This window comes from Strongylocentrotus purpuratus, unplaced genomic scaffold, assembly GCF_000002235.5.
Source record: "Strongylocentrotus purpuratus isolate Spur 01 unplaced genomic scaffold, Spur_5.0 spur5_scaffold_20, whole genome shotgun sequence".
Lineage (NCBI taxonomy): Eukaryota > Metazoa > Echinodermata > Echinoidea > Camarodonta > Strongylocentrotidae > Strongylocentrotus > Strongylocentrotus purpuratus.
Window position 1 is genome coordinate 29,712,813 of NW_022145606.1, and position 62,297 is coordinate 29,775,109.

The window sequence follows — 62,297 nt, forward strand, 5'->3', positions numbered from 1 at the left end:
ATGATGACCCCCTTGATCGACGTTCATGATCACAAATAAAATACTAATCATACAAATAATGTCCCCATAGCCCTGTCTAATCGTGGTTACTACAGTGTCCTCTTGTTTCGGAGTTGCAAAGTGCTTAAATAACGTAGGCATTGTAATAATTACTAAAGCAAATATCAGTTAACTATAATAACTCTAATAAGTTATAATTAAAAGTTATATTTCGAGTTATATAGCGCCAATTTTTGGATGATTAGCGCTTTACAATGATATTATTAACCCGGTCATAGGAAAACAATGCAAGCCAGCGCACATTGTGTGCACCATCTCAACTCCCTGGGGAGCAATCCTCCTAAGCGGCTCATGGGCATGAGAAGATCTTGTAACATGAGGGGTCTTACCTCCTACAGGGTATTCATTTATACACCCGAGTATAAAGCATCAATAATTGTGGTATAAATTGCTTTGATGAAGGTCAAAAAGGCAGTGGGAAAGGTTCGAACTCGGGATCCTATTATCGGAAAGCATGCGCTTACTAATCTTGAAAAGCCACATGCACATGAATGTGCATATAGCGCGAATTCCTGTATATACTTGTACAGGAAGTCGGACAGATGACCCCCTTGATCGACGTCATGATCACAAATAAAATACTATCCATATATATACAAATAATGTCCCCATAGCCCTGTCTAATCGTGGTTACTACAGTGTCCTCTTGTTTCGGAGTTGCAAAGTGCTTAAATAACGTAGGCATTGTAATAATTACTAAAGCCAATATTAGTTAACTATAATAACTATAATAAGTTATATTAAAAGTTATATTTTCGAGTTATATAGCGCCAATTTTGAATGATGAGCGCTTTACAATGATATTATTAGCCCGGTCATAGGAACCAATGCAAGCCAGCGCACATTGTGTGCACCATCTCAACTCCCTGGGGAGCAATCCTCCTAAGCGGCTCAGGGCATTGAGAAGATCTTGTACATGAGGGGTCTTACCTCCTACAGGGTATCATTTATACGTACACCGAGTATAAAGCATCAATACTTGTGGATAAATTGCTTTGATGAAGGTCAAAAAAGGCAGTGGGAAAGGTTCGAAACTCGGGATCCTATTATCGGAAAGCATGCGCTCTACCAATCTTGAAAAGCCACATGCACATGAATGTGCATATAGCGCGATTCCTGTATATACTTGTACAGGAAGTCGGACAGATGATGACCCCCTTGATCGACGTTCATGATCACAAATAAAATACTAATCATATATATACAAATAATGTCCCCATAGCCCTGTCTAATCGTGGTTACTACAGTGTCCTCTTGTTTCGGAGTTGCAAAGTGCTTAAATAACGTAGGCATTGTAATAAACTAAAGCCAATATCAGTTAACTATAATAACTATAATAAGTTATGATTAAAAGTTATATTTCGAGTTATATAGCGCCAATTTTGGATGATTAGCGCTTTACAATGATATTATAGCCCGGTCATAGGAAACAATGCAAGCCAGCGCACATTGTGGTGCACCATCTCAACTCCCTGGGGAGCAATCCTCCTAAGCGGCTCATGGGCATTGAGAAGATCTTGTACATGAGGGGTCTTACCTCCTACAGGGTATTCATTTATACACCCGAGTATAAAGCATCTATATTGTGGATAAATTGCTTTGATGAAGGTCAAAAAGGCAGTGGGAAAGGTTCGAACTCGGGATCCTATTATCGGAAAGCATGCGCTCTACCAATCTGAAAAGCCACATGCACATGAAGTGCATATAGCGCGAATTCCTGTATATACTTGTACAGGAAGTCGGACAGATGACCCCCTTGATCGACGTTCATGATCACAAATAAAATACTAATCATATATATACAAATAATGTCCCCATAGCCCTGTCTAATCGTGGTTACTACAGTGTCCTCTTGTTTCGGAGTTGCAAAGTACTTAAATAACGTAGGCATTGTAATAATTACTAAAGCCAATATCAGTTAACTATAATAACTATAATAAGTTATGATTAAAAGTTATATTTCGAGTTATATAGCGCCAATTTTTGAATGATTAGCGCTTTACAATGATATTATTAGCCCGGTCATAGGAAACAATGCAAGCCAGCGCACATTGTGTGCACCATCTCAACTCCCTGGGGAGCAATCCTCCTAAGCGGCTCATGGGCATTGAGAAGATCTTGTACATGAGGGGTCTTACCTCCTACAGGGTATTCATTTATACACCCGAGTATAAAGCATCAATAATTGTGGATAAATTGCTTTGATGAGGTCAAAAAGGCAGTGGGAAAGGTTCGAACTCGGGATCCTATTATCGGAAAGCATGCGCTCTACCAATCTTGAAAAGCCACATGCACATGGATGTGCATATAGCGCGAATTCCTGTATATACTTGTACAGGAAGTCGGACAGATGACCCTTGATCGACGTTCATGATCACAATAAAAATACTAATCATATATACAAATAATGTCCCCATAGCCCTGTCTAATAGTGGTTACTACAGTGTCCTCTTGTTTCGGAGTTGCAAAGTGCTTAAATAACGTAGGCATTGTAATAATTACTAAAGCCAGTATTAGTTAACTATAATAAGTATAATAAGTTATAATTAAAAGTTATATTTCGAGTTATATAGCGCCAATTTTGAATGATGGCGCTTTACAATGATATTATTAGCCCGGTCATAGGAAACAATGCAAGCCAGCGCACATTGTGTGCACCATCTCAACTCCCTGGGGAGCAATCCTCCTAAGCGGCTCATGGGCATTGAGAAGATCTTGTACATGAGGGGTCTTACCTCCTACAGGGTATTCATTTATACACCCGAGTATAAGCATCTATAATTGTGGATAAATTGCTTTGATGAAGGTCAAAAAGGCAGTGGGAAAGGTTCGAACTCGGGATCCTATTATCGGAAAGCATGCGCTCTACCAATCTTGAAAAAGCCACATGCACATGAATGTGCATATAGCGCGAATTCCTGTATATACTTGTACAGGACGGTCGGACAGATGACCCCTTGATCGACGTTCATGATCACAAATAAAATACTAATCATATATATACAATAATGTCCCATAGCCCTGTCTAATCGTGGTTACTACAGTGTCCTCTTGTTTCGGAGTTGCAAAGTGCTTAAATAAGTAGGCATTGTAATAATTACTAAAGCCAATATCAGTTAACTATAATAACTATAATAAGTTATGATTAAAAGTTATATTTCGAGTTATATAGCGCCAATTTTGGATGATTTAGCGCTTTACAATGATATTATTAACCCGGTCATAGGAAACAATGCAAGCCAGCGCACATTGTGTGCACCATCTCAACTCCCTGGGGAGCAATCCTCCTAAGCGGCTCATGGGCATTGAGAAGATCTTGTACATGAGGGGTCTTACCTCCTACAGGGTATTCATTTATACACCCGAGTATAAAGCATCATACTGTGGATAAATTGCTTTGATGAAGGTCAAAAAGGCAGTGGGAAAGGTTCGAACTCGGGATCCTATTATCGGAAGCATGTGCTCTACCAATCTTGAAAAGCCACATGCACATGAATGTGCATATAGCGCGATTCCTGTATATACTTGTACAGGAAGTCGGAAAGATCGGACACCCCCTTGATCGACGTTCATGATCACAAATAAAATACTAATCATTATATACAAATAATGTCCCCATAGCCCTGTCTAATAGTGGTTACTACAGTTGTCCTCTTGTTTCGGAGTTGCAAAGTACTTAATAACGTAGGCATTGTAATAATTACTAAAGCCAGTATTAGTTAACTATAATAACTATAATAAGTTATAATTAAAAGTTATATTTCGAGTTATATAGCGCCAATTTGAATGATGAGCGCTTTACAATGATATCATTAGCCCGTCATAGGAAACAATGCAAGCCAGCGCACATTGTGTGCACCATCTCAACTCCCTGGGGAGCAATCCTCCTAAGCGGCTCATGGGCATTGAGAAGATCTTGTACATGAGGGGTCTTATCTTACCTCCTACAGGGTATTCATTTATACACCCGAGTATAAAGCATCTATAATTGTGGATAAATTGCTTTGATGAAGGTCAAAAAGGCAGTGGGAAAGGTTCGAACTCGGGATCCTATTATCGGAAAAGCATGCGCTCTACCAATCTTGAAAAGCCACATGCACATGAATGTGCATATAGCGCGAATTCCTGTATATACTTGTACAGGACGGTCGGACAGATGACCCCCTTGATCGACGTTCATGATCACAAATAAAATACTAATCATATATATACAAATAATGTCCCCATAGCCCTGTCTAATCGTGGTTACTACAGTGTCCTCTTGTTTCGGAGTTGCAAAGTGCTTAAATAACGTAGGCATTGTAATAATTACTAAAGCCAATATCAGTTAACTATAATAACTATAATAGTTATGATTAAAAGTTATATTTCGAGTTATATAGCGCCAATTTTGGATGATTAGCGCTTTACAATGATATTATTACCCGGTCATAGGAAACATGCAAGCCAGCGCACATTGTGTGCACCATCTCAACTCCCTGGGAGCAATCCTCCTAAGCGGCTCATGGGCATTGAGAAGATCTTGTACATGAGGGGTCTTACCTCCTACAGGGTATTCATTATACACCCGAGTATAAAGCATCAATACTTGTGGATAAATGCTTTGATGAAGGTCAAAAGGCAGTGGGAAAGGTTCGAACTCGGGATCCTATTATCGGAAAGCATGCGCTCTACCAATCTTGAAAAGCCACATGCACATGAATGTGCAATATAGCGCGAATTCCTGTATATACTTGTACAGGAAGTCGGACAGATGACCCCCTTGATCGACGTTCATGATCACAAATAAAATACTAATCATATATATACAAATAGTGTCCCCATAGCCCTGTCTAATAGTGGTTACTACAGTGTCCTCTTGTTTCGGAGTTGCAAAGTACTTTAAATAACGTAGGCATTGTAATAATTACTAAAGCCAGTATTAGTTAACTATAATAACTATAAAAGTTATAATTAAAAGTTATATTTCGAGTTATATAGCGCCAATTTTGAATGATGAGCGCTTTACAATGATATTATTAGCCCGGTCATAGGAAACAATGCAAGCCAGCGCACATTGTGTGCACCATCTCAACCCTGGGGAGCAATCCTCCTAAGCGGCTCATGGGCATTGAGAAGATCTTGTACATGAGGGGTCTTACCTCCTACGGGTATTCATTTATACACCCGAGTATAAAGCATCTATAATTGTGGATAAATTGCTTTGATGAAGGTCAAAAAGGCAGTGGGAAAGGTTCGAACTCGGGATCCTATTATCGGAAAGCATGCGCTCTACCAATCTTGAAAAGCCACATGCACATGAATGTGCATATAGCGCGAATTCCTGTATATACTTGTACAGGACGGTCGGACAGATGACCCCCTTGATCGACGTTCATGATCACAAATAAAATACTAATCATATATATACAAATAATGTCCCCATAGCCCTGTCTAATCGTGGTTACTACAGTGTCCTCTTGTTTCGGAGTTGCAAAGTGCTTAAATAACGTAGGCATTGTAATAATTACTAAAGCCAATATCAGTTAACTATAATAACTATAATAATTATGATTAAAAGTTATATTTCGAGTTATATAGCGCCAATTTTGATGATTAGCGCTTTACAATGATATTATTAACCCGGTCATAGGAAACAATGCAAGCCAGCGCACATTGTGTGCACCATCTCAACTCCCTGGGGAGCAATCCTCCTAAGCGGCTCATGGGCATTGAGAAGATCTTGTACATGAGGGGTCTTACCTCCTACAGGGTATTCATTTATACACCCGAGTATAAAGCATCAATAATGTGGATTTATTGCTTTGATGAAGGTCAAAAAGGCAGTGGGAAAGGTTCGAACTCGGGATCCTATTATCGGAAAGCATGTGCTCTACAATCTTGAAAAGCCACATGCACATGAATGTGCATATAGCGCGAATTCCTGTATATACTTGTACAGGAAGTCGGACAGATGACCCCCTTGATCGACGTTCATGATCACAAATAAAATACTAATCATATATATACAAATAATGTCCCCATAGCCCTGTCTAATAGTGGTTACTACAGTGTCCTCTTGTTTCGGAGTTGCAAAGTACTTAAATAACGTAGGCATTGTAATAATTACTAAAGCCAGTATAGTTAACTATAATAAGTATAATAAGTTATAATTAAAAGTTATATTTCGAGTTATATAGCGCCATTTTGAATGATGAGCGCTTTACAATGATATCATTAGCCCGGTCATAGGAAACAATGCAAGCCAGCGCACATTGTGTGCACCATCTCAACTCCCTGGGGAGCAATCCTCCTAAGCGGCTCATGGGCATTGAGAAGATCTTGTACATGAGGGGTCTTACCTCCTACAGGGTATTCATTTATACACCCGAGTATAAAGCATCTATAATTGTGGATAAATTGCTTTGATGAAGGTCAAAAGGCAGTGGGAAAGGTTCGAACTCGGGATCCTATTATCGGAAAGCATGCGCTCTACCAATCTTGAAAAGCCACATGCACATGAATGTGCATATAGCGCGAATTCCTGTATATACTTGTACAGGACGGTCGGACAGATGACCCCCTTGATCGACGTTCATGATCACAAATAAAATACTTATCATATATATACAAATAATGTCCCCATAGCCCTGTCTAATCGTGGTTACTACAGTGTCTCTTGTTTCGGAGTTGCAAAGTACTTAAATAACGTAGGCATTGTAATAATTACTAAAGCCAGTATTAGTTAACTATAATAACTATAATAAGTTATAATTAAAAGTTATATTTCGAGTTATATAGCGCCAATTTTGAATGAGAGCGCTTTACAATGATATTATTAGCCCGGTCATAGGAAACAATGCAAGCCAGCGCACATTGTGTGCACCATCTCAACTCCCTGGGGAGCAATCCTCCTAAGCGGCTCATGGGCATTGAGAAGATCTTGTACATGAGGGGTCTTACCTCCTACAGGGTATTCATTTATACACCCGAGTATAAAGCATCTATAATTGTGGATAAATTGCTTTGATGAAGGTCAAAAAGGCAGTGGAAAGGTTCGAACTCGGGATCCTATTATCGGAAAGCATGCGCTCTACCAATCTTGAAAAGCACATGCACATGAATGTGCATATAGCGCGAATTCCTGTATATATACTTGTACAGGACGGTCGGACAGATGACCCCCTTGATCGACGTTCATGATCACAAATAAAATACTAATCATATATATACAAATAATGTCCCCATAGCCCTGTCTAATCGTGGTTACTACAGTGTCCTCTTGTTTCGGAGTTGCAAAGTGCTTAAATAACGTAGGCATTGTAATAATTACTAAAGACAATATCAGTTAACTATAAGTTATGATAATAGTTATATTTCGAGTTATATAGCGCAATTTTGGATGATTAGCGCTTTACAATGATATTATTAGCCCGGTCATAGGAAACAATGCAAGCCAGCGCACATTGTGTGCACCATCTCAACTCCCTGGGGAGCAATCCTCCTAAGCGGTTCATGGGCATTGAGAAGATCTTGTTCATGAGGGGTCTTACCTCCTACAGGGTATTCATTTATACACCCGAGTATAAAGCATCAATAAATGTGGATAAATTGCTTTGATGAAGGTCAAAAAGGCAGTGGGAAAGGTTCGAACTCGGGATCCTATTATCGGAAAGCATGCGCTCTACAATCTTGAAAAGTCACATGCACATGAATGTGCATATAGCGCGAATTCCTGTATATACTTGTACAGGAAGTCGGACAGATGACCCCCTTGATCGACGTTCATGGTCACAAATAAAATACTAATCATATATATACAAATAATGTCCCCATAGCCCTGTCTAATAGTGGTTACTACAGTGTCCTCTTGTTTCGGAGTTGCAAAGTGCTTAAATAACGTAGGCATTGTAATAATTACTAAAGCCAATATCAGTTAACTACAATAACTATAATAAGTTATGATTAAAAGTTATATTTCGAGTTATATAGCGCCAATTTTGAATGATGGGCGCTTTACAATGATATTATTAGCCCGGTCATAGGAAACAATGCAAGCCAGCGCACATTGTGTGCACCATCTCAACTCCCTGGGGAGCAATCCTCCTAAGCGGCTCATGGGCATTGAGAAGATCTTGTACATGAGGGGTCTTACCTCCTACAGGGTATTCATGTATACACCCGAGTATAAAGCATCTATAATTGTGGATAAATTGCTTTGATGAAGGTCAAAAAGGCAGTGGGAAAGGTTCGAACTCGGGATCCTATTATCGGAAAGCATGCGCTCTACCAATCTTGAAAAGCCACATGCACATGAATGTGCATATAGCGCGAATTCCTGTATATACTTGTACAGGACGGTCGGACAGAATCGGCGTTTACATGAACCGTCGAATCCGTCCACTGAATTCTAAATCTTACTTTCGAGAAAAAAAGGGTTTGAAAGTTTGACATTTTCCAACAGCGCTACAGCGCAATGTACGATAATTGCTATTGATAATTTTTAGTTAGTGTGAAAGCCTGAAACCAGCTTATAATCACCATATAAAAAACTAATCATAATTTTGAACGATCGTCGAGTAATGATAAAATAAGAATGATGATGTAATTTCGCACTACGCCTTTTACACCAAAAGTGGCAAGCGGAGCGCATTCGACGGTTCATAAAAACAAAAAGTGAATACGCGCAACACAAAAGCGCTGAATGCGCATGGATTCGTCGGTTCATGCAACCGTTCTTGCTCGTTTAATACACGCGCCCAATGCGGGTCATCGAACTTTCAATGTTGAACTGTTCGAGCTTACCTATCGAGTAATTTGGTTTAGGCCTACTACTTTCATTTTTCTTAATGAGACTTTAATTGATAAATGAATAATTCAGGAAATAACAGGACTTCATAAACATTTCCTAAATATTGATCTCCCTTCAAATTGTGTTCCTTATAATATTGTTTCTGTTTCAATTTGTTATTTGTCTAATAAGCCACTCTACCCCCCCCCCCCCCATCACATCTTGTTTCCCCAATCGTTTTCTATATAATTCATCTTTATATGGAGTTGAATTCAACCACTCATTGAATCATTGCATACTGCTTGGCCTCTCGATCATACCACTTCATTATTTTCTTTATCCTCTTTCTGATTTCTCTTTCACTTTTCTGAATCAATTTGATCTCCATATATTTTCGCTCACAATTTGGGTATTTTCATGATCATATAATTCCATTTCCAACACTCCTACATGTATACCATCTCTCTTCAAAGACCTTGATTTATATGAACGAAAATGTAACCATAAACTAAACACATTATTGATATCGGGCTTGACATGTAGCATCTACTTCTAGTATAGGAAATAATCCTGAACTGAAGTTTGTAACCCCTTTTCCTGAAGTATGACAGGTAGATTACTACAATTATGTTGAACATTGTATATAATATGTTATCAAATAATAACTAAACACAACAAAATTATATTTTCACATCCAAACTTATTTGACATCAATCTTAAACACACTAGACAAAGCTTATTTAATAATCAATTATCACAAATTACAACTCTTTGAGTAATAACAACTGTGGCATTGATACCGCTGACGATTGTAGTGTGACCTAATCTAAAAACACATCATAATCCTATATATTTAGGTGAAGTAATAGGACAATTTTCGAGTGTTACACATATTTAATGAATAAAATAAATTAAATCAAATCATGCGCCATTCAGTGTACTTATTTTCTTGGGCTATATCATGAATTCATCACGAGTTACATAATATTATCATGAGATTCAAAACGATTTGAGTAAAGGTCAAATAAAGATCTGCATTAAAGTGAACTGGTAACAATGTTCATGATTTCACAAGCAGTGAGCTGAAATAACAAGCCAGAAAGTTATAACTTTTCCAGTTCAAATCAGCTTCTGACCTGGTATACTATACCTCATATTGTCCAATAGGTAATGCACAAGAACAACGGTTTTCACGAAACCATGTAACACTATTCACACATATATTTTCAGTGAAGATATGTTTTTGAAATTATTTGTATTTACAGTGCGTTATTCCTTCATCAAAAGTTTAAGATACAGTATCACAATTAAAAAAAACTCTCTAATACAATGCGGCCAGTTCACTAATTGTTATTAAATGCCCCTTGTCAATGTACTAAATTTGTAATGCGCTTATGGTAACTTTGCCTTGAACTTGTACTGATCTTCAATACCTAATATAAATAACCACTTAAAGAGGTAATGTTCAACACAGTAAGGGCTCAACATGATGTATGATCATGAACCCAACACTATACATATGCACATTAAGCCGGCACCCATTGGCACCAAAACAAATTGAACATCCTTGCCCAACTGTCAGCTATTGTAGCTTTAACCAGATGTGGTAGCTTGAAATATTCTATTTTACAAAAGTGGGCAAATAGCAAAAGATAATAAAAATATCTTGGATATGAATCATAATTACAACATGTAAGCATGCTCCATCAGTGTAACCATAGAATCCTGAAAGGTTTTACATTCATTTGCATCAATTTATTGACAATTAAATTAGGCTGAATCTTTTATATTTTTCATTCATCACTTTGCTTTTTATAATTATGAAATTCTTAACCTTGAAATCTTGATGTTCTTACAGGTGTAATAATAATAATATTCTGTTTTTATATAGCACATGATACATCAATAAAACGATGTGTCTAAGTGCTTTACAGATATATATATATCATTACCCAGTCATCTGATTTAGGCTTGCCAGCACACAATGTATGCATGTTCTTCACTCCCTGGGGAGCATTCCGCCCAGTCCCCATTTTACAAACGCACACTTGCTCATCCAACTACATTAACTTTTGCATCCTACCGGGTACCCATTTAACACCTGGGTGGAGAGTGACAAATGTAGATTAACGTCTCGCCAAAGGACATTAGTGCTGCAGCAGAACTTGAACCCTGTACCTTGTGATCTGCAGTCGGATGACTTATCCACTAGACCACAACACCTCTATGATGAAAGTAAAGTTGAGTTATCACATTCCTGGAATCTGGTGGTACATGTACAAGAGATTGCAGCACAAAGCAAGTTCAGGTCATCTCCACCTGAAAATAAAATAAAAAGATAACTGCATGTGATGTCTTGCCTGCACCTCACAATTTGCCTATTACGTATGAACACTACCAATTGATATCTAAATTTGGTAGCATTCGGCCAAGTTGACTAAAAACAGGTGAAATGACCAACCACTGGATGGCAACACTATTCATTCACTAAAACATAATTGATTTTTGATCTTGGTGATGAAATTCTTCCTCATAATGGTTGGGTGCAGGTTTAATGAAATTTGGACATATACTTCTGAAATGACAATTTAACAAAAGGTTATTTTTGAAGCAAAATATAACACAAGTGACCATAATTCACCTTTGTCCACGACCTTAGATATGAAAATTCTTCCACATAATCTACATGTATGATCCTTAATAATGATCGGGTGCAAGTTTCATTAAATTGCATACTTAAAAGTTTCTGAAGTAATATTAAACATTACTTACTTTTGACCTTGACCTTGACCTTGTTCATAAAATTTCTTCCACATAATAAAGTGATGCTTGATAATAGGCCATTTTTGTAATGTAGCCAAATTTAATGCATAAGTCTTTGTGAAGTGCCTCAATACATGTTATTTCATTCACCTGAAAAGAATAATAGTATTTCAATAGACAGAATCCGAACTGCATATATTAGTTGTTGCCAGGTTGGACAAACATTATGGCTTGACCTACCTAGCAACACTAAATATATGCAGTTTGCCTTCTGACTATTGAAATACTATTATTCTTATAAGGTGAATGAAATAACTTGTACTGAGGCACTTCACAAAGACTTATGCATTAAATTTGGTTACATTACGAACGTGGCCCATTGCTATATGCAATTTTCATCAAATTTGGACATAACCTTTTGAAATGAGAGTGATTTTAAATTTTTGATGCCGGGGTAGGAAAAAGCGGTACCTACATTGTATGTCTCACTCTAGCTATGCAGACGAGACAAAAAATCTTCAGAGAATCATGACAGTTAAATAATGACTCTGTAAATCACTCTGCTATCACAATTATTCTTTTGTTGAACAAACAAGACATAAAGGAGACATAAAGAAGAAAAAAAAGGTCAAACTGAATTACTTACCAGATCACACAGCACTCTTCACCAGAATGCAGCTAAAGGTCATGCCAGGATTTCTGCGAGAAACTTCCAACTTTTTATTGCTGGAAAACAAATGAAAATTTTCAAAAAATTAATTATTTGCCAAGTTGACCCGGCCGAGTCTTGTCATAGATTACAGTTTGAATTCATAAACATACCGTTTCCCTGGTTCTGAGATAAAAATTGGATAACTCGTATAAAGTAATTCCGTAAATTTCGCCTTTGGAAATACGTAATTTAAATTTTTTAAATTTTACATAGAAAAGAAATATGTATTTTTTCTTCTGTCTCATTTTTTATTTCAATTAGATCTAAATCAAGAAAAATGGGAGAGAAAGTTTTTGTACCAGAACTTCCAGAAGTGGTACAAAATCGGTAGTAATCGATCAATCTACCCCCATTGTGCGAGCCGTAAAAAGTACCATCTAAATGGGAAATGTTGGCAAAAGTCCGTTTTATTAAAGAATGACCCATACTAGACGGTTATTTCTGTCTAACCCAAACCATGCTAACCCAATCCTGACCTAAACTGAAGTAGTATCACCAACCTAGACCGAAAAATCAGGTCAACGTCGCTATTCATAAGGACCGCTATTCATAAGGACCGCTATTCATAAGGTCCGCTTTTCATAAGGACTGCTATTCATAAGGCTGCTTTTCATAATTTGAGAATAGGGTTCCTATTCATAATACTAGAAAAGGGTCGCTATTCATAACACGACAAGAGGGTCGCTATTCATAACACGGAATGAGGGTCGCTATTCATAATACCGAAAGAGGGCCGATCGCTATTCATCAGGATCATTATTCATAATCGAAGAAGAGGGTCACTATTCATAACACGAGAAGAGGGTCGCTATTCATAATACAAGAAGAGACTCGCTATTCAGAAAACGAGGAAAGGGTCGCTATTCATAAATTTTAATGAGGGTTGCTATTCATAACAGGAGAAGAGGGTCCCTATTCATACAAAAATGAAAGTAAAAAAAGCAATAAACAAAATGATAATAAGAAAGCAAAATGGATAGGGGACACCCCACGGCTGTAGCGTGGGTGCGGGGGGTGGGGGGGGGGGGGGGGACGCCACATGGCCCTGAATGTTTGTAGAAAACATTCATTGAAAACATACATTTTTTTTTTAAAGAAAAAAAAGGCATGCCCCAATAAGATATGTGACCCATCATCCCGGGCCCTAGCCCCCTCCCCCCCCCCCCCCCAATCAGTCTGACCAAGCTGCGCGATTCGGCCCACCCACCCTGAAGTATTTCCTTGGTACAAGTGCATATTATCGACAATTCTCGTCCAAGTAGTTCATAGATGGCGTAGCCTGTGTGTGTTTCATGGGGGGGGGGGGGGGGGGTGGTGGGGGTGTAGCACTGTTGCCATCAAGGGGCTGATCTAACATGTCCCTTATCCTCAGCAAAGGAAGGAAGCGACAGAGAGGGGGTTATAGGGACCTAAGTTATATACAATATTCAAGCTTTTCGTAAATATACAATACAAGTAAGGATTTTCAAGATTTTAAGCCATATAAGATACGATTTTGTGACCTTAAGGCATTATGGGAACGGTGGCGTCCCCTGTATCATGTCTTTTTAAAAGTATTTTTTTCTTTTCAGCTTTGATAATTATATAGAGACATCCCCATAATCTAGCTAATATATTTCCCCCGCTTCAGTGGGGACAAGAGAAAGGAAAACAAAACACAGCCATAATCCTGTCATAATTTGTCCCCTTTGTGGGAAATCTTGCTCCCCCTCCCCCCCCCCCCTCCCCCCCCCCCCTCAACTGAGAGTCAAACTTATGAACATTTATTTTGGTGACAATTAAGACGATACATTTTACAAGGAAACCACCTCGGCCACCCCCCCCCCCCCCCCCCCCCCCCCCCCGAAAATAAACATAAATGTTCAATATCTGACTGTCCGAGTCGTCATCATATAGGCATAGGCGGCATGGGGGTGGAGGGTGGGGCTGGATATTTCATAATTCAAATTCAAATTGTATTGATTTAAAAAGAATCTTTAATTTGTGAATGTATAGAGAGAAAAGGTGAGTAGATCTACACAAATCACAGACCAATTGACACTGTTGCAGTTTGTGTCAGCATCATCAGGACAGAGCTATTACCAGCCAGGCCCCTATTTCTATTAGTTATTAGCGTTCCCGCACAGAAAATGTACCCATGACATTGTGCACAGAATTTTTGGAATAGAATACTCATCTTTCTATTACAATAATATCAAAACAAAACAAAAGACAAGGGATTGAAACAATTATTTGCATACTAAGTTAACTAACACTAACAGTAGTTCGATCTAAATCTAGACAAAATCTAGTCACTAATTTCAAAGTTAAACTCATAGTCTTAAACCACCCTGACACTTGCACGATATTGGTTTGCGCATTGGTTTGCCCATTGTTTCATGTCACGTTTTTGCCATAACAGGAAGCGTTTGCGGAACATGCTGGAGGATGATCGAGGCCAATGCGGGACAAAGCTTGAAATTTGTGGCAGAATTTTCAAAATGTTTAAAATTTTGGCACAACAAATTTGGTGGATGACTTTCGTGAACACTTCAGGAACATGAGTATCCTATACGTATTCTACCTGTGTCCATACTGACCGGTGCGTGCCAATGCCCGAGTGACACGCATGTTTACGACTAGTTCACTATATGATTTACAAATAAATTGCTCATAATTTGTGCATCGGCTGCGGATACTTCCAGCAGTTTTCACATTACTTGCGCATTTTCTACGCATGGGCATTCGACGGCACAGAAAACTAAGGAAAACAGGAAAAGAAAAAGTGACCGCTGCGCGCTGAAAGCATCTTGTAGATCTAACACTGCTTGAATATTAATGGCGTGAACAATATTTAAGTATGGCGTATATGCGGGACTCAAAATTTGTGAAAGCTTCAGGGTGGCTAAACTCTTATTTAACTTAGTCTAAACTCTAGTTTAAAATAAAATGAATAGTAGTGAGTGATCGACAACCATGAACAACACCATGCATTTACCGCCGTCCACACTTAATAATTTCAACAGTTAATAATAATAGTCTACCCATATTTTAAAACAAATACTGAAATGATAACACATTAGACTTAGAGTTAGATTTAGAATTCATAGTACGAACAATCGTCCGTCTTGACTTGGACCTATATATTGTCCATTGTCCATTGAAATTGATTTTATCTACATCTCTAGATTTACTAACACCGAAATCAACAGGTGGGACAACCCGAGTTTTGAGTTCGAAATATCTGCTTAAATGTGTTATAAATTGGTATAATTTAAGCAGCGACTTCAGATTTTCATTAAATTCATGCATCTAATATCATAAAAGTACAACTAGGTACACGAAACACAGTTTTCTTACCAATTTTACATCCCGTTCAGACGCTGCTACAGATTCGACGGTTCATCGTCTGCTAGAATTGAAGGAGGGCGGGTTTCATGAACCGTCGAATTCGCGGATTCGTCGGTTCATGCAATCGCTCCGGGCAACGTTTCGTTTGTAGTAAAAATATAAATATGTTTTTGTCAAAAATTATCTCAAATCAGCATCTGAAAATTTGTCAGTAGAAAGATATTATAACAATCAACGCAATTATGGAGAAAAAAAATTTTGAAAAATTTGCCAAAAATCGACGGATTCGACGGTTCATGTAAACGCTGACGGGACCCCCTTGATCGACGTTCATGATCACAAATAAAATAATAATCATATATATACAAATAATGTCCCCATAGCCCTGTCTAATAGTGGTTACTACAGTGTCCTCTTGTTTCGGAGTTGCAAAGTACTTAAATAACGTAGGCATTGTAATAATTACTAAAGCCAATATATATTAGTTAACTATAATAACTAAAATAAGTTATAATTAAAAGTTATATTTCTAGTTATAGCGCCAATTTTGAATGATGAGCGCTTTACAATGATATTATTAGCCCGGTCATAGGAAACAATGCAAGCCAGCGCACATTGTGTGCACCATCTCAACTCCCTGGGGAGCAATCTTCCTAAGCGGCTCATTGGCATTGAGAAGAACTTGTACATGAGGGGTCTTACCTTCTACAGGGTATTCATTTATACACCCGAGTATAAAGCATCAATAATTGTGGATAAATTGCCTTGATGAAGGTCAAAAAGGCAGTGGGAAAGGTTCGAACTCGGGATCCTATTATCGGAAAGCATGCGCTCTACCAATCTTGAAAAGCCACATGCACATGAATGTGCATATAGCGCGAGTTCCTGTATATACTTGTACAGGAAGTCGGACAGATGACTCCCTTGATCGACGTTCATGATCACAAAATTATATATACAAATAATGTCCCCATAGCCCTGTCTAATCGTGGTTACTACAGTGTCCTCTTGTTTCGGAGTTGCAAAGTGCTTAAATAACGTAGGCATTGTAATAATTACTAAAGCCAATATCAGTTAACTATAATAACTATAATAAGTTATGATTAAAAGTTATATTTCGAGTTATATAGCGCCAATTTTGGATGATTAGCGCTTAACAATGATATTATTAGCCCGGTCATAGGAAACAATGCAAGCCAGCGCACATTGTGTGCACCATCTCAACTCCCTGGGGAGCAATCCTCCTAAGCGGCTCATGGGCATTGAGAAGATCTTGTACATGAGGGGTCTTACCTTCTACAGGGTATTCATTTATACACCCGAGTATAAAGCATCAATAATTGTGGATAAATTGCCTTGATGAAGGTCAAAAAGGCAGTGGGAAAGGTTCGAACTCGGGATCCTATTATCGGAAAGCATGCGCTCTACCAATCTTGAAAAGCCACATGCACAATCATGAATGTGCATATAGCGCGAATTCCTGTATATATACTTGTACAGGAAGTCGGACAGATGACTCCCTTGATCGACGTTCATGATCACAAATAAAATACTAATCATATATATACAAATAATGTCCCCATAGCCCTGTCTTATCGTGGTTACTACAGTGTCCTCTTGTTTCGGAGTTGCAAAGTGCTTAAATAACGTAGGCATTGTAATAATTACTAAAGCCAATATCAGTTAACTATAATAACTATAATAAGTTATGATTAAAAGTTATATTTCGAGTTATATAGCGCCAATTTTGGATGATTAGCGCTTTACAATGATATTATTAACCCGGTCATAGGAAACAATGCAAGCCAGCGCACATTGTGTGCACCATCTCAACTCCCTGGGGAGCAATCCTCCTAAGCGGCTCATGGGCATTGAGAAGATCTTGTACATGAGGGGTCTTACCTCCTACAGGGTATTCATGTATACACCCGAGTATAAAGCATCTATAATTGTGGATAAATTGCTTTGATGAAGGTCAAAAAGGCAGTGGGAAAGGTTCGAACTCGGGATCCTATTATCGGAAAGCATGCGCTCTACCAATCTTGAAAAGCCACATGCACATGAATGTGCATATAGCGCGAATTCCTGTATATACTTGTACAGGAAGTCGGACAGATGACCCCCTTGATCGACGTTCATGATCACAAATAAAATACTATTCATATATACACAAATAATGTCCCCATAGCCCTGCCTAATCGTGGTTACTACAGTGTCCTCTTGTTTCGGAGTTGCAAAGTGCTTAAATAACGTAGGCATTGTAATAATTACTAAAGCCAATATCAGTTAACTATAATAACTATAATAAGTTATGATTAATAGTTATATTTTGAGTTATATAGCGCCAATTTTGGATGATTAGCGCTTTACAATGATATTATTAGCCCGGTCATAGGAAACAATGCAAGCCAGCGCACATTGTGGGCACCATCTCAACTCCCTGGGGAGCAATCCTCCTAAGCGGCTCATGGGCATTGAGAAGATCTTGTACATGAGGGGTCTTACCTCCTACAGGGTATTCATTTAATATACACCCGAGTATAAAGCATCAATAATTGTGGATAAATTGCTTTGATGAAGGTCAAAAAGGCAGTGGGAAAGGTTCGAACTCGGGATCCTATTATCGGAAAGCATGCGCTCTACCAATCTTGAAAAGCCACATGCACATGAATGTGCATATAGCGCGAATTCCTGTATATACTTGTACAGGAAGTCGGACAGAATGACCCCCTTGATCGACGTTCATGATCACAAATAAAATACTAATCATGTCCCCATAGCCCTGTCTAATAGTGGTTACTACAGTGTCCTCTTGTTTCGGAGTTGCAAAGTACTTAAATAACGCATTGTATTATTACTAAAGCCAATATTAGTTAACTATAATAACTATAATAAGTTATAATTAAAAGTTATATTTCTAGTTATATAGCGCCAATTTTGAATGATGAGCGCTTTACAATGATATTATTAACCCGGTCATAGGAAACAATGCAAGCCAGCGCACATTGTGTGCACCATCTCAACTCCCTGGGGAGCAATCCTCCTAAGCGGCTCATGGGCATTGAGAAGATCTTGTACATGAGGGGTCTTACCTCCTACAGGGTATTCATTTATACACCCGAGTATAAAGCCTCTATAATTGTGGATAAATTGCTTTGATGAAGGTCAAAAAGGCAGTGGGAAAGGTTCGAACTCGGGATCCTATTATCGGAAAGCATGAGCTCTACCAATCTTGAAAAGCCACATGCACATGAATGTGCATATAGCGCGAATTCCTGTATATACTTGTACAGGACGGTCGGACAGATGACCCCCTTGATCGACGTTCATGATCACAAATAAAATACTAATCATATATATACAAATAATGTCCCCATAGCCCTGTCTAATCGTGGTTACTACAGTGTCCTCTTGTTTCGGAGTTGCAAAGTGCTTAAATAACGTAGGCATTGTAATAATTACTACAGCCAATATCAGTTAACTATAATAACTATAATAAGTTATGATTAAAAGTTATATTTCGAGTTATATAGCGCCAATTTTGGATGATTAGCGCTTAACAATGATTATTAGCCCGGTCATAGGAAACAATGCAAGCCAGCGCACATTGTGTGCACCATCTCAACTCCCTGGGGAGCAATCCTCCTAAGCGGCTCATGGGCATTGAGAAGATCTTGTACATGAGGGGTCTTACCTTCTACAGGGTATTCATTTATACACCCGAGTATAAAGCATCAATAATTGTGGATAAATTGCCTTGATGAAGGTCAAAAAGGCAGTGGGAAAGGTTCGAACTCGGGATCCTATTATCGGAAAGCATGCGCTCTACCAATCTTGAAAAGCCACATGCACATGAATGTGCATATAGCGCGAAATCCTGTATATATACTTGTACAGGAAGTCGGACAGATGACTCCCTTGATCGACGTTCATGATCACAAATAAAATACTAATCATATATATACAAATAATGTCCCCATAGCCCTGTCTTATCGTGGTTACTACAGTGTCCTCTTGTTTCGGAGTTGCAAAGTGCTTAAATAACGTAGGCATTGTAATAATTACTAAAGCCAATATCAGTTAACTATAATAACTATAATAAGTTATGATTAAAAGTTATATTTCGAGTTATATAGCGCCAATTTTGGATGATTAGCGCTTTACAATGATATTATTAACCCGGTCATAGGAAACAATGCAAGCCAGCGCACATTGTGTGCACCATCTCAACTCCCTGGGGAGCAATCCTCCTAAGCGGCTCATGGGCATTGAGAAGATCTTGTACATGAGGGGTCTTACCTCCTACAGGGTATTCATGTATACACCCGAGTATAAAGCATCTATAATTGTGGATAAATTGCTTTGATGAAGGTCAAAAAGGCAGTGGGAAAGGTTCGAACTCGGGATCCTATTATCGGAAAGCATGCGCTCTACCAATCTTGAAAAGCCACATGCACATGAATGTGCATATAGCGCGAATTCCTGTATATACTTGTACAGGAAGTCGGACAGATGACCCCCTTGATCGACGTTCATGATCACAAATAAAATACTATTCATAATTATATACACAAATAATGTCCCCATAGCCCTGTCTAATCGTGGTTACTACAGTGTCCTCTTGTTTCGGAGTTGCAAAGTGCTTAAATAACGTAGGCATTGTAATAATTACTAAAGCCAATATCAGTTAACTATAATAACTATAATAAGTTATGATTAATAGTTATATTTCGAGTTATATAGCGCCAATTTTGGATGATTAGCGCTTTACAATGATATTATTAGCCCGGTCATAGGAAACAATGCAAGCCAGCGCACATTGTGTGCACCATCTCAACTCCCTGGGGAGCAATCCTCCTAAGCGGCTCATGGGCATTGAGAAGATCTTGTACATGAGGGGTCTTACCTCCTACAGGGTATTTATTTAATATACACCCGAGTATAAAGCATCAATAATTGTGGATAAATTGCTTTGATGAAGGTCAAAAAGGCAGTGGGAAAGGTTCGAACTCGGGATCCTATTATCGGAAAGCATGCGCTCTACCAATCTTGAAAAGCCACATGCACATGAATGTGCATATAGCGCGAATTCCTGTATATACTTGTACAGGAAGTCGGACAGAATGACCCCCTTGATCGACGTTCATGATCACAAATAAAATACTAATCATGTCCCCATAGCCCTGTCTAATAGTGGTTACTACAGTGTCCTCTTGTTTCGGAGTTGCAAAGTACTTAAATAACGTAGGCATTGTATTATTACTAAAGCCAGTATTAGTTAACTATAATAAGTATAATAAGTTATGATTAATAGTTATATTTCGAGTTATATAGCGCCAATTTTGGATGATTAGCGCTTTACAATGATATTATTAGCCCGGTCATAGGAAACAATGCAAGCCAGCGCACATTGTGTGCACCATCTCAACTCCCTGGGGAGCAATCCTCCTAAGCGGCTCATGGGCATTGAGAAGATCTTGTACATGAGGGGTCTTACCTCCTACAGGGTATTCATTTAATATACACCCGAGTATAAAGCATCAATAATTGTGGATAAATTGCTTTGATGAAGGTCAAAAAGGCAGTGGGAAAGGTTCGAACTCGGGATCCTATTATCGGAAAGCATGCGCTCTACCAATCTTGAAAAGCCACATGCACATGAATGTGCATATAGCGCGAATTCCTGTATATACTTGTACAGGAAGTCGGACAGAATGACCCCCTTGATCGACGTTCATGATCACAAATAAAATACTAATCATGTCCCCATAGCCCTGTCTAATAGTGGTTACTACAGTGTCCTCTTGTTTCGGAGTTGCAAAGTACTTAAATAACGTAGGCATTGTATTATTACTAAAGCCAATATTAGTTAACTATAATAACTATAATAAGTTATAATTAAAAGTTATATTTCTAGTTATATAGCGCCAATTTTGAATGATGAGCGCTTTACAATGATATTATTAGCCCGGTCATAGGAAACAATGCAAGCCAGCGCACATTGTGTGCACCATCTCAACTCCCTGGGGAGCAATCCTCCTAAGCGGCTCATGGGCATTGAGAAGATCTTGTACATGAGGCGTCTTACCTCCTACAGGGTATTCATTTATACACCCGAGTATAAAGCATCTATAATAATTGTGGATAAATTGCTTTGATGAAGGACAAAAAAAGGCAGTGGGAAAGGTTCGAACTCGGGATCCTATTATCGGAAAGCATGCGCTCTACCAATCTTGAAAAGCCACATGCACATGAATGTGCATATAGCGCGAATTCCTGTATATACTTGTACAGGACGGTCGGACAGATGACCCCCTTGATCGACGTTCATGATCACAAATAAAATACTAATCATATATATACAAATAATGTCCCCATAGCCCTGTCTAATCGTGGTTACTACAGTGTCCTCTTGTTTCGGAGTTGCAAAGTGCTTAAATAACGTAGGCATTGTAATAATTACTAAAGCCAATATCAGTTAACTATAATAACTATAATAAGTTATGATTAAAAGTTATATTTCGAGTTATATAGCGCCAATTTTGGATGATTAGCGCTTTACAATGATATTATTAGCCCGGTGATAGGAAACAATGCAAGCCAGCGCACATTGTGTGCACCATCTCAACTCCCTGGGGAGCAATCCTCCTAAGCGACTCATGGGCATTGAGAAGATCTTGTACATGAGGGGTCTTACCTCCTACAGGGTATTCATTTATCGCCCGAGTATAAAGCATCAATACTTGTGGATAAATTGCTTTGATGAAGGTCAAAAAGGCAGTGGGAAAGGTTCGAACTCGGGATCCTATTATCAGAAAGCATGCGCTCTACCAATCTTGACAAGCCACATGCACATGAATGTGCATATAGCGCGAATTCCTGTATATACTTGTACAGGAAGTCGGACAGGTGACCCCCTTGATCGACGTTCATGATCACAAATAAAATACTATTCATATATATACAAATAATGTCCCCATAGCCCTGTCTAATCGTGGTTACTACAGTGTCCTCTTGTTTCGGAGTTGCAAAGTGCTTAAATAACGTAGGCATTGTAATAATTACTAAAGCCAATATCAGTTAACTATAATAACTACAATAAGTTATGATTAAAAGTTATATTTCGAGTTATATAGCGCCAATTTTGGATGATTAGCGCTTTACAATGATATTATTAGCCCGGTGATAGGAAACAATGCAAGCCAGCGCACATTGTGTGCACCATCTCAACTCCCTGGGGAGCAATCCTCCTAAGCGGCTCATGGGCATTGAGAAGATCTTGTACATGAGGGGTCTTACCTTCTACAGTGTATTCATTTATACACCCGAGTATAAAGCATCAATAATAATAAATTGCTTTGATGAAGGTCAAAAAGGCAGTGGGAAGGGTTGGAACTCGGGATCCTATTATCAGAAAGCATGCGCTTTACCAATCTTGACAAGCCACATGCACATGAATGTGCATATAGCGCAAAATCCTGAATATACTAGTACAGGAAGTCGGTCAGATGACCCCCTTGATCGACGTTCATGGTCACAAATGAAATAGTAATCATATATATACAAATATTGTCCCCATAGCCCTGTCTAATACTGGTTACAACAGTGCCCTCTTGTTTCGGAGTTGCATAGTGCTAAAATAACCTAGGCATTGTAATAATAACTAAAACCAATATTTGTTAACTATAATAAGTTATGATTAAAAGTTATGTTTCGATTTATATAGCGCCTAATATGGATGATACGTGCTTTACAATGATATTATTAGCCCGGTCATAGAAAACAACGCAAACCAGCACACATTGTGTGCACCATCTCAACTCCCTGGGGAGCAATCCTTCCAAGCGGCTCATGGGCATTGAGAAGATCGTTCACATAAAGGCTTTCACCTTCTACCGGTTCCCCATTTATACACCTGAGAGCAGCAATAATTATTGTAGCCTATCTGATATGCGTCGAGCTCTATGGCAAGTGCACTAATCGCGTTTAAGGAGACTGACATCGGCTGACGCTCGCGCCGATGTCAGTCTCCATAAACGCGATTAGCCACTATATGCCCTTTCAGCTAGAAACCCCCAATATCTCATATTTTCAGACATATTTATACATAGTTTTAATTTAATGCTCAATACGTATACGCATGATAATGTTGAATATATATAACAAGTTCCAATTGGTTTCACGAGGTTACGTCTCTAGCTAGTCTAGCCTAGCTGGAAAATGTGGGTCTTTGGGGGCGTCTGGCGGCTACACCCCACCACTTAAAAAGTTTGGCACAGTCATTCGTTTGCCCTTCAGATATAAATAACAAGTTCCAATTCGTTTCACAAAGTTACCTTTTCAGCTAGCCTAGCTGGGAAAGGTCGGATCAACATCAACTTCATCCTCATCATGGTCACCATCTTCATCATCCTCACCATCACCATCATATTCTTCCTCATCACCACCACCATCTTCATCCTCATCATCATTGCATCACGGTCACCATCATCATTATCATCACCATCATAATCATCCTTCATATTTCATCATGCTGACATGTTAGTCATAATAAACCAAAGTAGAGAATATGAATGTGCTGAATTTAATATAAAAAGGTTTATTTTGTATGTTTACATGAACTAAAGTTTGATTTTCAAATACACGCATCAATGTTTATCTGGTTAGTTTACGAGTATGTAAGTACTAATAAGCCTATGATATTAACTCCATCCATGATAAAATGCCTTACTATGAGTTCTAGTGTTGGCGGAGGCATAACAACTGTGAACAAGAACGTTGTATGTTTAGCTAGATCATTGCAAAAAGCTGGACATTAAACATAATGATTGCTGAATATGTAAAGTTAGTCTTGCCCTATGTTGTATGAGTTTGTACTTTGTTGGTATTATATATTGACAAATGTATATCGAAAACACTGAAATATGGTTCACTAATTACAATTACCCGGTAAAGATTAAACTATGTGTTTGTACTACATTTTTATTCTGACATATTGAACATATATATATATATATACAAACATTTTCAAGGAGTGATCAATTCAATTCAATACACATGCAGTACCAGGGTTGCCAACTTTGAGCCAAGAATGAGGCCTGAGGGAGCGAAGCAACATAGGGCTGGGGCAGAGCCAGATTGGGGGGGGGGGGGGGGGGGAGGGGGAGGGTTTGGGAGGGGGTTATCTCCCTCCCACGGTAAGGAAGATTTTGCATATATACTTGACATGGTGCAATTTGGTGCACGACATGCCATACATGTGTCAAACGTGAAACAGGAGTTTTCAACAGGAACTGTTTTTATCTCCACAGGTCAATCACCAAATGAACTGCACACAGATTGTGATAGAACAATGGTGCAAGCAAATACTAAACAAAATAACTAGGACTCATAAAACTTATAGCTAATATGTAATTTTCATTGTCAATTTTCGAGAACTTGTTCGTGTCAAACCTGAAAGAAATGTTGTCCATACAATTATGTCAAAACTCCAACATTGTAGTAACATTATGCTAAATCAAATTAAACACATTTAATGGCTGCTGTGTATTTTGAGGAAGGGATGATATCTACACACACGTTTTTCATTTGTAGAATCCAAATAACAGGTGTTCGACCTGACATTTTATTTGAATATTGAATTCGTCCCCATCCATCTACGAGAAAATATTCAGACGATTTAAATGGTGGACATTCCCTTGAGAGGGGTAGTACAATTTTGGTAGAGCTAAGCTTTAGTTACCATAAAACAACAACACTACAATCTAATAGTTATTATTTCACCATGCTTGAAGGTTATAGAAAATTACGAAGACTATGGAAGAAAAAAAACCTGTCATCATTCAAAAAGAGCCATTGAAACACAAGAAGGCGCTCTAAAAAAAACATTGGTTTGAACCATTTTTCATACAAAGTTATGCTCGTGATGTTGTGTTGAAATAATGATGATATAAAGAAATCATCAACAACTATTTAAAAACCTCTTTTGAAAATGTTTGAAAAGTGTAAGCATTTTATTAATTTTTAGAAAAATCATCTTATAAATTTGGGGCCCAAATTTATTCAGACTGGAAATATTTTACATTTTACACTTGGTTTTCATTATCTCACAAACAAATTATTTTGTGTAGCACCCTCTTTACCAAAACTGAACTACCTCTTTAAGCGATAGGAATTTAAACAAAAAGTGACAATGCTTTCCATTTACTGAAACTTATGGAAAACATACATTTCAATAACATTCAATTTGGCCTTGATCATGTTGGTAATGGCTGTCTGTTAGGATCATTCACACCCCTGCTGTATGTACATGAATTATGTGGTGCTAGTGGCGACTAATCAAACGAAAGTCCACTCTACTGCTTTCCGCTTGAGGGAAACATCATTACTGGTTGTGCCATAGCAGGTTCTTTCATGGTTTCGAATAGATGGAATCCATTTGCATACCCACTTCAGTATTGATGTCCTTTCTCTGATGCATTGGGGTGATAAACTGTGTGGTAGACCCTATATCCATCGATACCTATATATAATTATATATATAGGACAAAAGAAAGAAAATGGGCATATCAGTGGCAATTATCAATGCATAAAGATAATAAAAATGGTTGGGACTAATATTCCAATTTGTCTTTTAGACGAAAAGGATTGACCCTGATAAGCACTCTATCAACAACAAAAACATATATGCAAACTGGGAAAGGTAAGGCCGATATTAATTTAATCCTAAGAATCGTAAGGGGTTGAGGAGCAAGAGATCATCTTCAGTTGAAAATGATGACTCCGCTATCAAGCCAAAATTAACATGCACTAAATTAATCTGTAAACTCGACTTTGATGGTAATTCATCAACCAGATCCTGAGAAATCACAATTTCAAGCTATTTTAGAATGATTCCTGTGACCTTGACCTTTGACCTCATAACCCCAAGATTGTACCACTACATTGGCTTCATAAAATTCAGGTACCAGGTGTGATTAAAATCTGACATTCATTTCTTGAGTTTTTACAATTAAAGGCCATTTCGCATCTATAAATTCTGTGACCTTGAACTTTTACCTCATGACCCCAAAATGGTACGGCTACATAAGTCCTCTAAGATACATTCAGGTACCAAGTTTGATTGAAATCTGATATTTAGTTCTTGAGATTTTGCCATTATAAACAGTTTTAGCATGTATTTATAATATACCGGCAGTCATATGACCTTGATCTTTTAGACTCGTGTCCCCCAAAACTGACCAAATATTTTCCCCTTAAGAGACATACAGGTACAAAACTTGATGCTATTTTGTCTAAATAATGTGATCACAGTAAAACAATATGTTTGTAAATATATATAAGCCCTGTGACATTTTATCTAAAGGCCTCCAAAATCCAAAAGATACACATATTACTGGTAATATGTGTCAACTGGTTCTTATGATATTGTACACCTTAGCAGTTATCATAAAGCCTTGTGACCTTTTATTCCATGATCCGAATATCAATCATATCATTGTCACCCACAATGTGGAAACATACCAAGTTACAAATTGATCCATCAACAGGTGCTCTAAGATATCACAAGACTCTTCATGGGACAAAATCTCTCAAGGGTCCCGACACATGTGTTGAGATACTGTATATCTGGCAAAATCTTACCCAGCATTAAAGGATGTTTCACAGCCTCTTCACATTGACATGCATCCTGATGCTAAGCTGGTCTAAGTGCTGGTCTAGTATGTGGTTGTTCAAACTGCCTCTCGATCAAATGCTGCACAGGTATGGTACTGTAGTAAACAAATACATATAAGAAGACAATAATACAAAAATAACAAAACATACACAAAATGGCGTTCTGCATTTATGCATTGCTATCATAAACATATATTTCCTCTAAGCTATCAAGAAGTATAGGTGAGTTGTATAAAATTAAAAAACTTTTTACATCTCAAGATATTGTTTTATATTTATAACACGATTATATTAACACATTTAAATTATTGCAATGAAATATGGGGAAATACATACAAAGCTCATAAAAAATGATTCTTGCTCCAGAAACGTGCCATACGTATAATATCAAACAGTAAATTTGATACCCACTCACTTCCCCTTTTTGTAAAGTTAAAAACTCTTTCCTTGTTTCATCTGGTAAAACTAAATATATTAATTGTTATGTTTAAATTTCATAGGGGTATCCTCCCTGAAGTATTTGATAATATGTTTAAGACTAATATTTTTTTCATACATATCCCACAAATCAATCTGTCATCAACTCATCGTCAGCTCAATCGGTAAGGACAGCGTGTTACTAATAGGACCTTGGATTTGACGTGAGGGTTCGAATCTCAGTTTATTCAGTTTTTTGCCTTTATAAATAGTGGGGCAAAGCATTAAATAATCGAAGTCCAATTTTTACTTATGACCTCTTTTTATGTATGAAAATGAGTTCATACTGGAATCAGGGCTCGCTAGGGTACGAAAAAATAAGACCCGGCCTGAAACGACCTAGCCGATTGGCCTTCCTAACATCACAATTAAAGAATATGCTGAAAATGATGACATTCTGGGAGAAACAAATCACTGTGTATGGCACCAAGTGATGTGAGGATGATAAGATGCATTTCAGTGTTTTCACAAAATCAAGGAGGGGTACAATTTTTGAAAATCTTACCCTGCATTTGGAGAGGTTTCACAGCCTCTTCACATTGGCATGCATCTTGATGCTAAGCTGGTCGAAGTGCTGGTCTAGTATGTGGTTGTTCAAACAGCCTCTCGATCAAATGCTGCACAGGTTTGTTACTGTAGTAAAGAAATAAGAAGACATTTATACATAATAACACAAAAATATATACACAAAATGGCATTCTGCATTCATTGCTATCATAATATGAGCACTGGTTTCTCTTACAGCACGGAAAGATCAAGAAGTTAATTTGACACATGTTCATTGGCTATTACACTGAATTTTAGTTTTTCTAGAAGAATTAATCAAGTGTAACCATGTGTCAAATAAACCGTATACACGTCATACAGTAATTTGTTGTAAAATCTGACACAAATTATTGCTGTATTAACCAGGAAAGCAGAGTTCTTTTTCAATCAAACTTTCACACATCATACGGACATATCTAACAATAGGTGAATAGGTGAATAGGTGAACAGTTCATACCGGAATCTGGGCTCGCTGGGGTACGAAAAAATAATACGCGGCCTGGAAAGTCCTAGTCGATCGGCCTTCCTAACATCACAATAAAAGAATTTGCTGAAGACGATGACATTCTGGGAGAAACGAGTCACTGTGTATGGCACCAAGTGATGTGAGGATGATAAGATGCATTTCAGTGTTTTCACAAAATCAAGGAGGGGTACAATTTTTGAAAATCTTACCCTGCATTTGGAGAGGTTTCACAGCCTCTTCACATTGACATGCATCCTGATGCTAAGCTGGTCGAAGTGCTGGTCTAGTATGTGGTTGTTCAAACAGCCTCTCGATCAAATGCTGCACAGGTTTGTAATACTGTAGTAATCAAATAAGAAGACATACATAATAACAAAAAAATATAATACACAAAATGGCATTCTGCATTCATTGCTATCTTAATATGAGCACTGGTTTCTCTTACAGTACAGAAAGATCAAGATGTTAATTTGACACATGTTCATTGGCTATTACAATGCTGTCTTTCTATTTCAATTTAGTTTTTCGAGAAGAATTAATCATGTGTACCATGTGTCAAATAAACCGCATACACGTCATACAGTAATTTGTTGTAAAATCTGACACAAATTATTGCCGTTTTAACCAGGAAAGCAGAGTTCTTTTTCAATGAAACTTTCATACATCATTCGGACATATCTAACAATGATTTTGGCATGGGATGAAAGACTCAAATGTCATTTTGGGCGATACCTGACAATTTCCAGGTGCACCTGTAAGGGTAGCACACCACTTGAGTCAAATCTTGTCAGTATACCAGGTCTCTACTTTTAACGGAAACACCACCCGTAATCGATAATCTTACAAATGAGTTTTAGTAGTCCAGTCCATTCCACTAATAAGTTCAGAAAAAACAGTTTCCAGACTAATTGTATAATTTGAATACCCATTACAATACTACAGTAATCGTTCATGGGTCTGCAGATAGAGACTAGTCCATTGTCTAGGATGTACGCATCTACCATGCTTTGAATGTATGCAGGTAAGAATTGGCGCACACACAATGTACGTTTACTTTGGGCGCTTGCCTTTACCAAACTCTCTAGCCTTAGCTTGGCAAAGGGGTACGTGTTTCTCAAAAATGGGCCATTTTAGCTTTTTTCCATTCCCAGGGTTTTCAAGGTCCAAATTGTAATTAAGCAAACTCCCGTATAAGCTTAGATTTAGGTTTCCGAGATATCAGGGGCCATATACACCCAATTACATAATTTGTATAGTACTACTGTATGGTACTGTAGATCTATATATCCACGTCCATGGAATTGTTATAACTTAAGCGATTTACATGTTGTGTTGGGACGTATGGGATGCTGGCCTGGATCAACCTTACCTTAAAGGGCAATGAAACTGTGGCTTTCGGTTATTATTATTATTATTATTATTGTTTAGAGGGTGAACAGACATTTGATTTAATACATAACTTGGTAATTGTGGCCTCCTGGATCCAATAAATCCTTACGTGAACATAGCAACATAACCACATTTTACTAATTCTTATGGCGGCAAAAGATGATGGGAGTGGCCATGTTCTTGTAAATTACCTGACATGCTTTGCAAACTCTGACGTACATGTACTGTATGTGCCAATGGTCGAACAAAAAGCTTTTCACTGATTTCAAAGCGTCTACAAGTATTCAGATTTCAGACGATGGTTTCTTAAAGCATGTACATTGTAGTTGTACAGTGTCAGCCAAGCCCAAGGCCAAATTTTGTAATCAATTGCATGATGCGCAAAATCAGGTCTACAGTACAGGGGGGGGGGGGGGGCATGCACTCAGTCATAGATCCAGACCTAATGTAATAGTATAAGACGGGTATGTGCTACTACTGCCTGCTAGTGCAGTTAACCTTTTAGTTCTACAACCATGCGCGTAGCCAGGGGGGGCAGTCGCCCCAAAACGCCGGCCAAAAAAAAAAGAAAAAGAGAAAAAAAGAAGAAAGGAAGTGGACGTAGGAAGAAAAAGGATTAATAAGAGTCGAGAACGGTACAACAAATCGTGTTCTTTCTTTAATAATCTAATTAAAAACGTCAAAGCTTCCGCGCTATGCGCAGAGGAAGGGGAGCTTGATTCAAACAAGGATTAAGAGTTGAGGACGGTACAACCAATCTTCTTCTTTCTCTAAAAGTCTAATGAAACGTCAAAAGAAACTGAATTTAGATAAGGATTAAGAGTCGAGTACGGTCCAACGAATCGTCTTCTTTCTCTAATAATTTAATGAAACGTCAAAGCTGCACCCACCCCCTAGGGAGCCGCTACGCGCGCTCTGTGTTTCGCAGGCTTCGCGTGCTCACTAAAATTAGATCCTGGCTACGCGCTTGTCTACAACGGCTAGTGCAACACGCCGGTAACTGCAAGTTTAGCTAGACTAGATCTAGAGACTAGTAGTAGTACTAGATGGATCTAGATCTAGTCTAGTATTGTTTAGTAGTCTATTCCTGTTTTCGACGCCTTTGGCGTCGGCATCGGAGCTTCCTGGCCATGGAGTTCTATAAAGAATTTAAATTGCAAGTTAGATCGACAAATCTATCGCTTTCATATGGCCCCTCTTTCATATTTACTGCAGCAGCAGTCTTTCAGTTTGGCCGTTTCTAAATCTAATTCACCACAAAAAAAACACTAAAATAATAATATTAATAACTCATAAGACTAAGAGCCAAAAGCAAAGGCAAAGGAAAAGAGGCCATGCATTGTTAACAATACTAGATTTGTAGGCCTAGACTCGAGTCTAGTTCTAATTTATCCTCCTAGACGTCTAGTCTATGATTAAACTAACAACACAGCCGGTAAAGTACATACCAGCCTTCGTCCAGCTCGTCGAGTAAGCTGCCTCGACATCCACGTCGACAGCAATCATGTCGATCCTGCAAAAATGTGCATGCATTCACGTCACCGTTTGGCGTCCAGTCTAGTAGTAGCTAGAGCTAGCTACCCTCACGGGCCGCGAGTCGACCAGCCCGGCTGGCCGGCCCGGCTAAGGAGGCGCGCATCGCAGTCGGATATCCTGGTCGCTCGATCAGGCGAAAATCAATACTGTACGAAAATGTTAGAGTTTTCCTAACCCTAGCTAGCTAGCCCTATGGCCTAGGCAGCTAACCCTAGATTGTTCACATTTCAACGCAAGTTGGCGCTTTTTGCCTTTGAAATCGAGAGTCCGTCATGATCTTTGGGAAGATCAATACTATTTTGTAAACTTTATTTAAAAACAGGAAAATGCGTTTCCAGTAAAATTTCCAGCGGATTTAAATCACAATTTACTCCTGCTAACTTGGTTTAAAAGGGCAATCAATAAATCCAAAAATTGGAGCCGTCAGAAAGGGATTGTGTTACGGGGACATATACGAGTCCCCGTAACGCGGCAAGTCCCCGTAGCACGGGGATATACCGACAGAATGTCCGCGTAGCACTAGTTTTACATAAATATGTATATATATATATATATATATATATATATATATATATATATAATTTGTGGTGGTGGGGTGGGGGCGCTTTGTCAGAACGCAGAACATCAATTCGGCCATACACATAAGAAGGGGATGGGTTGTAATTTAATACACATGCAGAATAGTCGTACTACCACTTGAGCCATAATGCATAGCTGCCAAGAAGATTTGTTTATGTTGGGGACCGAGGTAAAGTGCAATCAAGTATTCAACATTTATTGCATTTTCTGTTTTTTATTTTATTTATGGAAACTGCCTCCTACCCTAGCCCCCACTGCGTACAGTCATGGTTCAGTTACAAAGCAATGGCCTCGTAACTGTGAGGCCCCGTGTCGATGTGCTATATTAGTGCCCTTTTGTGGGGCATTAATCCTCATTACTTGACATCTATGACTTAAGGGCGTAGGTCCCCTAGTTGATAAGCATAGTAACATACACATGCTATAGCATTCACGCAAAACGCACATTGTCAAAATATTATTAAATAAAATCTGAGAATGTATACTATTATCTAGATCTATTATTTTTAAATTATTTTTAAATAATTCGATAAATTGGGGTAAAACAAAAATATTCCAACTTTATGAGCAAGAGTGTACGTACAATGACGACAACTGGCATGTAAAATAGACGAATTACAGTCTAATCTGCTTTAGTGACCAAAGGCCACAATTGTTGTTTCCCTTGGAAATGTTTTCTCATTGAATCATGTACTAAAGTAACCTGTATATAAAGACTACCTGTCTACACATGCCACTTTTTGTGTTTCCCTTGGACGCTCGCTATCGAAAGGTTTGACTGTATGAACACATGACTCTTCTACCACAAATTGTTAATATCAATACAATAACAATTGAATAAACTGTTTTATCATTTAACCCTTTGCCTACTGCAACCGGGTGGTCCCTGTATTAAGCCTATGGGAACTACACCATTCAGACGTCGACGGGTTGAAAAACAATCATCAATATAACTTGGCCTTCCTGACCGACTAACCCAACTAAAAAGTTTTGACAAGAACAACAACAGCTGTTAGATTTAGCCGTTTACCTTGTCCAGAATCTGACCTATTTATTTTGATCTCTACCACACCAACGCTATACCTCCCTCTACTATACTTACTTGCTACCAGTCGATGATGGCGTGATCATTAAATAAGGGCGCAGGCTGCGCATAATTTTTTTTTTTTTTACACAACTGTTTAACCATTTTCGCGAAAAAAAAATCCAAGAAGTGCTCTGGTGAAAGAGTCTAAGTCGTCAGTGCACTATATATGTGCAAGCACGTACATACAGGGAGGGACGATGATAGAAAAGGGGGAAAACAAGGATAGTGGAGAGGATATGGAGAAGGAAAAAAAGGAAATACATAAGGAAAGAGAAGAGGATAAGTCAAAGGAGGAACATAGAAATATATAATTGAAGAGCTAAGCGAATCATAGATCCAGACTAAGGAAAAACAGGGAAATACATAAAGAAGGAGAAAGGGAATCTATCAGATTAAAACAAAGAAATAGATCGATGACGAAGGAGAAAAGGATAGATTGAAGGAGAAACAAAGAAATACATAAAACAAAGAGAAGAGGTTAGAATAAAGGAGAATAAAAGAAATACATCAATAACGAAGGAGAACTGGGGGACTAGTTGAAGGACTCAGAAATATATAACAAAGGAGAAAAAGGATAGATTGAAGAAAAAAGAAAGAAATACATGACAAAAGAGAAGAGGATAGATTGAAGGAGAACACAGAAATACATAATGAAAGAGAAGAGAGGATAGATTTAACCCGAAACAAATCGTCGCTGTTTTCACGAAGTGAAAAAACAATTGCATTCACTTTGCGTTACGATTTTCCTCACTACCGTCACTTCGTGAAAACAAGGACGAAATAACGAGTATGTACACATGTACAGCTCCAGCAATCCAACAAAACTGCTTAGGGTAATGCTAGACTTTGTCTCTAGTCGTTTGCACAGTATATTTGACTGATGTGGCTAAACAGTTGTGTAAACAAAATATACGCCGCCAGCGCAGGCTGGTGAGCATAATTAGGAGTTTGTTGATAACGCCATCTTCGGCGGCTTGAATCAAGTGTTTGGGGGAATTATAGAGGACTAGGCAGAATCTGGACTCCCGTTCACCTAGCTGTCTTATCAATTCATTCTCCCAGAAATATGCGAGAGAAAAAAACATCAAAGTCTTGGAAGTCATAATAGATGAAATACCTGGAAATTGTTTTTAAATGAACAACTGATGAAGTGATATGAAGAAACATCATATTTAGGATAATGACATCAACAATATTCTAAATAATTATTATTCTTTTATAACTGCCATTTCTAATACATGTACATCATTCTTCACAATAAAATCACAAAACAACAATTCTCATCTACCGCAAAGGTAAACAATGAATCAACCTTTGGAAAGAAATATACTTCTAATAATAACTCATACATCTATAAGTGAGCAACCATACACAATAATACAATACTATATCAACAGTCGTATAAAGATGGTGCCTAGCTACTTAAAACCCTTTATGAAATACATGTTTATTAATTTCCTTACAGTTCTTGACACAAAACATTTTACTTTTTCCTATGTAATTTTATCAAATTACGTTTAAAAGCAATAATTCTCTCAGTTTTTTTCAATTTGTTCTTAACTAAGTTTTAAATGAGCAAATATAGGTCTTATACTTCTAGATTTGGATATGTTTATACATAATACTTCTCAAAAGAAATTTACAATGAATATTGATATTACAGATAATGATTAGGAAAATGTACATATCTTACCTTTAATATCGACTTGTGAAATTAAAAGAAGAAATTTCAAGTGGAGAATTAACTATTTATATATTACAGGGAATGACATTGGGGTACTCAGAACTATGTACTTTTTGTGAAAAGTTCCCTGAAACAATGGAACATATGTTGGAGTAGTGTGAGCATGTAAGGCCACAATGGTCAGAGTTTCAAGCCTGTTAGAAATATATTACCAGTACTTATATAACTTTCATTTTTGTGCCTTTATTATTGAGATACAAACGAAATGACACGAATTTGTTTTACAACCTTTGTTCAATCTTAATGTAAAATATATGTATATCATAACAGCTACAGGAACTATAAACATCCACATACACATCGTGTAGATGTTTTAAACATTTATTAAAATTTAATTTTCATATTGAAAAGCAAGTGACTTTAAAGAATAATTCAACGAGCAAATTGTTTTTTAATTGGCGGGTAGTAAATGTGTTTTAGAAGATTAATATACAATGTAAGTGTTACGACATTTATTTTTTTTTATTTTTCTATGTATATTTTTTTGTTCTTCTTTCATTTTCGTGAGATAGTCAAACTATGTTTTTCTGTTTCTGTTTTGGTTAAATAATGTATTTAATTATACCTCGAAGCGAAGCGGTGAATATAAAACATCCTCATGGGAGGTTAGAATTAAAAGATATATATATATATTAACGGGCACCTCCCTGAAACATTTCAAAAGAGCGGTCTGCCCCATCCCAATAGCCCTCAGTGGTCGAAATGAAAGCTGACATCTTGTCGTCGTCGTCTCTTGATGAGGACCGCTACGATGAAGATATGAACGACCATGGCGGCGTGGATGAAGCCGATGATGATAAACACCTTCGTGAACGAATGGATGACATCAAACACATAACCTGGGAAATGAACATAACATATTTGAAAGTATTTATCAGGGATTTGCAATGTTAAATGGCAAAGCATACTTAGGTACAGTTTCGATCATAACCTATATTTGCAAGTAAAATTGCGGCATGAAAACAAATCGATCAACGTTCACGCAGCAGATATAATATACCGTACACTTTTGACACTGTATATATAATTATTGCTTCACTTTATTATAACTTAAATTTATAAATGTTATATTTGGTCGCAAAACGTATAGGTTCGAATGGTAGGTCTAATAACACTGCTTTGAACAAAAGATGACATCCTAATAATCGACAAATTACAAATTTAAAATCCATTTCCTCATAGAAGTATCATAATAAGCCTATACATTATCTTTTTATATCGGGAAAGCTGCAGTTGGTATCTAAGTCAGATTATACAACAATGATCAGTTTATTAATCAAAAAACCTGTTTATTTGTTTCCATGCTCATCATCATAACTGTTTTGCTTTTCCTTCCGCTAGAAAATATATATTAGCCAAACAAAATAACGAACATAACATAATTCCTAAACATGTACAAGAAAGATTAATGCAGGATGGCATGATGGATTAGAAAAAATAGGATAGAAAAAGAGAGATGTGAGGAGCTGTGAGAAGGAATGTCAGAGGAAAAGGGAGAGGACAAATAGAAAGGGTTGGGGAAGTTGAGTGGAAGAAGGGGCGTAGTAGATTCGATGGGGAAGGTAAAGCGAACGATGGGAAAGCGGATTATATTAAGGTTAAAGAAGGGAAGACAGAGAAGGGGGTGGGATCTTATAAAGGCAGTAGCGGAGAAGGGATGAAAAGGGAGGGGCATAGAGGAAGGGGATTAAGAAGAAATAAGAATGAGAGATGGGGGTGATTGCTATTGGTAACACGAGTTGTAAAAATGAAGACAAAATACAGTCTGGATTAGAAAAAAACTGACTAACCATAGTCCTGTCCATACAAAAGTTGTAGCGCGATGCAATGGGCCAGATGACCTTTTATCAGTCAATAACTCGAAGAAAATCATGATGGTGATACATAATAAGTGAGTTTCACTATGAATATGACTGACAAAGAAAGTGGACTAAATAAACAGTTCCTCAGGTAGACAAAGGAACATCCCTTCACTGCTATTATGTAAAAATGTGAAGAACAGGTGAATATGCATGTGGCACCTGTTCTACACATTTTTACATAATAGCAGTGAAGGGATGTTCCTTTGTCTACCTGAGGAACTGTATATTTTGTCCGCTTTCTTTGTCAGTCATGTTCATATTGTTTACAGATGGCACATGGTACAAATGACCCAAAAATATCCATAGACACGATGGATACTTCCCACCTGTGCATTTTATAATAATCACTGCCAAAGTGATGGACACTATGAATTTGATGGACAAAGAAAGCGGACAAAATATACAGTTCCTCAGGTAGACAAAGGAACATCCCTTCACTGCTATTATGTACAAATGTGTAGAACAGGTGTCACATGCATATTCACCTGTTTTACACATTTGTACATAATAGCAGTGGAGGGGGTGTTCCTTTGTCTACCTGAGGAACTGTATATTTTGTCCGCTTTCTTTGTCCATCATATTCATAGTGGGAGGTACTTCATGAATACCTTTTGTTTACCTCTTGAGAAGAATACTTGTGTATCAGATAAATGTACTGTTGGTGCATAAATGAATACTGATTACATAACTTTCATGAGCACGATCCGAGTATTCGTCTCAATGGTTTTACAATTTAGTAACGAATGACCTTTATCTGCAATTGCGCAAATCCTAATTACGAACTCGCTTATTGTAATGGGCTATTGTCCATATGTTGATTTCACAAATGTTCTTGAGATCGTGTTTCAAATGAAAGATTGGGCTATAAATTACGAACCTGTGAACGTTCCTGCACATGTCACCCCTAATCCTCCCATGAAATTACAGAGAGCCTGGGCCATATTAAAATTCCTTTCGTCAAAGACTGCATCCTTGCACAGACTGGACATGATAGCATCATCGACGAAGAAGGAGAACCCTTGGACAAAAGCGAAGGAAGCACGCACCACATAAGCAGAACTGATGGAGTCTAACAGAAATGATCGCGTGCAGATCACACCTATAGCGATGTACAAGACAAATGCATTGATGCCTTTGCTGACGAGGATAATGAAGATGGTCTGTCCGATGATGCCACCTATGCCGCCGATTGTGGAGAGGAAGATTGCTTTGGAAGGAGGAATGTTCAGGTGTTCAGCATGGGGCACTAGAAATAGCATCCATGCATAAATGGTGTAATATACCAAGAAAGGATTCGGGAGAGCAAAGAGAAAAAGTGGTTCGTTGATTAATCCACAAGACTGTTTGCAGGTTTGAAAGACGGAACTTGTCCATGATGAGCGTGTATTTTGTAATGTTTCCTGCATGCTTATGGTACGTCTTTCGGCTGGAATCAAACTTTGTTGCTCCGAAACGCAATCTTCACTATCGTCCTTCTCCTCGTTCTCTTTCTTCGCATTATGTTCCTCCTTTTCTTCCTCTTTATTATCCTCATCTTCATAGTGGATGCCTTCTATTTGCTCTGATGATTCTTGATTCACTTTATCGTGACTTTCACCTTCATTGGTAGCGGCGTTGGATGGTGCGTTTCGTATCGTTGCACCGCACACGACAAGGTTAAGAGCGATACCTCCAAGGATAACAAACGCCCCTGCATAGCCATACGCTTCGAATGACCTTTCCATGATAACAGGGAGCACCATGGACCCGGCGATGAAGCCGTATGACGCTATTGTATTCACCAAAACGAATTGTCCTTTGAAGAAATCATTCAATGCAATGACGACGGGCATGTAGGTCATTGACAAGCCAACACCTGCCAACAAAAATGTAATGATGAGAATAACAAAGCATTAGGCCTACTACTTATGATAATGATACTACTAATTGTAGGTTGAGCGTCCTCGCAATGATTTGAAAATTATTATCCAATAAGGGAGTTTACAGATAGCAAATGGTTACAAATGACGTCAAATATCCACAGATCTATACACATGGAGAAGTTCCACTTTGAGCATATTAGAATAATAACTGCCAAATTCCTAGACACTATGAATATAACGGACAAAGAAAGCGGACAAAATATACAGTTCCTCAGGTAGACAAAGGAACATCCCGTCACTGCTATTATGTAAAAAGATGAATATGCATGTGACACCTGTTCTACAAATTTTTACATAATAGCAGTGAAGGGATGTTCGTTTGTCTACCTGAGGAACTGTATATTTTTTCCGCTTTCTTTGTCAGTCATATTCATAGTGAGATGTGCTTCATGAATACCTTTTGTTTGCCCTCTTGAAAAGAATACTTCCACTAACGTATCATAGAATGTACCGTTGGTGCATAAATGAATAATGTTACATAACTTTCATGAGCGCATATCCAGTATTCATCTCTGTGGGTTTTACCTTTTTGGTACAAATGACCTTTATCTGCCCATGCGCAGATTGTATCTGTAAACTCCCTTATTCAATTATTCTCCAATATCTTTGGGAGTGCCTAGGTAGACAAGTTTGTTTTTTCCAACGGCTGAACGACCTCTAGCACGTTTTCCCTTGTAGCCTACCTTTTTTTGAATTAATTTACCCTTGGGGGTGTTTCACAAAGATCTTAAGTCAAACTTTACTCTAGGTTGGAATTAAACATTATAGAGGCTATTTGTAACCTTATAATAAAGTTTATTCAAAAGTATATAAAATTCAAGTATTTTAGACTTTTCATAAATTCCACATTAAGAACATAACATCTCAATCATAATCGAAAATATGAATGATTTGAATCATGCCTTTTAGAATAACTTTTAAAAAATATATTTTCAAGGATGCTAACGGCTTTCCATAATAGTTAAGTCCAACTTAGAGATAAGTTAAACTTAGAATCTTTGTGAAACACCCCTCCCCTAGTTCCTCTGGCAATGACAGCTGAAAAGAGGCGGTGTTCTCTGTCTGACTTGGATTGGTATACTATCTCTCTACAACTGTATATATTTGTCTTATGGTCTGTCCAGTTGACATTCAATGCTGCTCCCGAGAGTTTTGTCTTGCAAATAATACAACTACATCAACTACTACCAATAATACTAATACTACTTACTTACTGCATATGTACTACTAGTATTGATAGTACTAATACTAATAATACTAATATAGATAATATCTAAAACAATAATAGTGGTGATAACAATTATCATGATAAGATCAGATATGGACTATATAGGTTTTGTCAAGAAAAATTTGCTAGCGACTATTGCGTTTCCGACAAAAATCTATATTTTTCTTCTTTTTTCCCTGAGTCATAATAATAATAATAATAATAATAATAATAATAATAATAGCCTAATAGTCCACTCCAAATTTCATTAAACCGAAACGGAAATTCTTTTGCCCAATTGATCGTGAGCCCGGCAGCCACTGAGCAGCGCCAGATCGACGTTGCTCTAACCCTTATTGTTGAACGCCAAACAAGGTAGCAACAACTCCCATCTTTTAACGTCTTTTGGTATGACGCGGCCGGGGTTCGAACCCACGACCTCCCGGTTGTGAGGCAGACGCTCTACTGACTGAGCCAACACTTCGGTGCATCGTGTCGTGCTTAAGAGAGTTCAGCCAACTCGGTTCGAGTTGATCACAATATGGCAAATTCTACTTTTTGGGGGCAACCACAAGACAAAAGGATGGACGCCATGTTGAGCCCAAGTGAAACTTTTTGAATGTTTAACTATGTACACCTACCAGCATGTAGGTACAGACTCACAGAATGAGCAGTAGAATAAAATAATTAATTACAAAGGTAAGCAACAAGATATTTAGCTAACCCGATAATGCGAGACAAACTCCTACAGAAACTGCGTTGTTGCAGAAAGCGCAGGCAATAATACATGATCCACACAACAATCCACCTGACATAGCAACAACACGATGGTTGGTCCCCGGCAGAACAAGTGTTACAAATGGACCTAAGATATTGACAAACAATGAAAAAAGACATTAAAATTAAAGAATAAAACACATGAGATAGGGGATTGTGTGTAACGTAAACACTTATCTGAAGCCTTCAAGAAATTTCCCCATCATCTTAATGTCAGAATTATACTAAAAAAGAAAATACGATTAAAACAGATTGCTGCCCGAATATGAGGAGACCCCCCACCGAGCTGTACGATTGATGATGATTATGATGATGATGTCTTTAATTTCTCCTAATATTTAGTAATTTCCAATGGCAAGATATCAATCAACATTTGCCAGTTAATTGCCACTAATTATCAAAGTAAAGTTAGTGGGTGCCATGTAGTCATCGAATTACAAAAATACAATCCTAAATCATTAAAACAGGCCCACTGGTTATGCACAAAAAGAACAGCAACAACAGTAACTACTACTAAACAACAGCAAGAACAACAAATACTATTTAAACTACTACTACTACTACTACTACTACTACTACTTCAACTTTTACTACTACTACTACTACTACTACTACTACTACTACCACCTCTACTACCACTAATATTACTACTACTACTACTTCTACTACTACTACTACTACTACTACTACTACTACCACTTCTACTACCACTAATATTACTACTACTACTTCTTCTAATACTACTACTATTACTACTACTACTACTACTTACTTCTATACAACATCAACTAGTACTATGATGCTACCGTTGATGTTCACCAGTGATGATTATGATGATGGTTATCATTATCATCGATAACTGTCACTGTCATTGTTATCATCATCTGTTTAGTATAGTTATCATTAATATTATTGCTATCATTATTATTGTGAAGATGATCATCATCGTCATTACAAGAAAATAATAATATCATCATTACTACTACATATACCGCTAACTACTTCTACCACTACTAATATTACTACCGATAGTTTGTATATATCACGTTTTCACTTACATAATAGGTACATCAGCGTTGCAGGCAGGCTACATATCAATCCGACGGTAGCATAATCTGACTCCCACAGCTGAAGTGTTTGAAAGTTGATTAAAGTCCCCGGGCAATCTTATACAAAATTCCTAGCGGATTATCTGACTTCTAAATTCTTAATATCCGATCAGTCGGTCTTTGATGAAGTAAAAATCGCTAGACGAAATGGAGTCCAAAATAGTATATGCACGCTGTATAAAAATCGTTATTGATATACCGGAGGCCTCGGCTCAAGAAGTAAACAATACAGCGAGAAAAAAAAGGTGGCCGCCTCTGGCGATGTGGAAAGAGAACTGAGCGAGTTGAGAAAAACCGCTGATAAATCTACAAAAGACGTTGTTAAAAGCAAGTCACGGCGATTTATAAGCGATGTAGAAATATTCTCAGTTCGCTAAATGCGAGGCAAAAAATGCTTCTTCGCTGAAGTTGATGAAATGACCTGAGTCGCGAAAAAATAGAGGATCACGCAGAAGACGGAGATAAGTTGGTATCAAGTATCAAGTAGCAAGTTTATTTGTCTTCTGAAAATCACATGTAACAAAATGTAATAGAGTATAATCATAATAATAATAATCTTTTTTAAAGCCCACTCCAAATTTGTTTTATTAAGTTAAACCGAAAATGGAAAATGTTTTGCCCAATTGATCGTGAGCCCGGCAGCCACTGAGCAGCGCCAGATCGACGTTACAATGTAGAATAAAGAAAGACGAGGAGACCTTGATTGAAGCACCGCTTGTTAAGTTAAGGTGATGCCGAAAGGTGTGGGCAAAAGAGATGCTGCAATAGCTATGTCGACGATCCTATTTGTCCATACGCTTTGATTGAGGGTGGAACAGGAAAGTCCTTATTGGACACACGGTTTGGGCAATAAGGGAGTTTACAGATACAATCTGCGCATGGGCAGATATAGGTCATTTGTACCCAAATGGTAAAACCCACAGAGATGAATACTGGATATGCGCTCATGAAAGTTATGTAACATTATTCATTTATGCTTCAACGGTACATTATATGATACGCAGGTGGAAGTATTCTTTTCAAGAGGTCAAACAAAAGGTATTCATGAAGCACATCTAGGACTTTGGCAGTTATTATTCCAAGATGCTCAAAGTGGAACTTCTTCATGTGTAAAAGATCTGTGGATATTTGGGGTCATTGCTATCTGTAAACTCCCTTAAAGAAAGTGCTTACAGCTAGTTGCTTGTATGCCACGGCCGATTACACTGCACCAGGCGCAGATCCAGGGGGGGGGGCCAAGCGGGCCTTGGCCCCCCCCCCGCAAAAAAAAAAAAAAAAAAAAAAGAGAAGAAGGAAAAGAAGGGAGAAAGGGAAAAAGGAGAAAAAGGGAAAGAAAGAGGAGGAAGAAGAAAAGTAAAGGGGGAAGAAGGAGATCGGGGGGGGGGGCCGAAAGGGCCTTGCCTCCCAGGCTGTTAACCCCCCCCCCCCCAATCAAAAAAAAATAAGAGAGAAGGAAGGAAAGGGAAAGAAAAAAAAGGAAAAGAGGAGATACTGGCGTACTGATAGAGGGGGGGGGGGGGCTTGGGGGAAATCAAATTCAAACGTGGTTTATTTCTGATTCCACAACGGTGTATTACAAAAATAATGCTGAAATGACATAATTTCCGAAATTTTTCCTCACTTTTTAGTAAATTATACGTTTGTATGTGTTTGTTGGAAAATAAAAAAATTCCTAAATTTACAACCAGGCAAAAAATATGATTCTTGAGATTCCTACATGTCAGGGCCCAAGGTACGGCGGGGATCGAGAGCCTCGAGGCATCAAAATATGCTCATCTGACCGTGATTAAATGCCTAAAACCCCTAAGCTTCCGGGGGCTTTGTCCCCTGGATTCCATCTAGGGCCCTACGGCGGGCCCTTAGATGATCATCTGACGGTAATTTAATGCCTAAAACCCCTAATTTTGTTGGGCTCCGCCCCCTGGACCCCACGCCAAATATGACTTGCCAGTGTCACAAAATAATAAGGTATACACAAAAATATGCTCATCTGACCTTAATTAAACGCCTAAAACCCCTGAGCTTCCAAGGCCGGCTCCGCCGCCTCGACCCCACCTCTTTGAAATTCAGACAAGGATTAAGAGTATAGAGAACGGTACAACGCATCGTTTTCTTTCTCTAATAATAAAATGTCAAAGCCTCGCGTAGGAGGGGAGGAGGGGGGGGGGGGACTGAATTGAGACGAGGATTCAGAGGCGAGAACGGTAATACGAATCTTTAATTATATAATGAAACGTAAAAGCTTATGCGCTTCGCGCGGGATGGAGGGGGAACTAAATTCCGATGAGGATTATTTTCGAGAACGGTACAATGAATCGTCTTCTTCTCTAATGATTAAATGAAGATTAAAAGCTTCCGCGCTTTGCGCGGGAGGGGGGAACCTGAATTCAGACGAGGATTAAGAGTCGAGAACTGTACAACAAATCTTCTTCTTTCTCTAATGATTTAATGAAACGTAGAAGCTTCCGCGCTTCGCGCAGGACGGGGAGGGGGGAGGAACTAAATTTAGACAAGGATTAGGAGTCGAGAACTGTACAACGAATCGTCTTCTTTCTCTAATGATTTAATGAAACGTAAAACCTTCCGCGCTTCGCACGGGAGGGGGGGGGGGAACTGAAATCAGACGAGGATAAAGGGTCGAGAACGGTACAACGAATCGTCTTCTTTCTCTAATGATTTAATGAAACGTAGAAGCTTCCGCGCTTCGCGCAGTAGGAGGAGGGGGGGACTGATTTTAGACGAGGATTAAGAGTCGAGAACGGTACAACGAATCGTCTTCTTTCTTTAATAGTTTAATAAAACTTCAAAGCTTCCGCGCTTCGCGCAGGAGGGGGAGGGGAGGAACTGAATTCAGACAAGGATTAAGAGTCGAGAACAGTACAACGAATCGTCTTCTTTATCTAATGATTTAATGAAAGGTAAAAGCTTCCGCGCTTCGCACGGGAGGGGGGAACTGAAATCAGACGAGGATAAAGGGTCGAGAACGGTACAACGAATCGTCTTCTTTCTTTAATAGTTTAATAAAACGTCAAAGCTTCCGCGCTTCGCGCAGGAGGGGGAGGGAACTGAATTCAGACAAGGATTAAGAGTCGAGAACTGTACAACGAATCGTTTTCTTTCTCTAATGATTTAATGAAACGTAAAAGCTTCCGCGCTTCGCACGGGAGGGGGGGAACTGAAATCAGACGAGGATAAAGGGTCGAGAACGGTACAACGAATCGTCTTCTTTCTTTAATAGTTTAATAAAACGTCAAAGCTTCCGCGCTTCGCGCAGGAGGGGGAGGGGGGGGGGACTGAATTTAGACGAGGATTAAGAGTCGAGAACTGTACAACGAATCGTCTTCTTTCTCTAATAATTTAATAAATCGTAAAATTTTCCGCGCTTCGCGCGGGAGGAGAAAAACTAAATTCAGACGAGAATTATTTTAGAGAACGGTACAACAAATCGTATTCTTTCTCTAATAATATAATGAAACGTCAAAGCCTGGGAGGGGGAAACTCGCCCCCCCCCCCCCATTACGTCACTGTTGGTCACCATAACGTACCAATATTTGGCTCGCATAATTTCAAATTTGGCCCCCCCCCCCCCCCCTAAGAAATCCTGGATCCGCGCCTGCACTGCACAGTTTGATACAATGAATTACATTAAGATTGAAGACACTATAGCTTGTGAAGGTTGCTTGGGTGTTGAAGGTTATGATTGAGAGTCCTGATCTGATTCACTTATATCAACACACAGTAGCGTACGCAGGATTTTTTTCAAAGGGGGGGGGGGGGGGTTAACATTTTTTAATCGGGCAGAAAAATTCTCAACGACTCAGCCAACCGCTGAATGGGCGGGGGGGGGGGAGATTTTTTTTAAAATTCCAAATATATAAAATGTGATGATAAAAGTTGTTATCAACGACTCAAGGATTGTTCGAATATTCTGTCTTTTCTCACTTTTGCTGATGAATCAAACCTTTTCTTTCCAAATAAAAACTACAAAACCCTCCTGAATACAATGAACCACGAAATGTTATTAACTAGATCTTTTCAAACAAGTTGTCACCTAATATAAATCAGACAAACTTCATTTTATTCAGAAATGCAAGAGAACATTTACCGTAACCAATAATACTAGACAATTCAATCCTTGCTTAAATTGAACAAAACTAAATTCCTAGGGATATGTTTTGAAAATAAATAAAATGGAAAACACACGTCATATCGAGAAATAAAGGTGTTATTTGGCAAACTTGCAATATAGACTCACCTTATCTCATTTGAAATACGGAATACTTGCGTGGGGGAAAAGTAAAAATTTCCTCATCATTCAACTCGTTCTCCTGCAGAAAGGAGCAGAATAATGAACAATAGAAGCTTTCAAACCCATACATCCCCACTCCTCTATGACTATGACTATCGAAATAATTGTATTCGTAACAGGTGAAATAATTTGTAATGAGGCACTTTGAAAAGATTTATGCATTAAATTTGGTTACATTACGAAAATTGAGGAAACAATCTCTTTAAATGTGTTTTATCCTGATACCTGTTTCACAAAGCCTTTTTTCAATGACAAATTACAAAAATCAGTGACAAATCTGATGATAACCAATCAGAAGCAAGGATATCAGTAGCTTATAGCAAGATTTTTCATTTGTCACTGATGACAAGTTTTGTGAAACACCCCTCCCCCCCCAAAAAAAAAGTTAGGATTTCCAACTCCTTGGTGTTACCTAACAGAACACATTTTTATTACATTGGTCATAAAGTGGTCCAGGAGGTTGTGGGACGCATGTTCCACGGTTTAAATCATAGCCAAACGAAAATGAAGAGTATGGGACGCTGTGGTGAAGTTGAATGAAGTTTATTCGTTTTTAATGAATAAAAAACGGAAAACCCTGCATTGTACAATAGATGAAACAAAAGCATCATAAGTACAATAATCACATTATAAAAATCATGCCAGTCATCACAATTGATTGTGATTAAATTTCTGTAGACAAATGCAGTACAGTTTAGTTCAGTTCATATACATTGAAATGCAATTAAGAAACCAAGAAATAAATACATAGTATTCAATATTATATGTAAATGCACGTACAGATATCAAACAGTCATGACTCCAATCAATATTATTGAATATATAACATAAAAATTCCTATGCAAACTCACCCTAAAATAAATGTCACACGAGTAAGAAATAATACTACGTCATCGTCTGTTGTAGCTTTGTAGCGTGGTTTTATAAAAGACACCTCAAGTTACGCCTCAGCGGCTAAAGTAGGACAAAACATGAAACATCAATTATATACTATGGACTTTTACATTTAAATCAGTATTTGTTGTAAAATCCCCACGATTAATAAACCGAGTCTGATACTTACAGACTACTCATAAATCCCGTAAATAACAGAAGAATAACATGCCTCGGTACGTTTCTACCGTACAGTGAATAAAACATCTTATTACATAATATACAATTAATGAACCGACTCGTATATTGCGGCTTCATCAACACTGGTAGCAAAGTAAAACTCAATAGCATCAAATATATTCAATTATCTCTACATATCTGTATAAATGGTGCAACACAAACAGGCTAATACATTGACGGCTTAAGCGTGTCGGTTGGCGAAAAGTAAAACAACCAGCTTCGCTTAAAGCAAGTGAACGAATGTCCATAATATAAAATGCCCATCAGGGCCTTGCCTGACATAGCGCACGTTCGTAAGGACTACTTTTCGAGCATGAATGCACATCCTTCTGAACTAAGTATAATAACCAATTTTAGGATAGAACAATAAAACATACATGAGAAAATATCATAATTTCATTACGGTACATTAACTTTACCTACAAACAATTTATAGATAAATAATCAAGGGACTACTTTATCCTTAACGTAAGTACACAGACCCACGTGACCATTAAAGTAACGATGCTTCGAGTCTGACACGTATTTTTTAAATTAGACACACCCAATATGCTGTACGGTGTTTTTAAATGAAAAACCAAGTTTTGAAAAGGTAAAAACGAGTTTGGTCACTACAAGGTAAACAAACAGTCCCTTTTCTTTAACTGGACATTGCAAAAGCTACTATTACGATTGATTCGTTCACACTCAAAAATTAAAGACTTTTGAAATTGATTTGATTCTATTTCTGTATTTTGCCAAATACAATAACTGAATTAGAAAGAACATTTAAACGTAAGGAATATTACAAATATACAAATAGTAACTGCATGTCAACATAAAAAACATATAATAACCCTTTACGTTGTATATCTAATATTGAAACATTAATATCTAAATTCACAATTAATCTTTTCAAATTAGCACATCAATAGTATTAAAAAATAAGTAATATTGTAAATTATCTCTTTGTAAGTTCTTCAATGTTTTATATATATGTTTCTGATTCATCTTCCTTTCATGATCTTAGCATACTTTATATACATGACCGAATCTTGTAAACAGACATGAAATGCGCTATAAAAGAAACAAAAGTAATATATTATTATAATTTTAACAACGAACTTAATATTTCTATAATTTAGTGCATTTGATTTAAACGACTTTTCTCACTATCTGTGGAAAAGTGCAGGAGACCGCCATTGTAAGCGGCGCTTGAATAGGATGGCGGCCTCAAAAGAAAAATCTTATATTTAAATCTAAATGAAAATGTGTTCATACCATTTTGTGTATGAGTTGTGTTTTGTTTGTGTGCGTGAGTGTGTGTGTGTGTGTGTGTGCGCGCGCGGGTGTGTGTGGGTGTGCGTGTGTTTGTGTGTGTGTGGGTAAGTGTGATTAGCGAATATCCCTTTTCAATAAAGGAACAAACAGTACGAATAGCAAAATTTAATTGCACTGTGATCGAAATTTGAGATATCAACAAACGCCTATTGAATGTTGAAGTCAATGATGTTGATATTTCAATATCATTTTTTTTTTAAAGAGATGCATTACAGGAAAATATTAATGAACATTGCCTTTTTGAGTTTTTTAAGGAGTTCCAAATAATTTGTCCATGATGTCTTACTGACTTGTGGGCCAAAATAATTGCAGGATTTTGTAAGTAATAATCTATTGAACGACTGGTGGTATGTGTGCGAACGTTTGAGTTTAAGATAAAGTTGAGTTCTGGTCATGCGATTGCATTGTGAAAGAACCATTTATTTATTTATTTATTTCTGATATTTAGACAGGGTGACTCACTATTACCAATAATGGTGGTCTTCCATGAGGCCCTGTTATGCATAATGAAGTACATTATAGTTTAAGAAATATATGTATGATAATAATATTAATAACAAAACCTTGAACATAAATTAATAACATCAATATATAATAATAAGTAAGAACATGAGTAAACATATATACAAAGTATTTGGTATCCTCATAATAAAATAATGGTTTGTTTGTTTTGTTTTGCTTTGCTTTTCGTTCAAGAAAACGTTGTTGCATAATTATAATATTTTAATTTAACATTAAAGCATAGACAGTAATTAGCTTTTAAATCCGATGAAAAGTAACTATAAACATATTTCGGTAAGTATTAGACTTTGAAAAAAGGTTACATATACTTTGAGAGTTCAATTGTTATATACATGTTAACAACAGCAAAATATATTACAGGATAGTAAATTGCTAGATAATATGACAAATTAATGCATGTAATCAAGTATAGCAATTAAATGTACACTCTTGAATAGCATTAAAGATACAAATGTATATGAAATCATTCTTTAAGTTTGAAAAGCGTTATATCGTCCTACATTCAGTGCTAAGAAAACATAGACTATAAAAACAAAATTCCTCTTGTCATTCTACCTCATTGGGAATCGATAATGCAAGATTGTTTAAACATGTATTTAAAGGTGTTCACAGAGCTTGCCATTGCCAATGGTCTGTCCAACTGATTCCATGGCATAATTGAAGAAACGAGGGGGCTATTTTTTAAAGCATTCTGTTTTATACTTTGGAACAAAAAGTACACCTTCAACTGCCTGCATCGCATTATGCTGATGAATGTCACTTATTTTAATTAAACTTTCTTGTAAAAAGGATGGCGCCAATTAATGTGTGCATTTGTACATCATACAAAAACGATGAAATTCAAAACGTTTTTCAATTGACATCCATTTCAGATTGCTAATCAATTCACTGGATGGAGTCTCGTAACTTTTGTTTGAAATTATTCTAGCACCTCGTTTTTGAACTTTCTTCAGTTTATCCGTTTGATCCTGATACCGATGTGACCACACAGAGGAACAATAATCAAAATGAGGCAATACGAGTAGATTATGCAACAACTTTAAAGATGTTACGTTGTGGAATCGATCAGAATTTTTTTTTTATCATGTAGCATATAAGTATTGGTGTGTACTGCAAGGTTCTGGAATCATCAAAATGATAAAGAATTTGGCCCAGTCTTGGTAAAGTTACAAGCACTGTACATAGAGATATGTATAGGGGACTACACGAAAATGTGGAACAAAAATCTGTCCTGATTTTTATGATGTTATATGCCATATTTACATTGAAGTGAATTGAATTGAATTTATTTATTCACCACCATTGAAAACATTGAAACAAAAGATATATACAAATGTACAATGATAATGATAATGTCAATAAAACATAAATAAATGACATGAATTATAATGATACATGTTCTACAGCGATATACATGTACATTATGACAAATATAAACAATTATTTATAAGTAATGTTAGTGTCAAGATTAAAACAATGACTATTTACAATGAGTTTGTGATCAATGGTAAAAAAAAGTAAAAAATAGCACATGTGCTAGTCGAGTCTGACACTCTAAAGTCTAAAATAAAGTTTATTGACAAAATACACGAAGGGTTTCCAAATCCTATAAACAAGATTTGTGTATAATATAACAATTAAAAAACGAGACTGGTTGCTATATACAACTACCAATTACAAGGTCATAATTCTTGGTTTTTGCCTAAGATTAATTTTGTATTTTGTTTACGAAAAGAGGTTCTTGATCTATAAATTCTTAGATCAGTAGGAAGCATATTCCAAAAATTACTTCCAACAAACGAAACAGAAAACTTTCCTTGGTCTGTTTTGAATAAAGGAAGACGTAATTGTCAAAACGAAACAGAAAATTGTCCTTGGTCTGTTTTGAATAAAGGAAGACGTAATTATCGACCTGTTTTTTTTTTTTGTCTTGTGGAATATTCATGTTGTATCATACTGCAATAATGTTTTAAGGAATGAGGTAATCATTCATTTATCAAATCAAACACAAAAGTACAAATAGATAATTTATGCAATTTAAAAACATTCAACAATTTGAGGTCATGAAACAGTGTATTAGTATAAGAACGATGTGGCTTGAAAGTTATAGCACGTACATCCATCTTTTGAGTATAAAATATACAATTCAAGTGTGATTTATAAGTACAACCCCAAACCTCGATGCCATATGTAATATGTGGCTGTATCAGAACTTTATAAAAAATCATTATGTTTAGGGGCAAAGTGCCGTAATTTAAGGAGGATACCGACCTTTCTCCGTATACAGTCATTAACAGATTTTGTAAGTGAATTCCAAGTTAAATGTATGTTAATGGTAATACCAACAAATGTCGCTTCCTCCACTTCTTTTAATTATGCCTCAGATATTTTTAATCTCCCTCTAAGCACGGTCTTTCTAATACAACTACTAATGAACATGAAATTGTTTTTAGACGCATTGATAATAAGCTTATTTGCAGTGCACCATTTCTGTATTGATTTTAAATTTTCGATTACTTCACACTCATCTATTTGATATACACCTTTGGGAAAATTATGACAAATATTAGAATCATTTGCAAATAGTCTGATATTGAAATAATTTGTCACAGTTGGCAGGTCATTTATAGAAATAAAAAAACAGAGTTGGTCCTAAGACAGAACCTTGTGGTACACCACATTTGATATATCTACTTTATGATGATGACTCCATATATTTCACAAACTGCATTCTGTCACTAAGATAGCTTTCGAGCCATTTTAGTGCATGTCCTCGGATGCTATAATAGGATAGCTTTTTAAATAATATGTTATGGTTTATTGTGTCAAAGGTCTCTTGAAAGTCAAGAAACACACCAAGCGTAACACATCATTTGTCTATACTTTTCAAAACCGTATTCATAAGATTAATTACTGATAATTTAGTACTATTCTTTTTTCTAAAAATGTACTGATGGTGATATAAAATGCTATGCGTTTCTAGGAAACTGGTCAATCGAACATTAACATTTGTTTTAATACTTTACCCAAAATTTGTAAGACAGAAATGGGTCTACAATTCACTGTTTCATGTTTATTAACTTTCTTAAACAGTGGAGTGACTTTAGCAATTTTCATTGGATCAGGGAAATTTCTTGCTTCCTATGAAAGATCGAAGATATGTGTTAATGGTTCAGCCAAAATAGATGCACCATCCTTAATCAGGCGAACTGGAATGTTCTCGTAACCACAAACTTTCTTCTCATCTAGAGCCAACGTGTAGTCATTAACTTCCTTCATTGTGACCGGTTTCCAAAAAAGGGATTGATCTACACTATTATTCTGATAATCTTCCAAAAATGTGAGTACATTTGGTATTGCTGATGCTAGATTTGGACCGATGTTTACAAAGAAAATCATTAAATACATTGGCAATTTCAGAATCAGTTGTCAGAACCTCATCATTTCCATTAATACGCCTTATCATTTTTTTCTACCTTAGAACCTTCGTTACCATTATTTCTCCAAGATAGTAATTTATTTATGATGTTCCACGTTTTACTTGTGTTATTGTTGTTCTCAGCTAACATACCACTGCAATTATTTATATTGGTATTGCGAAGAACAGTCGTTAATGCGTTTCTGTAGCTCCGATATTTGTGTACATCACTTACATCAAAATTAGATTGTATTACTTTTAAAAACAATTCCAATTTTTTCCGAATATTAAGCCATTCGAAAACCCATATTTTGTATGGAACATGTTTTACATGATGTTCTTCCACACTTGCATAATGACAATGATTACGCTCACAAGTTATTTTGCACCTCTTCCCAGAACATTCTCTTAAAAACTTTAGTTGATTATGATAATATTTATACATAAAAATGCTTGTATCAAAAAGCAAGATTAATTTCATCCCCGAATTTAAACCCTTAAGATTGATCGAAAACTTACTGTAATATATAAATCCCCTCCCCCCATTTCCGTATTCTCTATCACAAATTAGAAGAAAAAACATTTACATACAAATTGTGGAGGCATGATTCCTGATATCATACAAATAATGAAGCTTGTGATTAGGAGTACCGGTTTGTAATATTTACAAAACAGAGTTCTCGAAAGATCACAGAGTAAAGACATCCAACAACAACAAAAATGAAATAATAACAGACTTTTATAGCAGGGGCGGATGTAGAAATTTGCATAAGATTAGCGCAGACACAATTCATACAATTTTAAGATATGCAAGCATGGTCAAAAAAACACGAGTAATAAAATAAAACAATTTGTCTAGGTACTAGAGGAATTAGTATAAAAATTAATGAACAAATGCAATAAAACCAATAGCTAAAAGAAGGAGGATTAATGTTTATACTTGTGTCCAAAACGTATGCATCTTACGTTTCCAAAACAGAGGAGGTGGGTAGGTTTTACCCCCTCCTAAATCACTTGTGTTCAGACTGGAAGCTTATTTCTTATCCGTCGTCTCTTGATGAGGATCGCTACGATGAAGAGATGGACGGTCATGAGGGCTTTGATGACGCCGCCGATGATGAACACCTTCGTGAACGACTGGGTGATATCATACAGATAACCTACAAAATGATCATGATAACAGAATAATAATTATCAGTCAGGGAGTTTTAATGCTAAACGACAAAGCGTAGGAAGTGATAAAAAAATGATAAAAAACAAAGAATAACATTAGAGAAGATGATACAAAAAGAAGAAACAAAGACTAACATAAGGAAACACAGAAAGAGGAAGTGATAGAATGATAAAAAACAAAGAATAACATAAGAGAAGGTGATACAAAAGGAAGAAACAAAGAATAACATAAGGAAAGTCAGAGAGAGGAAATTTTTGCATCGAAGTGCCGCGCATGCGCATTACCTACTAAAACACGCCAAAACATCACTGAGCTTTTCAGTCGGTGATGTTTCCACACAAGTGTAAACGGGTGCGCGAAACATCGCGATTTTTCAAAATGAGGTATTTGACAGTATAAATGCGCCTGGGTGACCATGAAATTAACCTTGAGACACTGGTTTCTCCATTATTAGGCGCAGTTATACTGTCAAATACCTCATTTTGAAAAATCGCGATGTTTCTCGCACCCGTTTACACTTGTGCGGAAACATCACCGACTGAAACACTCAGTGATGTTTTGGCCTGTTAAAGTTGGTAATGCGCATGCGCGGCACTCCGATGCAAAAACTTTCCTCTTTCTGTATTTCTTTATGTTATTCATTGCTTTTTAATCATTCTATCACTTTCTCTTTTTGTCTTTCCTTATGTTATTCTTTGATTCGTCCTTCTATCACTTTCTCTTTCTGTGTTTCCTTATGTTATTCTTTGTTTCTTCCTTCTGTATCACCTTCTCTTATGTTATTCTTTGTTTGTTATCATTCTATCACTTTCTCTTTCTATGTTTCCTTATGTTATTCTTTGTTTCTTCCTTCTATCACCTTCTCTTATGTTATTCTTTGTTTCTTCTTTCTATCACTTTCTCTTTCTGTCTTTCCTTATGTTATTCTTTGTTTCTTCCTTCTATCACCTTCTCTTATGTTTTTCTTTGTTTACATCGTTCTATTATTTTCTTCAAGGACGACATCTAGCTCCGCTCCCAAAGTCACGTGACCTAACATCGCGATGTTACAACTGCGAGCGTTCATACTTGCCAAACACGCCAAAACACGCCAAAACACGCCAAAAGATCACACTTCGTTTTGGAATGTTTCGGGCTTGGCATTTTTGGCGGTAAAGCGTAGTTGCCCTTGGTAACATCGCGGTCAGGCTCCGGTTTGGCATTTTTTGCCGTGTTTGGAACACAGTGTAAATGCCCCTATTTTCTGTCATCAGCATTTCTAGTGAGCTGCTAATACGCCATTCCAGTACACTACTTAATGGTGTTAGTCATGGGACACAGCTGGCGGAGCCGGGGGCGGGGGTCAAGGCCGCTTCTAACACTTTGTCAATTGAGAAAGGTGCCCACTCATACTTAAGATTAATTCCAACTTTATTTTTTCCAATAGGTGCCCGTTTCACAGTCTTTTAAGTGCCTCTCACCACCTCTAATACATGCCCCTTCACCGATGATAATTGCCCCTATACAAATTTGAGAGGCGTCTATTTAACTTTCACAAGTGCCCTTTTCTTTTGTTATAAGTGCCCTTTCCTCTTCTGATTGGTGCCCCTTTTCATATTTTATGATTGACCCTTGTCACCTCTCATAAGTGCCCTCTATTTTTAAACGCCTCTTTTCATTCTGATAAATGCCTCTTTTCTTTTTTCAATAAGAGCCCATTTTCCTTTGAAATAGGTGCACCATTCCGATCTCAGGTTAATTACTCCTTTTCAGGTAAAGAAATGCCTCTTACCACCTCTGATAAGTTCCCCTTTACCTAATATAATTGCCTATATTCAAATCTGAGATTCGTTGGTTTTCTTTCAGTTTTAATTGCCTCTTTTCATCTCCGGTGAGTGCCCTTAAGAAAATATGAGAGATGCCCCCTTTAACTTTTTAATGGGCTCCCGTTTTCATTTCTTATAAGTGCCCCTTTTATTTGGACACGTGCCCATATCCTTTCTAATTATGTATTGTCCTTGAGTTGATTTTCAAAAACTTCACAAGTGGACTACAATTTACGCACCTGTGAATGCTCCTGCACATGTCGCCCCTAGTCCTCCCATGAAAAAATTTAGAGCAATGGCCATGTCAGCATTTTTATCGTCATAGACTGCATCCTTGAAGAAACTGCACGGAATAGCATCCTCGATGAAAAAGGAGAACCCTTGTACAAAGGCCAAGATAGCTAGCACCTCGTAGGCAGAACTGACGAAGTCTAACAGAAAGGATATCGTGCATATGAGACATACGGCGATGTAGATAACATAGACGTTGGTCCCTTTGCGGACGAGGATGATGAAAACAGTTCGACCGACGATGCCACCTATTCCGCCGATTGTGGAGAGGAAGATTGCTTTGGAAGGAGGGATGCCAAGCTGTTCAGCGTGGGGGACCAGAAAAAGCATCCATGCATAAACGGTGTAATATTGCAAGAAAGTAATAGGCAAGGCGAAGATAATTAGACGTTCGTTTAGTAGTCCGCAAGACCCTTTACAGGTCTGAAAGAAGGGTGTGGTCCACGATGAGCGTGCATTTGTTGATGTCTCATGCTTACTTTTGCAACGGCTCTCGGTTTGAATTAAACCTCTTTGCTCCGAAATGCACTCTCCACTATCCTCCTCCTCAGGTTTATGAATCCTTTCTTCAATTTTCTCTAAGAATTTCTTTTCAGATTGGCAATTTCGTTTCTCCTTCACCTCATCATGAATTTCGCCTTCATTTGTAGCGGCGTTTCTTAATGACTTGCGTATCGTTGTACCGCACACGACAAGGTTCAGAGCGATACCGCCAAGGATAATAAACGCCCCTGCATAGCCATATGCTTCAAAAGACCTTTCCGTTACAATAGGGAGCAGCATGGATCCGGCGGTGTGGCCATATAACGTGATTGTGTTCACCAAAACGAAATTTTCCCGAAAGAAATCATTCAATGCAAGGATTGTGGGCATGTAGGCCATTGACAAGCCAGCACCTGCGGAAAAACAGTGATGATGATAATGATTTAACCATATTACTAATAATTATGAGTTTCAGTAATGTTTGTCTTCATACTTGTTCATATTTCAGTTTAACTTTTTTTTAATTATTCCAAAAAGTGAATGGTAGAAGAGAAGGGTGAAATATTGATGAAATATTGATGAACCTATGGTGAAATCAGTCATAGGCCCCGTAGGATAGTTAATTTTGTTACAGTCTTTAAAAATGGTTGGAACGAGCAATTTATGTCAATCACAGAAATATCATTCGTATTCCACCTCCCCCCCCCCCCCCAATGATGGAGTAACTTTCTTCATGGTGATGTAACGAATTTACTTTATTTTAATAAGTTTTCATTACGTGTACAAACCTGCTTTATATTTAGGTTTGGCAAAAACTGCAACAACAACAACAACATCAAAACAATCACAACAATGAAGTCATGTTTATCGGACGGGATTGAGAAGTCAGTCGTTAGTGATTTTTTTTTCTTTTAGGGAAATGCAGTAAAAGCCCACATTCCGAGCGCCCTTAACGTGCGGCGAGCATGCATGTCGGAACCCCTCGCGACCAAAGCCATCTATACACAGAGTTTGGCCAACTTGGTTTCACTGGGTCACAACATGGTGTTTATTATTTTGTTTGTGCTTGCCCAACAAAGCAGTAGTCGCCATATGTTGTCCAACGCAAACCGGGTTGGCCAAACTGTCCTGATCAATAGCACTGCTCGCGACAAGTCACCAATCAGACCAAGGAGTTTTAAGAGCTGGAGTCCAAACTACAAACACATTTTTCCATGCAGCTGCCGTTTTCTAAGGTTGCACCATGGACCCTTCTATAAATGGACTAATAATGAGAGTCTTTCTTTGATCACATCATGACCACCACCACCTGATAGTAGGGACTTTTAGATTCGCACGAAGACAATGTGGATTGCTACGGTCGACGTCCTTTTAATGCACTGCCTTGAATGGACGTCATACCTATCAGTCCACGCAAATCTAAAAGTCCCTAATATTCAAGTTGATGAGGACATTCATTTGACGCGACAATAATGATTATGTAATCACGCATCATCACAGACAAAAGACCTTTTACATTTCTTCAGATTCTTTGGGCTGACTGGCGGCGGTCGTCATGAGATCAAAGCTTGGAAGCATGTTTGGAATGTCACTATGATATTTTGACAGAGTCAAGTGCATGAATATATTATGGTACCGATCAGTTTCCATTTGTATTAGGTCCATGGTTGCACAATAGAATCTACAAGTGTGCCGTTGCCTTAATGTCCGAGTTCGAAGCCGCCAAAATAATTGGAAAGCTTGAGTAGTTGTTTTTTTAAACAGAAATATCGCTAATATTTCACTTTTTATTTGAACTAACAAGGGGAAAATCGAACAGATGATAAAATATGAATACAAATGCCTGAGTGTGTCAAGAAATTTGCTAACAATAGCCGTTTTAATTTGTGAAAAATAGTAACATTTTACATTCCTAAAACCCTGCAATGTGACACTTTTCCGACTACTTCTGGCTCACGAAAATAAAAAGTGATTTTTTTTTTGTTTTTTGTTCACGTACAGTTATTTATGATTTTATATGTCAGATTAGTGCCCACACATGCCCATTCGAGTAATTTTGATTGATATTTCAGGAAATTTTGCTAAATTTCCTTTCCTTGTCTCCTGTAAAATTAAGCACTATGTACTGCTCACGTTATCAGACGAGTGGTAGCGAAAGTAATTTTCATTACGAAATACAAGTGTATTCCTCTTGCTGTGCATTCCTGCATACATCTCATATTTTGATATGTAAACTTCTGAATTTGTTACATAGATTTTTAAATATTTTTTGAAATATTTTTTTTCTTCAAACTTGCTGCTCTACCCCAAAACCTCCAGATCTCATTCCCCTTGTGACATCACCTGTCAGTCATCAATGAGCCAACTTGACAAAGTGGCATGTTACTTTACCAAAGTTTACCACCTGTTACAATACAACAAACAATATCAACATATAAGTTGCTATGTCAGATATTTAAGACTAAACTAATATTCTAGCATAGACAATGGTATGTAATTTTCCCCAGCTTAGCACACGTTCATAATAGAATTGCAGGGAAATTTTGCTCTATTTCCTTTCGCTTGCCTCCTGTAAAATTAAGCACTGTGTACTGCTCGCGTTATAAGACGAGTGGTAGCGAAAGTAATTTTCATTACGAAATACAATACAATACATGCAGAGCGCCAATCTGACAAAATATTGAAAGGTTACAATTTAGGCCGCGGCCGAGTCTACCACTGTAAACGCACAAAATTGCGTGGCCGAGTAGGCCTGGCACTGACCCTTTTCCCACTGTAAACGGGGTCTTACTGATGGCGCATCGTCAACGAAACGGAGTTAAGTCTTTTGTTAACTTTGCTTGTTGCTACGGCAGGCAGCCAGCGAAAACGAATTCGTTTAATCAAATTATGGAAATTCAAGCATTACTTGAAACAAACAGAACTTTGTTATTCCTGACTTATTTTTCCTGATTGAGGTGTCATATGAATTAAAGGGGAGAAAATGAACCTTCTAGCAGGAAGCTGTAATGAATGGAGATCCCGTCCAAGAGGCCCCTTTGAAGTCATCCGTGGCACCGCGCGTCTTTTGTTTCCCCTACCGTAATCCCCTTAATCCCCCTCCAAAACCTTACAGCTCCCTAGTAGCACTAAGTCCTCCCTTTCCACACACAGCCCAGCCCAGCGAGCACGGCGGCTTTTGCTTTGCCGGCCCGTACTTTGGGTGAATAGTGGTGCTAACTTGACAACTTCTAGCCCTAAATCAATAAATGCGCAAACATATAACACAATTTCATTTAGTTCTTTAGGAAGATAAACCTTTGGACTACCTTCCTAGCTATGTACAAATTTCGGAAAATTTCGGAAAATGTAAATAATTAGATGAGAAAATCATGATTATGAAAATCTTTCATTCGCTCTAACTCATGATTTCCTTGGTCGATTTCGCTGGTTAAAATGGCCATGTCTTCAGTAGAGCTATCCGAGAACGGAAAACGCATTTGATGACTAATAGAAAGTTGCATTGGTCATAATGTTGTGAATTCTGCATTTTATATGTTATAGCTAAATACATCTTTCATGAACATGACTTAATTTGTCGGTGCCACGCATGGCTTCAAAGCCCAATGCTTGCATATTTTTGCAAACGAGTGAATAGAGAACTTAGGGAAGCAGATGGCGTTGCGTAACATTTCGTACTATTTGGAATGCCAGAGAGGGACTGTGCATTGATATGGACAGCTGTTGATGGAAATGATGGCTGGAGAGGGTTACATTTCTTTTTGTTAAAGGTAAAGACCAGTAATGGTAAAATTGCAGTTCAAGGGTTTTGGGTGCGAAATATCCATTCAATATTGTTTGAATATTGTCTTCAGAGGTTTAGATGGCAATACTTCAACCTAAATTCTCAAAAAAGCAGAAATATATGCCCAAATGCTCAATGTTGAAATGGCCGAATGAACGGTTCAGTCGCTTGCCGTTCGATGAACAATTTTAAAATTCAAACAGCGCCATCTATCAGGAGTAACTATACTGCGCATGCGCTAATGTCTGTCGTCTGCTTGCAATGGCGAGATTTGAGAATCGATTACAAGTTGAAATAAACATTGGGTTTGTATACTAGCAAAGTGACTGCGGTAGCTGCCAGTGATCAACCGTGTTGCGTCGGGCTCAGCTGTACATGTATGGAAGGATTGCCCGGCCCTCGCATGGGCTGTCTGCATTCACCACCACAGTTGAGATCTGAGCCGTGTCAGTTCGTTCACTAAATTGTACAACTTTACAATATTAAACCAGCAGTACTAGGCTTAGCATTTGACGAAAAGGGACTTACCTGTGTTCCGTGTATTTTTTGTCCGTGCCAAAAAAAAAAATCATAATTTAGCATTGAAAATCGGAAGGATAGGATTCCACTAGCATGACTAGTGATACCACTTTCCCAGGTCGATCCCCGTCAAAATCAAATCACAGCAAGGGGCTAACTAGGCCAACAAAGAGGTATGGAAAGACCAAACATGATGAACAAAATTCATGTAAACGTTCTGCGATCTTCAATTTCGGCGCAATTTCTCGTAAATTTCTAGATCATCGTATTTGTCGCTAAATACATTACAAATTGTCCATTACGAAATACACACGACACATTGTGTACGATGATCTCGCACCCAAATGAGTGTGTCTGGCTATTCTAGCCCGTCAACGTGCCCGTGTACCTGTTGAGTAACCCCCCTTGTATTTTTTCAATTATATTGTGCACCTATAATTTCGCGCGTTTTCCTCCTTGGCCCAACCGTCATGCCGATCGGTCGCGCCGCACTGAATATATAGGAAGGGGGGGGGGGAGGAGGGGGAGGGGAAGGGGGAGGGGGAGGGGGAGGGGGGGGGGGGGCGAGGGAAGGTGCATCATAAAACTATGTTGTCTATATTATCGTTACCATCGACTTATATCATCGAGGGTCTTTATCGGTGTTTTTCTTGTTTTCCTTCTCCTCCTCTAGCTCCTACTCTTGTACTTTCTTCTTCTAATTCAATTCTTCTAGTTCTACTTCTTCTTCTTCTTCTTCTTCTTCTTCTTCTTCTTCTTCACTTTCTTCTAAAAGGCCTATACATCTTCCTCATCTTCTTCTTCGTCTTCTTCTTCACCTCCTCCTCTTGGCTACTTATGTCAGTTCCGTCTCTTCTTCTTCTTCTTCTTCTTCTTCTTCTTCTTCTTCTATTTCTTCGTCTTCTATATAACAATACTTTTGTTCAAAGGCGATTGAAATCCAGTAGATGATAGTTTGCCCGTAATGAGGCAAAAGACCGCAGCACCAACTCATGCATTATGTATTAAATTTGTATTCATTGTTGTTCAGGTTGATTGCAATATCATTATAAAATGGAGAATTGGCCCAGGCAAAAAGACCTCAGCACATCCCCCCCCCCCCCCCCCCCCCCCCCCTTCCTCTGGATAATCCGTAATGGTACGCTTATGGTGTATATTATTATGATATTTGAGATTCAAAATATCAAATTCTGTGTGTACTAAAAACATAACGCTCTGAAAATTAACCATTGCTCCATTTTATAAAAAGGAAAAGGGAAACTACATTGAAAGGATAAACAAAGAAATTTCACACAATATCCACTTCAATTACAGTATAAAGTCGTATATTATAGGAGAGACGTGAAAGCTAAAATTTGAATTGTAAAACTATTTGCAATAATCTGTGTAAGGATCAAATGTAATTATAATTCCTCAATGAGTTAATAAAACAATAATATATATTCCTATAACCACATACAAAAAGTTTATTGCAACACCTCAAAATCTGCAGGACACATGTCATCCCGCAACGGCGTAGTGTGGGGGAGGGGGGGGGGGAACCCCCA

At 37.7% G+C, this 62,297-nt stretch overlaps 2 protein-coding genes and 2 long non-coding RNA genes across 4 annotated transcripts; all 4 read right to left on the reverse strand.

The window, feature by feature from the left end:
• Nucleotides 1–10,077: 10,077 nt before the first annotated feature.
• On the reverse strand, nt 10,078–12,516 carry LOC115927365. The gene is made up of 2 exons (XR_004065589.1): nt 12,240–12,516; nt 10,078–11,149 (listed from the first exon to the last, which is right to left on the reverse strand). It is a non-coding gene; the product is annotated as an uncharacterized LOC115927365 (long non-coding RNA).
• A 12,674-nt stretch (nt 12,517–25,190) lies between these two features.
• Nucleotides 25,191–32,079, reverse strand: LOC105441539. The gene is made up of 5 exons (XR_004065590.1): nt 31,638–32,079; nt 29,010–29,139; nt 28,294–28,421; nt 27,279–27,406; nt 25,191–26,157 (listed from the first exon to the last, which is right to left on the reverse strand). It is a non-coding gene; the product is annotated as an uncharacterized LOC105441539 (long non-coding RNA).
• A 3,501-nt stretch (nt 32,080–35,580) lies between these two features.
• Nucleotides 35,581–38,402, reverse strand: LOC105439688. Its single transcript, XM_030992583.1, has 2 exons — nt 37,875–38,402; nt 35,581–35,974 (listed from the first exon to the last, which is right to left on the reverse strand). The coding sequence occupies exons 1-2, from the start codon at nt 38,254–38,256 to the stop codon at nt 35,826–35,828; spliced, it is 531 nt and encodes a 176-aa protein (XP_030848443.1). The 5' UTR covers nt 38,257–38,402; the 3' UTR covers nt 35,581–35,825.
• On the reverse strand, nt 38,325–52,555 carry LOC105444884 (monocarboxylate transporter 3-like). The gene is made up of 4 exons (XM_030993837.1): nt 52,468–52,555; nt 40,851–40,991; nt 38,402–38,852; nt 38,325–38,337 (listed from the first exon to the last, which is right to left on the reverse strand). Exons 1-4 carry the CDS (start codon nt 52,553–52,555, stop codon nt 38,325–38,327), a joined length of 693 nt encoding a protein of 230 aa, XP_030849697.1.
• Between the last annotated feature and the right edge of the window lie 9,742 nt (nt 52,556–62,297).

What these genes read in the sequence shown, in the direction of transcription:
- LOC105439688 (XM_030992583.1), bottom strand. Translation starts at nt 38,256, where the DNA reads ATGCTATTTCTAGTGCCCCATGCTGAACACCTGAACATTCCTCCTTCC. An exon ending in ATGTGCAGGAACGTTCACAG is followed by an intron (nt 35,975 to 37,874) that starts GTTCGTAATTTA and finishes TTCATTTCCCAG; the next exon opens with GTTATGTGTTTGATGTCATC.
- LOC105444884 (XM_030993837.1), bottom strand. Translation starts at nt 52,555, where the DNA reads ATGAAGGAAGTTAATGACTACACGTTGGCTCTAGATGAGAAGAAAGTT. An exon ending in AGTTCGCCTGATTAAGGATG is followed by an intron (nt 40,992 to 52,467) that starts GTGCATCTATTT and finishes TCAATATCTTAG; the next exon opens with GTCCATTTGTAACACTTGTT. An exon ending in AGTTTGTCTCGCATTATCGG is followed by an intron (nt 38,853 to 40,850) that starts GTTAGCTAAATA and finishes TTTTGTTGGCAG; the next exon opens with GTGTTGGCTTGTCAATGACC.